At 42.7% G+C, this 72,089-nt stretch overlaps 1 pseudogene; it reads right to left on the bottom strand.

The window, feature by feature from the left end:
• Positions 1 to 50,341: 50,341 nt before the first annotated feature.
• Positions 50,342 to 50,570, bottom strand: LOC149873795 (U2 spliceosomal RNA; annotated as a pseudogene).
• Positions 50,571 to 72,089: the final 21,519 nt, after the last annotated feature.

The following is a 72,089-nucleotide window of genomic DNA, read 5'->3' as shown; positions in this document are numbered from 1 at the left end:
GCAGTCTCTGTAAGACATCCATTGCAAAGAAATGAATTAATTAGTTGATTATAACATGGGACATGTATTTTTTTCTCAGAAAGCCAGTAGCTAAGATCAAGGCAATTCTCAGCGTGAAGTTGCATGAGCTGATATAGATTGCCACTTTTGGAATTGTGACTCTATTGCCAGTGCTTGTTCCATTAGGAAACGAAGGGATGTTAGCTATTTAATTAGCATTTCTCGGTTACATTTTTGTTGAGCCTTGAGTTGTGAGCCAAGCTGAGTAGCAATGCTTGGTTGATGTGACTTATATGTTTGGATTTGAGCTGTGGCTTCCCAGTGATATTTTGTTTTTTCATGTTCTCGGAAGGATTTGACAGCATGTTTCCAATTCTGAAAACCACTAACAGTAAATGCACCCTCATTTTTTTTGGTCAGGTGTAGGCCTTTGACTGTACAGAAATGGCACTGTGTGCAGAACAGTTTGCCCTGTGGTTCACACAAGGTTAGCCAATTAAAGTCTTTGAACTAATTCAACTGAACTGATCGAGTTTGCTGTTATGATCCAGTTCCCTGTACCATTTTAGTGCCCTCCAGCACTGCAGGATCACTTGGTTGACAGGGCCTGGCAAAATTCGTGTAGCATTTGCTGGAGCAGTGGATGTCAGCAGCACAAACCAAGGAGGTAGATGCAACAGGTTCTGTTTTCTCAACCTCATTATGGAGGTCTGTCTTTTAGTTTGTCGATTCTGGTAGCGGTGCTGGTGGTGCTTGTGTTGCATCTTCATCTGTTTTGTTTTGTTTGCTTTTGAAAAAGTTTGTAATGGGTTTGTTTCATTTCATTTTTATTTTTTTTCCTGACGTCCTGACTGTGTTTTTGTGACGTAAGCTGGAACGTACGCACAGGCAATTTACGTAATGACACAACTTAGTCGGAAACGTCACGTCAGGCACAAACTAAGCAGAAGTACAGCTTATATTTAGCCAGCTATTCAGTTAAAAAATAGCTATATAGTTTTAACTGGAATGACAATTGCACATTTGTCGGTTATATAAATTAATATGCTAAAAGTTGGTCAGGCCATGGCCCAGGTGGCGCACCCTGTTTTGCAACCTATGCCTTGCCCCCGCCCCCAGCGCTGCTGGTGCCTCTCACTCCTGCCTACATCCCCCTAGCCCTGCCTTTGCCCCTAACTCCCAAGCCACAGTCCTCAACCCCTGCAGCTCTGCTGGTGCTCCTCACTCCCAACTCACTGATCCTCTACTCCTAGGGCTCAGATCCCCAGTGTGTGAGGAAGGGGATGCGTGTGTGGGGAACAGGAGATGTGAGCATCACCTATGCTACCCCCAGCCCCCACTGACTTGGACAGAGCTCTGGCAGCTGCTCTCTGCCACACTACCTGACTGCCATGTGCCCGCTGCATCCCGCTCCCCCTAGCCTCATGCAGCCTCTTGCCGGCTGAAACTCTGCTCTGGTTTCTCAGATTTTTCTCCTTTAAAGGAGAAAATATGTGTTTTTCTCTTCAAAGGAGAAAATCCACCTTTTGACATGTTTTTCCACAGCAAATGAAAAAACCAATCCCTGTTCATGAGGTTTCAGGCCTTGTTGCAAATAAGTATCATTGTACTCAGGGTAAACAGCACAAACATAAGACCTGTGCAGAAGAACTAGGCTATATCCAGCAATAGATAAGATCAAAGAAAAGCAGATGAGAAAATATCTTCTCTTGTGCTCTTCTCTCTATTAAGGGCACTATCAGAAGAAAATCCCAATGCAAAATGTCACAACAATTTATGACTGGCTTCTATAATAGATGAGGAAGTCAAGTTAAAACAAAAAATAACCCCAAATATATGTTCCTGTAAATGCCCTAACATAAACCATCTTTTTAATTGATGTATAAATATGACTATTGTGGTTGCTACTATTTCTGACTGTGTATGACTAGGACCAGATTCCCAGCTACCATAATTGGTGTAGTTCTCTATGAAGTCAATAAAAATATACTGATTTATGTCAAAAAAGATATAGCATCAGCCCAAACAGAAGGGATTCTTTTGTTTCTATTCCCTTATCCAGCCACTTATTCCATCCTGCTACTAGACCATATGAGCCCAAAACCTCAAAGATATTGAGGTATTTATTTCAGTGGGAATAAGACACCTAAGTTCCTTCACATAGAGTCCCATTTACAATGTGTTTCTTCTGTGGGCAGCAAAATGGGATCCTGGCTTAGTTGAGGCTTCTGTATTCTTCCGAAATATTTGCAACAACACCAAAAAAATAAAAAGCAAATGTAAATCTTATGTGGGAGAAGAGGGTGCTCAGAAACTAAGACAAATGATTGCAGAAAGTAGCAATTCAGCACAGGAACTGCCCTGTGACCTCAGGTGTCTCTCCTCCTTGAAGCGTCCATTCAATATTCTTGGTTGCCTCAGCCCCTCTAGCTCCCAATGTTTTACTGGCACCTGTTCAAATACAATGGGTCTAAAACTGCTCTCACATATCCTATTTCCCCAGTATTACATTCTAATACAATTGGAAGAGTTACTCAGGAAAGTGAAAGTCAGGGCAGAGTTTGGTACCATTTCTCTCTTTATAAATGTTCAAGACTATAGCATGGGTCAGGAACATGGTTAAAACAGTTTGGCTCTGTTTTTGAACACAACTAACACAATTTGTTCTTACAACAAAGACTTACCAGGACTCCAAACAACACTTTTGAAGCTGGGACTGATGTAAGCTTTTATGAATCTGAGAACTAAGACATGGATTTATCCCATAGCCTTGCTATGATCAAGGGAAAGAGTGAGGGCTAAAGCCCAGTGTGACTTAGCATTGATCCCATAAGAAAAATATATGGCCAAAACTCATGCAAACTGTGCCAAAATGCTATTATCTGAAGCCATGTTTAAACCTGGTTGTGATTCTAGTGTAGATATGGATCCAGTGTTGCTTCAGCATGATTCGCTGAAGTATACATGGCATAATGGAAGAGGCAGTAGCTGCATTTACACATGTGCTTTACTGCAGAATAAGCTAATTACTTGAGGAGTAAAGCATCACTGTCTACATGTGCAGCATTTTTAGGCCACAGTAAACTAATTAATACTGCCATAAGATAGTACTGCCGGGGACTGTACTATCTTTTGCTGAGGTAATTAACTGTGATTAAATGCACATGTAGATGTTGACCATGGGTGTAAATTGCTCCTGGTCAGCCCAGCCACTTAATGCCTAGCCACACAGCTCTGCACTTTCAGCACCGTCATGCCCCAGCCAGGCCCCCACTGCCTGATGCCATCACCCAGAACCTGGGGCTGAGTGGCCCTGGCATAAACTGCTCTGCCCCAGCTCAAATTGGTGCTGTCCCAGGCTCACATGTAGTTGAGAATAGTTTACCCAAGCTCAAACTGCTCCAATGTTTATTGCTTCAAATTAACTGCATGTGTAGATGCACCCAGTATGAAATCGTGTACCTACTGAGGACAAAGGGAGGCTGGTAGCTGACTCTTCTCAGACCAGAATTGTGCTCTCTGTCTTGTAGAGCAGATCATAGGGTTGCTAATTCACCAAATATAGCTGTTTTGACCCACAGAAAGAAAGAGGTTTCTGTTTTACCTCCTTAAGATCACTATGACAGCAGCAACCTCTATGTGCACCTCTTTTATCTTTCTCCTACATATTAATAAACCCATGATGCAAATTCTGTGCATAAGATAAAGACTATTCAATCCAGTTAGTGGGAGAGTTGTGCCAGCATTAGAGCACATGACTAAAATCTGGGGCTCTAGGGTTACTTTCCAGCTCAGAAAGTGAACTTCATCAAGTCCATGTCTAGCTTTGTGACCAAATTGATCTGTAATACAAAAACAGGAATAATTACCTACCCAGCACTGAAGACTGTAGGATTCTAAAGTAATATTTGTAGAAAACATTATAATCATTAGATATGAGATACAAATAAATGAGAAGCATTACTCCTAACCCAGACAATATAGAATATAAAATGCTCTAATTCACAGGCAATGCAATCCAGAAATCTCCTTTGTGTGGCAAAGAATGTAACTGAGATAGAAAACAGGATTATGGGAACCACAGTCATCCTAGCAGGCACTGTAGCAAGAAAAGGAAACAATCAAATCTTAAACTATGTGCCTTAGCCTTCTGCCTCCTGGTGTGCCTTTCTTATAAAATGGATGTGAAGTGTCTTAGGGCATGTATGCTGTTTTCTTAGATATCTTAGAGAAGCTTTTGATTCCCAGTGAAAAACTAAGGTGACAGGGGAGAGATTGTAGTCTGTAGGAGTCAGGCATTTTACTTCTATTTTTGTCTTGGTAAGTCTGTCTCATTGTTATCTAAAAGTGGCCAAAACAGGTTTGGGATTCTACTTTTTCCTTCATTCCCTCTTTTTTTGTTGCTGCTGTTTTAGGAGGAAAATGGATCTTGCTCCATGCATGGTCTGAAAGCCAGATGTTATCATCACTTGATTATTGCTCTGCTGGTACAGCATGTTTTGTTTATTAAAGAAAAGACATGGTTGAAATTAGATCTATGTGATACATGTCAGCAAGCCCAGTGTGTTTGCAAATAATAAACAGCTTGCAATGTTCAGTTTGGTCTTTTGAATTGCAGCTCAGTGTTGTTTCAGTTTAGGTTTTGTCTACAAATGGCATTGCACTATGTGTATCTTTAAATTGGAAAGCACCTTCAAAAATCTAGCTTTTTAAAAAAAAATCATATTTGATACATTGCTGGGAAAAGAACTATGTTTTTTTCCTTTGTTAAGTTAGGAAAAATGGACTCTTGTCCCATGGTTTGCTATAGTTTAAGTAAACATAAACTCTGGCCCAAATATCATAACCATCATTTCCTCAAAGCTAGCAGCACTAAACCAAAATATAGTTTTATTTGGCTAACCCCAAAGTAGGATGTGGTTGCCAGCCTCTAAAACCACATGATCAAGTTTCAAGTCGACGCCACCAGAGCTATGCCGTTGTCTTAAGCAGGAAAGTCATAAATGCATTACTCTCAACACCATTATTATATTTAACAAACAACTGTAACCATAACAACAGGTACATTGAAACTACATGCTTCTTCTCTACTTAACATTATAGTCCTGAGGTTCCACTGCACTGCTGGGCTAGGGGAGAGAAAACAGGTTGGAAGTGAATATTGCCAAAGGAAAATCCTAAGCGGCACAACTCATTTTCAACATACTTCACATTTTGCCATGAGAAAGAAGTTCTGAACAATGTTGAAAGCAGCTGGTGCTAGCTGAGATGGTCTCAGCTGTAGGATGTTCACCTGTGTCCCGTTGGAAAATATGTTTCCCAAAGAGGATGGTCCAGAAGTGAAAATGAGCAACATATGGCTACAATGTGTTGTGATTTTTTCCCCCTTCCTGCACATGCAAAAGATTGCATGTGAAGCACTCCTGAAACAGATTGCTCTTTGCCTTGAATCCTTCCAAACAGATGCGCATGTGAGTCCTGCAAGTGCCTCAAAGATTTACAGCCAGATCCTTAACTGGTGTAAATGGGTGTAGCTCCATTGAGTTCAGCAGATCTAAGCCAAGTTACACCGTTCGAGGCTCTCTGGCCCTTGAAGCTTTTGAGTTCTTATATTCCTCTATCCTTTATTTTCCTTTTAAATCGTGAACAGTACCATGCAATAAAGGGATGAACAGATGACAGAGCTGGGTGCCTCTGGTTAATGACCAGCACTATATTCACAACTTGGTTGGGTTTTGTTCTCATTCGCTTCTTCAATGCTGCCGATGAGAAGGAATTAATTTTATTGAGGACAACTCAATGGATTAAATGAAAAACTGCTCACTTGGCCGGAGACTCTTTGACAGACGGCATAGCAGCCGGTCAGATTGGATGCACTTACATCTCCTGGATTTGGGGAAAAGTGGCGAGAGGAAGAAGGGGAGGGAAGGTCATTGGAGATAAGCTGCAAAGCGACTATTTCAAGGCTTCTGAAAAACCACAGAGGCAAGCTGCAGTCTCTTATTTTGATTCATGGATCTTCACTCCCTTTTGTTCCTTGATGCACTAAATCTGTTCCCGAGCCCCCCTCACTTCAATAAACACCCAATAAGAAACTAATCGGTGTATGGTGAATTGGAGAAGAAGAAAAGGTGCTCAGAAAAAAATGTTATGGTCACAGAAGACTCTTTGGTATAGTAACCATCTGGTGCACTGCAATTACAATGAATGGGATAATTGAGTCCCAAAAAACTTCTTTTGCGCACAAATAATAGCCGTCACCCTGATTTGTATTCTTCACAACAGTGCTGCCCCATCATTTCACACCATATCTGCACATTTCATTGATTGGGCACCGTGCTACCAATAAGTTACTACACTTAATTAAGCCCACATAATTCTCTTCGAATGAGCAGAAAAGTTTGTGTGTAGGCCAAGAAGAAAAGAGGCTGCAAATGAGACTTTAGTGACTCCACTTTGTATAAAGGATTGAGATTGATGGTGATCTCATGCCACCAAGGTTTTCCTGCAACACAGAGAAACTGTGAAAGCATTAGGCAGATCAACAGCTGTGTATAATCTGAGGAAGGCCTGCTTTCAGACAGACGTGCTCCCGGAGGTGATTGAAAGCCCATTGTAGCATAATCTTGCTTTTCAGAAAGTGTTACAATTCATTGGATTTGATTTCTAGGGTGCCTGGCTTCCAGGGCATCATTAACAACCCTTTAAGAGACTGAGGAATAGAGTCCATTGCAAAAGAGCATTGTCCATTCTTTAAGCATGCTCCATTCGAGCTCTAGGAGAAGCGGTCGCCAAGAAAGGGTCAATGTGAGTCTCAAAGCAGCTATGACTGAAAATAACACTGCCAAGAAAAGTGAAATGCAAGAAGACGAGAAATACCAAATTTGAATAGGATTCAATTCCACCTAGTCTACTCCAAGTGGATTTGGGTGCTTAAGTGTGATTCTCTTCCACACACCTTGTCTCCAAAAACACGTAATGTAAAATGCGCATAGGCCTTCCTCATCCTCACTGCTTTTTTGACTCCAGGTTAAAGCTAAGATGGTTGAAGGTACGGAAGTGGAAGCATTAATGTTTTTTTTTTTCTGGAACTCAGTGGTCTCTAATAGGATCTAGCCCAATATGATTCTGTTCAATTGCTGATTTATTAAGCCCCAGATAGCATAAGACAGGATGCATTCCTTCAGATATACTGCCATATTCAAGAGTGTCATTATGCTATCATAGTACATAATGATGGTGTCCTGATCTGGCTTCTGCTGGTGCTTGCTTCTGTGTTCAGTGGAAGCAGATTGTGGTCTATTAAGGCTTCGCTTCTGAACTTCAGGTAAATGCAATAGTAAACAAAGAATAGAGGTACGCAGCTATGAAAGAATCAAGTCTCCTGCTATTTTCAGCAAAGCTTTATTAATAAAAGAGATTTTTGGAATTACATGTTTTCACACCCCACCAAAGCAATGTTGAAAACATTTTCCTGAACAAGTGGCAAAATATCACATAAATGCAGCAGGGGTCACTTCACACACACACAGCCTACCCCTCATTTGTTTATCTAAATGCTGACAAATTGCAGCATTTTAACAACATATCACTGGCACTGAACTTCATTTGCATGGCCTGCCCTCTATCATTGAGCTGATAATGAGGCTAAACATAAAGCCTTCATTCACTACTATAAAGGACTCCTGACAGTGATGAATACCAAGCAGGAGAATTAGGTGGTTTATAGGAGAATATGCTATTGTGCAAAAGCTCTGTGCCTTTTATCTTCCCTCTGCTCATTTCAATTCTTTCATGTAATCTGTTGCCATACCCTCTCCAGTGCCTTTGCATTGTCTTAGGTTTACTTTTAATGAGTCTCTCTTCCAAAAACACCAGCTAAGATTTTGTGTCAGTGATTGTTCTTGTCGATCCCCTCTGAAATGCTAGCAATCCTTTTCATTACATGAGCCTATGATAAACATTTCTAAAACATTGATGCCTAAGACATTCCAGTCCTACACTCAGGGTAATGCATATCTATTCTCCTGTGCATTGCCCAGCACAGCAGGCTTCTGTCACAGAGAGCTTTTTCTGAGAACAAAAATGGTCTTGTCTTCATGCTCCCTTGCTAGAGCATCAGCTAATATTCCTCTGAGGTGGGTATGTCTACAAGAGCTGAAATCTGGTGTCTTTTTAAAGCTGCTGACCAGAATAGGTTGGTTTAATGTTTCATTGTTCACTTATGTGCCCTGAACTGATTATAGGGATGAGGGGCATCACCCAGATCACATGTAACACCTGATTTGATTCTACCAAGGACTCTAGCACATTGGGCACCACTTTTTAGTAGAGACCCTGACTTGTGAGCCACCTCCCTTCCCCTCTATGGGAGCACAAAGCCATTCAGGATAGCATGGTTACAGCAGTGGCCTACCTAGAGATGGGATAAATAGTAGTGCATTTTTCGCTGTTTTTGCAAGTGATTGTAGTTCTGTCTTCATGTGTGGTGGGCTTAGTATAGGACTGCAGGAGAAGAGCATTTGGTGCTGCCCAGTAGCAGATGATACAACTCATTTCTCCAATCATAAGAGACCGCCTCAAGTGTGGTTTAATTTACCTTGAGTGGCAACTACTTCGAACTTCCCCAGCTGTGCCCCCTTTATTTAAGCCAAACCCTAAGAAATGCAACAGAAATGTGGTGGGCAGGGGAAGGGCTGCACAGGTACTTTATCTCACCAGAAATTCCCCTAGACTGCAGTGATTTCCTTCATTCCCATAATCCAGTATGTTAGCCTTAGAGCTGGGTGCCACCAACAGCACAGCAGTCTTTTGTCATCTCCTCACACCTTCTCTTCTCCTCTCCATCCCTGCCTCTCTTCCATCTTCTTTGCTTATGCATTCACTGTCTGGACCTTCTCTTCATCATTGGGTACATGCTTCCCTGCTGTCTTAAAAGCTACATCCAGGTTGGGCCAGCTTAATTATAGGGGTCTTAGCATCTCAAAAGACTGCAGAGAGACAGGCCATATCCCCTTTAGGCATGCTTCCTCCTAAACTAGAAGAGAGTGTAGCAGGTTTAATATGCATGCCAGTAGGGACTGGTAAGTGGGCTATATTAAGGCAGCTATGCCACTTCTTTCCTCCCCAGCTGGAAGTAGTGCAACTGCCTTGTAGTGATGCACACACAGGTGATGGGTAGTGGGGGCATGGGGGGAACGTGCCCCCCCGCCCTGAGATTGGCTCCCAACTCAGCACTGCTCAGGTTGGGGCAGTTTTTTTTGCTACACAAGCTGGTGGTATGTTGGGGGGTGGGGTGCTAAGCTGTGGAACAGAAGTATATCAGTGGATATAGAGCTTTTGGCCTGCCCCCGGGCCCACCCACAAATTGTGCCCCCCCAGACTCAGGAGGCACCCGTCACCCCTGGATGCACATGTGCCGTTCCGGCAACTTATAAGGCAGTAGGGGCCTGGCTCAAACTATCTTAATTTTAGCAGCTTTAATACTGCCTAGATATTTTTTTTCATGAGGATGTTTCCATGCCGCTCCCTTTCTCCGTTTGTTCCTCAGACATGCCATCCAGGTGTCTTCATCTTGTCTTGCTCCTCTGAACAGGTCACCAAGCTTCTCTGTTCCCCTTTTGTCCAGAGACATTTTTTTTCTTCTGGCTTCTCTGTTACCATTGTTAGTTCCTGGCTCCATTCCTGCTGTTAGCTGGCAGCTCCAGTTTTGTGGGTGGCTCCAGTCCCTGAGAAAGTCTCCAGTTTCCACCCATGGAAGCAGCTACCCTAGCTCCTCCCCCTTGTTTTCAACTGCTTTTGCAGAAAGTTGGTGTTTTGTAATGAAGACCCTGGTCATGTAACAAGCAGTGGCCAACTGGGGCATGAGCCCCAGGTGCTCACGTAGAGGGAGTGAATGAATGACAGCTGCTGTTGCTGCTGTAAACAGCCTACCTGCCTCCGACGGAGACCCTGCCCAGGGTGCAGGGTCTGGCTATTATGCCTCTGCCTGGAAGGGTAATCTGTGCACCACCAAGAAGCACTTTGCTAGCCAGTTTAAGAACTTCTGGGAAAGACTTCCCGTTCTGTCTCAATTCATTCTAGTTTAATTTATAATTGTATAATCTTTCCTGGGCCAGTTACTATACCCATCCCCTGAGAGTGTCTGTGACCATCATTTGAACATACTTCTGTTCCTTTTCCAAAAATCATGGCACTCCATTTTATTAAATGTTCATCACGTCACTAAGGAGACCAAAAAACCAACATGGGCTGAGTCTAATAAGTAAGCGCAGACTTAGCACATATTGCAGCATTACTCTAGAAAGGAAATAGTTCTTCAAAAAGTTTGTCTTCAGTCCAGAAAAAAAAAGGAGAGAAGGAATGGAGCAATGTAGATGAATGGGGTGGGAGGGAAAGCTGAAAAGAAATGATACAACTGTTCCTTGTCACATCTTGTTAGGGGAACCTGTGTTGCCTCCAGCTGCAGTGGAGGAGACGTGGATGATGTGAATACTTACAGAATGCTCTTGTGGAACTTCAGGATCTGCAGCAGCTCATCAAATCTGAGGTTTAGGTGAAACTCATACACTTCTCTTCCTAGAGGCTGGAGGAAGCGTCTTCTTTCATTTTGCTCCAAAGAGTTTGAATCCCCAGAGTTTTGGTTCATAGCCCAGACCTCAAAGTCAAATCCAGCATTGAGTTTCATCTTCCTTATCACTGGAAGTGCACACACCTGCAAATGTGTGGTGATTCTGTAAGTCAGACATGTCTGTAAAAAAAAAAAAAAAAGACTGAATTACAGTAAGACTTTTATGAATTAGGTTAGCTCCTGAGCTGGTGTCAGTCAGACTGAAGCGGAAGGAGCTTTTCACATTTATCTTCACTGTGGCTGCATCTTCAATAGTGATAGCTCTGAGTTGCAAAACCAAAACCCAGATCTGGACATTGTGCATCCACAAGCTGAGTGAGGGTGGTTAAACTTGGTTCAAGCTCATTTCTAGTATTACATTTTAAAATGTAACCTGCAAACCAGATGAAGTTTCACTGCAAACAGTTCTCACAGTTCTTCTACATGTGAAAATGCTTTTGCATTTTTCCGATCCAATCATAATTATTTTTTGACAGGCTCCTACGGGGAGTTCCAGTTCTTATTGTTTGTACTTGTTCTGCATTTCATTATGATGGGTGTTGGATCATCTCCTTGCTGTAATGGAAACCAATAAAGAAATAATAATTAAAGAGAATATGAAATTGCTCTTCAAGCTCAAATGTGTAGGACATTGGGGAAAGGCAACTGAGAAGTCTTTTCTCTCTCTTTTTTTCAGTAATTAAAGGAAAAGCTGACATTTTGTTTTACTCAGTACCTCCTGTTATTAAATGTTCCATTTTTCCATGCTGTGAAATAAAAGAGAACTAATTTTCTGTTAACACTTTCATTCCTGGGGTCCACAACATTAGAAATTTGGTCAAGGGAATAGCTTCTATACTTTTCTCTCACCCTCTCACCCACATCATCTCTTCCTGTCAAAAAATATTCTTTTAAATGCAAAAAATGATATAAATTAAATCGAAAAAATATTAATTAGGAAAAAAACCCATATTTCGGTTTCCCTACATATTGCACTTTCTCTCCCCCACATCACTTCATCATGTCCAAAGAGTACAGAGAAGACCATTTCCCCATAATTTGAACCCCTGAAGAAGGACACCTTTGTCCATAACATCTTTGCAAAGTTTCTGGTGTAAGTTCATCCAAGTGATTTTGACTGTGTTCCTGAGCGAGAGCAAAATGCTGTTTTGAATGTGATAAGCTGCAGTTTCAGAGGAACAGACTCCTTGAACAAAGCAGTTTGCTTTTTGTGGGCTGTGGTGGGATGACTGTCTCTGGAAAACAGATCCTCTCTTGCCTCCTTCTTGTGAGCTGCCCACAGAACACAAACAGTGTCCAGGCACATGATGTATCGATATGGTTTGTTTCTTTCATTTTAAAACCATGTTATATTTTTGCACGGTGTTTTAATATCCCTACTGATACATTAAGTGTTTAGCTTTGCTCACAAATCATCTTTATGGGAAATCAATGACTTTTGTAAATGCTCATGGCAGAGTCCTGAGTCTCTGAGGTTTGCTGGGAGAAGGAGGTTTCAGCTGAGTTGCTGTGGTGACGGCTTTTCCCTTCTATCAATTCATCATTGAGGAAACCTGCTAAACATGTACTGGAACAGGTTCATTTATGCAATAGCTGCAGTGCTTGCTTCAGAGTTAGACTCTGTAGGCTTGTATGCTGACCATCTCTACAGGAATAGCTAAAAGCACTGGACCAAAGTCGAGCCACTGGTGCCTTTTTTCCATTTATGCTACCCATATATGCACGGGACATCAGACTTTTGTGTCAGGAACAGGGCCATGTTTAGTGCTGCCCTGCCCTTGTAGAAAGCCCCAGAGGTAGGGAGCATTCTGGAGTAGAGATAGGCCAAGGGGGAGAAATGCTAATCACTGGGAAGTGGTAGGAGAGCTGGGGTGGCTGATTTTCCACTGTTGCACTTTTCTCTTTCTCTTCTTATCCTGTTGCTGTACAATACAGAACAGAACTTTATAAGGGAGGCTAATCTCTCCTTCTGCTCCTCCCCCTTCCTCCCAGTAATGTAGACGTGTTACAACAAAGATGATTTCAAAGGGATTTAATCAATGCGAGTGCCAAAAGTACTTTATATGAGAGACTTTTATGTAATGGGAAAGCCTTTTAATAAGGAGGATGTGTGCAGCAGTGAGCAGCTTCAAATTTCATTGCTGGATGTGCAGAAGAGCAAACCTTGGCACAGAGCAGCTATGATTTCACAGCCCTGCATGGCTTTGAGGGGTGTATACACTTCATCAGGTAGCTGGGCTTGCAAACCTTCCTCAATAAGGAGAAAACAAGGTTTTTATAACCTAGTGTCAGTCATCAGAAAGGCCCAGCCATGCCTTTTTTTGTCTGTGTTGGTGAGGGAAGGTCGGGAAGGAGTCTTGAACCACAAGCTGATTCAAGAAACATTTTATTTTTTGTAAACAACTCCATCTGGAACTAGTAAACTCTGAGAATTGGAGTCAACCCCTCACCACCTCCACCCACCCCAGCCTGCCTGAATTGAATCCAGCATCAACCATTGCTTTCCATTGCTCTACAGAGCTGGGATATGATCATACCACCTCTGGGCCAGGAGAGAATACAATCACTCACTCTGAGTCATTACATAAGCTGGAGTATGTGATTTATTAAACCACAAAAAATAGGTTGCACTAACGTTAAGAGTCTGACTTGAAACCACAGAGGGAGCAACATGCAGTGTGAAGGCTGGGACTCCCTCCCTAACTGACCCACTAGTGCCAGGGCTGTGTGGCTGTGTGTGTGACCTGTGAAATCACCCCCACTTTGGAGACTCCGTGAAAGGCAGCAGACAGAGATGAGGACAGCGTTTTCAGCATCAGCTCTGATTTCTTTTGCTTTTGTGGGTTTAAGCCAGACTTAGCAATGTGACTTATTTAACCGTCTTTCCTGGCTTGTTTGTAGCTAACATAGGATTCTGTTCTATTCTTGGTATACTTGGTGCATTACTTTGCCATTCAAAGAATAAATCTGTAAAAACATAAAGAACAGAAATACCTTTGGAAGCCTAAAACAATTCATTGAAATATACAGGCAACTCTCCCATTTGGCCTGTGTTTTACCCCAGCTTCAGTGTCCAGGGAGTTACCTGAGACACCACCCATCAGCTCCTTACTGCACTGGTCATTGCACTAGAATGTAAGGGCTTCAGAGTCCTACAAGCCCAGCAGCTTCTTCAGTCTAGTACCTGTACACCAAGAAAACTTCAAAAGGTAAATTATCACTGCTATGATACTCAATGAAGGCAGGTGCGTTTCAGGCACAATTGAACTGCAAAGGTATGTTTGAAGCCACTGCTTTCAAGGACACTGCTTGATGCATGAATTCCTTTATTGCTTTAGAAGCATTTGAATAATGACAGACTTTTTGGTCTGGCCCCTCTCTGTTTAACAATATAATGTCCCATTTAAGTTTTGCCTATTGAATTTGTGGGCCTTGAACGGCCTGGGATGTGATACTCAAGACATTGCTAGACACCATTTGCGCCAGTTCTAACTGATCTGCAAGTTAACTAATATTTGGCAATGGACTTTTGGGCTGCATTGGATAAAAATACAGTATTCCTAGGCATTCTCTCTTGACTGTGTGGCAAATGAAGGAATTTCTAGGCTTCATTGACACTAGAGAAATTTTGGAGGTTTTCTTAGCAAATCTATAATGCATATCCTGTCACACACAGAAATATGCACGTTGGTGCTCCAGGCTTGGAACAGCTATTTGAATCAAACCAGCTTTAAGCAATTCTCAATAGTATAAATAATTGCTGAAAGCTTCTTTGTCAGTGACAAAGAGAAAAGCCAAGCCAGTACTTAGTTGGCCTTGGCTGCATCTAGCTCTTTTTCATGAAACCTTGTCCCTTTGCCCCCAAGAGGTAAGAAAGAGGGTGATGATAAAGTTGATGCAGACCTGATATTCTGCTAACTTCCATTCCCATGCAACTTCACCAGCAAAACTAACAGTAAGCATGAACTAAAAAAGATACACAGTGGCCTCAAGGTACACGTGGTTTAATTGGTAAACACACAGAGTCTGTAGGAAATCACAGCAATGCTCAAGGCCTTGGCCTTGAAGCATCATTTATTCTATTGAGCTCTGCAAAACACAGTACTGTGGAAGGGCAAAAGATAATGGATACACAGCAAGTCCCTCTGCTGTGTTCCCCTTACTTATTCCTGAAGTTTCATCAGCCAATTAGACCACTCTCTTCCAATTTGACCCCCTCTCCACCAGCTCCATGTCTGCATGCCAGGAACTGATGCATTTCCCAGGACATCCGTTGTAGTATGAAGGGCAGGGGAGAAACTGGAATGTCCGGAAGAGTGCCAGACAATTCCTCTAGGCTAGGCACACGTGTTTCATTTATTTCATGATAAGCATGCAGAAAGCGCTCTACAGCCACTTAGGTAAGAACACTATATCCAACATCTGTACCAGTTCCCACCATGACTCAAGTTAGGTGGGAGGTCTCTGGCCTCCCAGCGGCCACTCAGAGGGTGGCTCCATTCCCCTTCTCTCCCCCTGCAACCACTGGGTTGCAGCTGAGAGCAGGCGGATGGGGCAGGGAATAGGGGTGGGACTGGGGAGAGGGGCCATTTCAGCAACCTTCTGGGATGCATGTTGGAGTGTCTCCAGCTTGTTTGTCTTGGCCAGTGCAGGCCACTTCCATGCCCCTCTACCACCCTCACAAGGACAAATGTGAGTTCTGTTTGCTCCTGCACTAATTTGGATGCTTTGGGTAAAGTGTGATACAGTATGTCTGCCTCAGACTTTTTGAACATCAGACAATAGCCTAGACCACTTCCACCAGAGTGACAGGGTGCTTAGCTAGGCATCCAGAGATTTTACTTGCATTCCCATCTCTGCCACTGTGTTGCTGTGTAACCTTGATGAATTTATTTCTCTTGATGAATTTATTTCTCTTCTCTTCAGAGTCTAACTTCTTTGGAGAAATATGAATTTGTCTCTTACCACAGGAATGCTTACCCCCTCAGAACTGGCTCCCCCAATCTTAACCAGTGTCTCTTGTTCTTAGAAATAGCAATAAAAGCATACAAAGCAGAAAGCAACAAATAACTTGGGTTCTCCTCACCCCTCCAAATAGCGCAGATGGAAATGAACTCAGGCATTGTTGGGTAGGTGGCAAAATGCAGTAGGCCTGACAATTCCCTTAGGGTGGTGTTTGTATGCATGGGGTACCCCAGGAATTAGGCAGTTAGTGTGAACACTTGTCTCCGTTCCAGGGAAGCTAGCTGCAAGCAGCCAATGGGGCAAGTGCCAGTGTACAGTCTACTGTTGGGAGGAAGCAACCTAGTGGAATTTGAAAAAGCTGCACTGCAGGATTTCCACAAGCCGAATGGGTTCTGGATCCCTGGAGGGATGACTATTTAACCCCAGCTGGCTAGTTCCCTCCTTCATCCCAGCCTGCTTTTGTCAGAAGGATTGGGTGTTACCTGAGACCATCAGATAAACAAGGTTGCATTGTATGTTGATTATTCCCATGAAAGAATACAACAGCCCCTTTGAAATCATTACATGATGGTTTCTGCAGAAATGGTCCGTGCTCTCAGTGCTACTTTTAGTGATGCCCGCATAACACCCATACAATTCCATCATTTTCTGTAGAGTTGTTCCTGATTTACTTCAGGGTAAGAACAGACTTGGACTGAAACTCTTGTCCTGTTTACCATGCTGGGCCCTCATCTGCAGCCTGCTGTATAAATTGTACAGTGGCCTCAATAAGGGAAAAAAATGTGAAATTACTCTTGGAAAAAAGTCAGTATACATGGAAAGCAGTCACATAACCAGACAAAAGCACTTAGTATTTTTTCAATGTGTTTTCCCCAAAACAATCCAAAGCACACATCTATGTTTAGGATTTATAGCAGGAGTTTTGAGGTGAGATTTAATAGAGGTAGAATGAAATTATTTGCTACCTCTTCACTTTATTTTTTTATTTGTGTACTTTAAAAGGTGTGGGAGATTGGGGAATCCAATTCCAAAACATTATTTTTATTCAACTTATATTAAGCCATCTCTCTCCTGGGCTGAGACCTTGCTTCATCCGGTAGAAAAATTTTATAGATGAGTAATAATAAAGTCCTGAAAATAGGGTTTTTTTAATGGAAATGCTGACATGACCTGAACTATAGAGTGGCGCGAAAGGTGCTGCTGTAATACAGGAATGACTTCATCAGGAAATCCTTATTCAAACTTCCAAACGTATAAATATATCCATTTATTCCACTGTGAATCAAATGATGCCACGTCCTGTAATTAAGGATGCTGGTGGCCAAGTTGCATCATATGCTTATTTCCATCCCAGCACATTTAGTGGCTCAGAAACTTAGGTTTCTTGGTCACATGCTTCAGCAAATGTCCTTGGAGCATTGTTTCACAGTTTATGCCGTGGTGACAGATCTTTTATTTATTGTCTACCTGAGGGCAGGGATTCCGCTAATTGCCTCAAGCCAACTGCTCAAAAGTGATTAAATGTGCCACAGGGTAGTTATTGTACAATGGAAGGAAAACAATCTAACAGCTGAATGAATTCCTAACATACTGATGGCAGGTGAAATGCTCTCTAGCTTAGGTTGTGTGTGTGTGTGTGTGTGTGTGTGTATGTATATATATACAGCCATTCAAAGCATGTCTGATTGGCACTGGTTCAATAATGTTAGCTCATTTCTTCCCCGAGGGAAACACTTTTTAAATTTAACCTCCTCTGAATATTACCATCCTAAACATCTCAGCTTTAGGCTGTACACATCGGCAGAAATTTCACCAGGCTCCCACTGGAGTCAACAAAGAAATTCCCTCAAACTTTCTACTGGAGTTAGACCCAGTCTCAAATGAGGTAATCTAAGGCTTGACCCAAAGCCCATTACAGACTTTCCATTAACTTCATGGGCTAATGCAATGATACATTATAATGCAAGCATTGTATTCATTTACCCTGGCAAGTAAAAACTTTGGCCTTGTTATTGATTATTTATCATTGGCCTACAATGCCAAGACATTTTTCTATGAAGAATAGAGACATAGGGTGAAATCCTGCTCCCTGTAAACCCAAAGCAGAATTACTTGTTCTCCTCTCTGCCTGTCTCTCCCAGGCCATCTTCCCCCGGCCCCACATACTTTGCTGACTCTAGCTATAGCAATAGCTATGAGGAGGTGACTGGGGCACCAACTCTGGACACTGACTTGGGGGAATACAGAAAGAGCAGTCCCTGCACTACTGGCCCAGCCATCACCACTGCTGCCAGCAGCCCAACTTCATCTGCCTGCCCCATGTACCGCTGCTGTCCTGGACATAGGACCACCCAGCTACACCTCCAAGCCAAAGTCCCACATCTCTAGCCTTCCAGCACTGTGTTGGGAGAAAGAGCTGGAAACCACATGGAGCAATCTTTCATTAGTGGGTTAAGCAATTGGATGTCCTAATGGATTTCACCATGTCTTGCTTCTGCAAGTGGGTTATGTTGAACACACTAAAACCCTGCGAAGTCCTGAGCACCTCCTTTATGAAAGCCTAGCCAATGAAGGTCAGAAGTTTCCAGCATCTTGAAACTGCAAAGTTTAAGCCCTCAAATCTTCACTGATGGAATCCCATACTGATTGCTCACCATTGATTCCCCACCCCCCACCCAGTACAGTAGCTTGTGCCAGGCTAAAATACACAAACCACTGAAGTGTAATCCATGTTCCCAGACTCAGATAATGAAAACCATTAGCTTAAAAGATAAATAGGAGAAAGAGAAATAGACCTCAGATATAAAGCAGGCTGCTGTACTGAGAGGCAAGCCAGTGTCAGATCATCACTTGCATCTTAATAGATACAATGTTATGTACACCAGCCTCTGAGCTAATAAAGACCAGATGCAAGAAAGAGAAAGCTAAGCTCGCTTCTAGTTGCAGGTATCCCCTATTTCTCCTGCATCTCCTGGGGATCTTGAATAGCAATGAAATTTGCCATCATATGGGGAAGCAGCATATCCAGTAGTCCGTACTTTGGGGACTCAGGGATGAATGATGAACTCTGAGCATCAGCCAAGCATTATAGATAACATTCCCATACATCATTCTTGGAAGTATCTTTCCTGGAGATAGCACTCCAGGGAGTTCTGGCCCAAGTCCTCAAAGGGCATGTCTAGACCATGTCCAAGCTGAACACAGGACTATTGCCAAGAGTCTAGCCCCATTCACTCACTCCCACTCTATTTGTGCCCAAGCCCAGAAATTTAGCAAAGTGAATGACCTGAGTACATGCTCCAGTGCTGCTGTTAGGCTTATTGTCTTGGGAACAGGAGTGAGTGGACAAGACTTGACTCTTGGCTGCCGTGATGTTATTGGCAGGGGAGCGTGATGTATGTGTCCTAAGATACTTATTTATGTAATTTCTTTTGGAACCAATGAAATGGGGTGGGGGGTGAACTTTTAACTGTGTGTAAAACTCCATATGATGGGTAGTAATACTTCATGTGGAGAAAAACCTGATCCATGGTTCTGTTTAAAAGTTACCCAAGGATTCAGTTTGTAAGCTCCATGTGCATTTATTCATGTGCTTTGGGAGTGGGGGGAGGGAGCTTTTATTAGAAAATTAATTTTCTAATTAAAGTGCCTAAAGTATCTCATGTATCAGTGTCCCTGCAATTAAAAATGGCAGAAGGGTCACTTTAACTAAAGCTAATTAGACAAGACTTCATTCAAACACCCCTGCTGCTGTTTTTAAGCATAAGGGCACTGATACACGAGACACTGGATTCTGCTGGAGTGGGGTAATTACAATGCATTTGAGCAGCTTTGCTGCCTGTGTATAGGCACCCCATGAGGCACTGCTTATGTATAAGCTGTCTTTGTAGCCTCTTGCATGCGTGTGGCCCTCCAGCATTAATAAATAGATGTAATTCTCAGTGTATTCTTGCTAAACTTTCACACACAAAATGATATTTAAATAATGGAGATTGTGCTCATTTGCTGAGAACTTAGCATAAAGATAACCAGATTTTCAGAAGTGTTTGGTTGACCCTGTAGAGCAAGAGGTGGCCAATCTGCAGCACTCATGCTACAAGTGGCAAGGGCAGCCTTTGTGTGTGGCACGCAGCAGAATGGGGAGCAAGCAAAGAGCACGCTACTGGGTAAGGCAGGGAGTATAAAGCAGAGCAACAGACTGGGCCACAAGTGCTGGGTATGGAACAGAAAGTAGAGCAGTAGGTCAGATAAGGGAAGGAGATGAGATTGGCACTCACAGAAGGTGCAGAGCTCAAGTTGTGGCATGCCTGCCAAAAAGATTGGCTCCCATTGCTGTAGACTAACCACATGCATTTTTCCTCCTTTCAAATATTATAGAGAGTGGGCCAAAAGTGGGTAGTTAATGTGAAACAAGGCATACTCTAGACAAACTTGCACCAGTCACATGTAACTCACTTTTTTTTTTTTTTGCTAATACACACAGATGTGTAAGCTGGTGTTCCCTACCCTCAGAGGAGCTAAAAGAAGGGGATAGTCCCAGCCATAGACCTTGTGTGACTGCATGGAGCTATGCACCAAACCAAGTGTGCTGGATCATAGATGTACATGGGCAAGGGTGCATTGGCCTCATTGCTCTGGTAGGATGCTGAGTTTTGAGAGGGTTTGTACTAGAGATGTGACTCAGAGTCATGTATCAGAAATAAAGAAGCACTCTACTTTGTCAGAACAGATAGTCAGCAGTAAGCTGATAATGAAGCTCTAGGCTCATCTGAATTAATATCTGCCTTTCTCTATGTGAAAGAACAGCAATGTTTAGGTGTCCAACTTAGTCTCCTGAAAACAAGCCTTACATGGGTAATATTGGCAGGGGCTGGAGTGATGGAGTCCATCCTGTCCAGGACATGGACATTGGTACAATCATTCCACAGCCTTTGCTAAAGTTAATGGGCTCTTAGTAATGGTTACAACTAGCCTAGACATGCATACACAAACCATATACACATGGGAATTTGATAGGTGTATCTGTATAGATCCAGGTCTGCTGGCTATATACCTTCCACATTCTGTCCCTAAATCCCTCTTCATTGCTGCCCTGACACAAGCCACTACAGAACAGTGCTCTTCAACTGACAAGGAAAGGCACTTATCCATATATGTCTCTCCTTGCTTTGCCTTTCATATACCAGATCTCAGATAGTTCCATTTAGGGTCTTACTTTACCTCAGATGGAGGGGCTAGGATAGGATTTGTCCCTGTATGTACCTTTGTAGACGTATGCTAGAAGAGAAGTTATACATGGCCATATTCTAACTGACCATGCTCAAAGTATAATTTAGTTCTGTTAAACTATATACATGTGTTACAAATTCCTGAGAAGGAGAAATAGTCACTCCCCAAAGACAATATTTGTTTAATTAGCTGGCCAACCAACATGCTATGGACACATGTGATATGCCTACCTGGCACTATATTGGGCTGTGCAGTTCAGTATTGAACTGGTTCGGGCAGTGGAAATAGAATACCCTGTTAGTACAATGCTCCACCAAAAATACCCTGCTTTCCAAGGCATATCATCCAGGACCAGTTCAGGCATTGCAGTGAGCAGTGTAGACAAAGCCAGAATGCCTGGGGTAGCTGCCAAGTGACAGGATGGATATTCACAGAAGGAAACCTTTCACGAACACAGAATCTTTTTTCTGGGATGGCCAATGAAAGGTTAGGAGAAAAAGAAACTCAAGGCAGAGCGAAAGGATCAGAGATATGCTTCTCAATGGGCGTGTCTACATGAGATGCTTCGAGTGCAGTAGACTAATTCTACTGCGCATTAGCATGGTGGGCAAAACCTATGCTAATGTGTAGTAGATATAGTCTACTGCACATCAATGTCACAAAAAGACTGTTCGTTTGCATTAATATACAGTTGCGCCGATTACAGCCCATTAAGTTAAGTCATTACAGGTACTAAACTGAATGCACCGTAATTATGGTGCATTAATGAACATGTAGACACACCCAGCGTTTACTTCCTACATACAAATTATCTTTAAAAATACTTGCTGAATGTAGATAGAAATTCTGATCTTTTTCCTGCCAAATGAGAGACTTCACACACTATTTTTCTTTAATATAACTGGCTTCTGTAATTATTGCAATAGTTTTGTAGGTGTATTCCTTTCCACTGCTTTTATGACTCCTGGTAGCTGTGTTGCTGGAAATCTAATGCACTGCTTAAATGAGTTTTGCTTAGGTACACCAGTACAGGCCATCTCAAAACTGATCACATACTGCAGTCTGTGGTGATGTGTGGAAGCTTGATAATACCTTTGAAATACTGATACAGGGTTTGATTTATCACATAATTTATTTTACTCCACTGTCCTCACTCAGTATTTCATGGTGTTGAAACTGAACTAATTCTATTACTGAATTGAGGTGATAGGCACATAATTAACTGCAGAACTGCAGAATAATGAAGTAAAGCTGCGTAGACGACATAGACTATGGTATGTCAAGCACTGACTTTACCCACCATTGGAATATCTGTTTTCTAAAATGGGTTATTAAAAATGACAGTTCAAAGGACCTAAGGGGGTCTAGCTCTGGATATAAAACAGGGTAAGCAGTACGGAAAATCATCAGTGGGGTATTCAGAAAGATCTAAAGTGCCTCTGTAGTATTGATCAATTAAAATTCATGATGATGATATGGATATAGGAGGGAGGGATACATACTTTCTGTATAGATGTGTTGCATTTAGAAATCTTCAAATGTAGAGATATGGTATAATCTTTTTGCATCCAGTGAGAAAATCTACAAAGCATTCTTAATCAAACACCATGGCCCAGAGTTTAGGATGACAATCATTTAAGCTAGTGGTCAGCAAAGTTAACAAGTGACTGGCTGCCACTCAGGTCCTGGCTCAGGTCTGAGGCAGGCCAGCACTGCAGATGTGGCTAATGCTGCTGCTGCCACTTCTCCCTGCTGCCCAGCTACAGTTCAGACAAAACCCCCGCCCTCAAAATGCTGCCAAAGCTCCCTAGCTCTGCAAGCTGGATAAAATGGCTCTGAGGATTGCGTTCAGCCTATGGGACATATGCTGCCAACTCCTGATTTAAGCTATACCAATTTATACTATATAAGGATCCATTCCACTGGCTATAGCTGGGCAAATAATGAGAATCCATTTTCATAATATCAGTTAGAATTTTTACATATTTAAACTTTGGCCTCGTCCATGTCTCTCGTGTCGGCTCTCTGAGAACATTCAGGACAAATGTCTGTTCAAAGCAAATTTCCCAGCCAGAATGGAGTTCAGGTGAACTGAGTTGTAAATTTGCACACATGTATAATAAGTCAGCTGGAAGTACTCATGTGTTCATCCAATCAGAGAACAAAAATGACAAGATGTGACGTGCTTCACCAATTGCAACTAAACAACTCAAATGTCAACTTTGCAATCAGTCCCTAGGTTAACAAATTTGGAAGTATACTCATTGAGAATTCCATGATCGGGGGGAAAAAAGAAGCAGCTACATCCATAAAACAAAGCATTTGATGTGATTCCCCTTGACCACAGAATTCCAAGATCATGTAGATGTCATGTATTTGTCAGAAATATGCAATTAAAGGATTTGAAAATCCTATTAAATACTCTGAGCCCTTTACTCCCCTTGGCATTATTGGTATTGAAACTGATAATCTTCTAGAATTGAGCTTATATTCTAGCTTTACTGTTCCCTTTATTTCTTCCATGAACATCTGTCTTTGAAGATTTCCATTGTAAGAAGATTTATTAGGCATATTAGTTTTGTATAAGAAAAATGAATCAAGTGATTTAGAAATATTTTTCTTCAATAGTATTAGATAACTTTCCATAGACTAAGTGAATTGTGAAAAAAATACATATAAACATACAGCGAAATAAAAACTGTAGGTCAGATTCTTATTGTATAATCAAAAATCACCGGAATGCTGATTTACACTTGTGAAGATCCAAGTCTGAGTATTCACTTTAATTGTATGTGTGACTCCTCTGAGTGAAGTTTTGTCCAAAGGAATGTTTCTCAGGAGTAGAAATCTCAAAGACTTCTGCAAATATATATTAAAGAAGAAATTTGTGCAGCCATCATGAAATTGCTTTGATTTCCATTCTCCTGCTTATTCAAGTTTCAGTATTTTTAACCAGTAGCTCACTGAGAGTAAACAGCTTAAGTTTTAGTGCCTCGGTCTTGTGCTGGCTTTCTGCATGGGATGGATTTCACCTTAACAGTAAAAGGGCTAAGGACATAGAGTATCTGATTCATTACCAAGAGGTGACTAAATTCTGGTCTCAAGTTCCATATACATGAAATAACTACACCAGCTTAGAGCACATTAGGCTGCTATTCAGTTGTCTTCTGTGCATCATTTCCTTGTGCTGTAACTCAAGTTTAAGCCAACTCCTGTCCATATGCAAGAAACTGTAGTTCAAATTAAGTGAAGCTTTAAATTCAAGGTAGCTGGTTCACAAGGTGCATGGACTGAAACAAGAGTGCTGCTGATGCTTGAACTAGTACTGCAGCAGCTCAAAATACAACAGCTTATCATATGCTAATCCAAATCACCCTGCGATGCTTCAGGGTTGGTGTACATTATGGTCACACTCCCTTAAATCTAATCTAGTTTAGGTAGTTATTTCTCAAGCATACCACTAGAGTGAAACAAGTGATAATGAAATAAGCTCACTCTGAAGCAACACAACCAGAATCGACATAAGCAAGGGCAGCTGTGATTATAGAGGGTACCTGTATGCTTCATATCAAGCAAGAGCAAACTGAAACAACTAAAGAGCAATCTCTTTATTATTTGTCCACTAAAACAACTTAACCAAATGGAAAACATCTGTTTTAAGGCCAAATGAACCTCCATGTGCTCTATAATTGATGCCTACAGTGGGAAATAAACTGAAAGGGATGCCGTGAAAATGACAAAGGAGAAACCCATCCAATTTATTATGCCATTGTTCAGATCAGATTTTATGTCTCAGGATGTCTTCAGGCCATTAGTGCTGACACTGCCTGGAGTCTCTAGCACTCACTTGTGCATGCAGTGACATCTAGTGACAAAGAAAATAAAAATGGCTCAGGAGAAAATCTCTTTCGATGCAGCATTTTGACCAAGGTAACTATCAAAGCAGCTACTTTCTGGTCACGTTTTTTAGGGCTCTTCTCTCTCTCCTTCACTTTGGAGAGTTCTCTAGAATAGAACCTGATCTTCAAAGACAAAGGCATTCCCGCCTTGGTGTGTTAGATGCAAGCAGTGGCTGCAAATAACAAAATTCTCTGGCAAGATGGCCACTACTGGTGCCATTCATTCTTTCTTTACCTGATGTAGTTAAGGAGAGGCACAGGAGTTCCCTTTCATTCTGGGTGCCAATTGCAGCACAGTTCTGATCTCTCTCGGGGTCCTTTACTTGGACCAAATGAATAAATGAATGTAGATAATTTCTTAAACAACTGGTAAACTGAAAATCCATGCAAATCAGGATTAAAGAATGAATTAGAACTGGCCTTTCAATAAGTGGAGACTTTACAGGTTCAAATGTAGCTCCTTTAGTTCCTTTTTGACTGCTGAGATATTTCTATAATGGATCCACTTAAACCAGGGGTTGTCAACCAACCAGAGGTATGCATACCCCCCACAGGTACTTGGGAAAGGCCTAGGGGGTATGTGCAGGTGGGCAGGGATGGAAAGCTTCCACCCACCACCCCATGCTACTACCTCCAACGAGCAGAAGCAGGAGCAGGAGCAGGGTGGTAGGAGAGGGGCAAGGGCAGTGGTGCCCCTCTGTGGGCCGCGCAGGGACCACCTGGTCGGCTGGATGCAGGGAGGAGCTCGCACACGGCGGCTCTGTTGCCATCCACCACCCTGTGTTGCTGCTGCTCCATGTCCAGCTGTGTGCCTTCCCCGCCCCGGACCCCTGCTCTGCATCTGGCGGCTGTAGGTACACTGATTTTAAAAGGTTTGAAAACCCCTGACTTAAATGAATAGCACTTCAGAAAGTCTTAGTGAGTGATGTATCTGTTTTTAGCCCATGAAAATCTAGCCTTTGTTAAGATATCCCACACTGAACTAGGTTTGGATGCATTGATTTGAAATCACTGATATGGGGGAGAGAAACTTATGGAAGGAAAACCAGGGGTGTCTACCCATGAATTAAAGCATTCTGGAGCCCCCTCTACATCAGCACTTGAGCCTGGCACCCTGCTTGCTCCACCCTAGTTACACTACTGACATATTTCTTTTCTCTAAGTACTGATCCAAAGTCCACTGAAACTACTGGAAATTAGCAAAAGTCTTTCCATGGCCTGCACTAGGCTATACGTCAATCTCTCAGTGCTCAAATTCTGCATAATGATTATGAGAAGGCCCCTGTAAACCTGACACTCCATTACTGAAAGTGCTATGTATAGGCCTTAGACCTCAACAGGAAATGGCTTTCCCATCCCATCTTCAGACAAAAACAGACCTTTACAAAGGGCTCCAAGAATAAGCAGGCTCAGCTCACCTTAGCTCTGTAGTTATAGTCCTCACTGGGGATGTGAGAAACTAGCATTTGTGTCCTTGGTCTGAATGAGGAAGAACAGAGACTTGAACCAGAGTACAGTATTCCATGAACATGCCTTAACTGCTGGGCTACTGGTGGCCTTGATGAGGAGGACTTGGCGCACACCCTTTTTTTGTGATCAGAAAGTCCATCCTGGAGCTGAAAACATCTCCTGACAAAAGGTTCACTGAAATGAGGATATTCCTGGGTTCTACATATTTTCAAACTGAAAAGGGAGGAGGAAAAAGAGAAGAAGAAAAGGAAAACGTTTTGTTGGAAAATTCCCAGCCAGTTCTACAGCTAGCAAGTTACCCCTAAATAGCAGCAGGTCAGAGGCCACAGAACATAATGGTCAGTGTAGTGAAAATCATGCTTCAGCCTGTACCTCCTTAGAAAGCCAGGGTGCACTTACACCCTTCCACTTTATGCTATGTGTTCTTGAGGATATGGAAGCAAAAGGATTTTCAGGGTCATCTGTATTGGGTCATGTTCATTCCATTGAGTCAGGAGACCTGGCAGTGCTACGAATCATGGCATAGTGAGGAGGCATGCTGGAAGCCCTTGAGCAGCTCCAGAGATGTCAAATACCAGCAGGTTTGAAGTGAACTCTACAAACAAGGCCTTAGAAAAAGTAATACTGAGTGCTCCCTGCATTTATTTGTTTGCTCATGTCCCTTTGCATTGCCTAACCCAGCTGCTTTAAACACTTGGAGAGATGTGAGTACAGAAACAAAGGATGAGAAACCAAACTGTGGTGAGTAGTTTGATTGACAAACTACACATTGCCTATTAATAAACACCCTCTTAAAGCCACCCAGCCTTCCTCAAACAGTGGACACCTAAGAATTTCCCCCCACCAAGAGGTGCTTTTCTGTGTGCCTTAAAAATCATTAAATTCCGTTTCTAACAGACCCATGAACATCTAGAAAGAAGGATTTCCCATGATAAATCATCATCAAGCTTTCTTTTAAACTACACCTGATCACCTCTGCTTGAGTGATATTTCAGGAAACCAAACCATTTACAGGTTGACCAGTCAGATTCAATACCATTAGTTCCTCTTCCTGATAACTAATTGGAAGCTATGTGCTGACTGCAGAGCACTTGAACCAGCAATGGTGAAATTCCTTTGGCATGTACTCTAATTTTCCCAGAATGAATGTAATTATTCTGAAACCCTGGGTTATTGTTCTGGAAAAGTTCCCTGGATTTTCTAATTCAATTTTTTTTAAAAGTTATTTACCTAATCTGTTCTAATGGATGAATTACATACCAGTGCATATGGTTTTTTAGTGAAGCTATGTGAGTGCTCAGAATCCTTGTATTAGGATTTTGTTCCTTTGTGAAAATTGTGGAAAGTTGTTGATTGTTACATGACTGATCTAGATCTGGCAAAACTGAGTGGGTTTGCCTGAATTTTGCAAGCCAGTTTTTGTGATAGTGGTTTACTTAGAATACAATATGCATAAATATTTCCAGGTGTAGTTTTGCCTTTGCTATGATTTGTTCCTTACTTGACATCACCTAGACATCTGCTAGGTACCATCAGTGACCTGGTAGTTTTATAGTCAGGTCCAAAGGCCACTGAAGTCAACAGAGCTCTTTTCATTGTCTTTAGTGGACTTTGCAGGGTTAAGTATAGTAAACTGTGAACCTAACTCTGTCTGTCTGCAATTCTGCATCCTCAAAAATGGAAACCAGGTTAAGGCTAGATTAAAAATGTGGCTTTTTCAGTTCACTTGAACCTGCAAATCAGAGGAAAATTCAAATATGTAATAAACAGAAACAGCTGCATCAAACCTTTCCAGAAATTAGGTCATTTAATTGCCCACAGTTCTAATATCTAGGCAGTGAAGAGTCATCTACACAACTTTCTGTGTTGAGCCTGGAAGTGCTACTGTGAAGCATGCCCCACCCACTCACTTCAACTCTGCATAGGCCAGATCCCAAGACTGAGGCAATGCAGTTTCACTGGAGCAACACACCAATAAACATGCCTAAGAAGAAAAACATAATGGAGGACTAATCCAAGGTGGCTGGTTACTTTGATTCTTTTCTAGGATTTGGCATGCACAGAGTTGGAGCAACTAGACAGGGTATTCTTTTTAGCAGTACGCCTGAGCTTGGCACTAAGATCTTTTTTAATTGTCTTGAGCTGAAAAGTCTCGATCAGTCTAAGTTTACATTGCCTACTGGTTGTTGTGCATAGATTCTATAGACCCGATCTAGGCAAACAAGAATGTGGTTACCTTTTAACATATATGTAGCCCATTGACTTAAATGTGATCATTCCTGTGTTCTCTACTCATTCATAAAGTTAAACATGTGCTCAAATGTTTTTGTGGATTTGGATCATAATGCCAAAAACAGCCAAATTAGAATACTTAATGCCCGCTGGCATGCACTTTGTCAGCATATAAAGAAATCATTACTCACTGTGAGAATTTTAAAAGCTCAGGCTAGATATTCATATACATTTTATTTAACATTTCCTCCCAAGGCCATAACTGAAAGGGATGTGTTTTATTCTGTGTATCTGTGAAGTACTGCCTAAATTCTTGACTCTATATAAATGATGTCTATTAACAGCAATAATAATAACACTTAATGAAATTGTTTCTTAATTATTCAGGAGATTAGGAGGATCTAAGAAAGACCATGTTCCCTGCAGGCTAACTGAAGAGAAAATCTTTTTTTTCTCTTTCTCTTTTTTCACATACTTCCAAGCTTCCTGTCAATGGAGTTCTATGTTAGGATTAATAAAAACATCATAAAACATTACCAGAATGTAGAACCAAATGGACAAATATTCATCAAATGATCTGGTCCAAATTCCCCCTCCTATTCTGTAAATCCAAACTATATGTTAGGCTATCTCACCACCTCTCCAAGCACCCACATAATGGTTCTTTTGAAAATGGCTGCATAATTTTGCAAGCTATTATTGCATACCTGTATTCTATTCCATTGGACATCAGGTGTCCAGCAGATCTATCTTCTGTGTAGGTCCATCCAGTTCAAAGCTGCCAAATTGAGAAGTATGCTGCATTTGAATGAACCATTAGGTTTAAGCAATGCCCATGGCTGTGCACTTGACCTAGAAAGGCTGTCTAAGAGAACAGGAGGAGTCCAGGACATCAAAGGAGTCAAGGATCAAATGTAAACAGTAGGGCTGTGCAAAGCTTTGGTTGCTGATTCGATTCAGCAGAGATTCAGCCCAATTCAGTGGCCGGATCTCTGAATCCAAATCAAATCAGGAGACCCTTTAATCTCTCCAAATCGAATCAGTGGTTCACAAACAGGTCTAGAGAAGTGATTCTCCCCCTCTATGCAGCACTGGTCAAATCACAGCTGTAGTACTGTGTCCAGTTTGGATGCTGCAGTTCAAGCAGGATGCAGACAACCTGGAGAGGGTCCAAAGAAGGGCCACTTGCCTGATTAGAGGCCTGCAGGGAAGGCCCTAAAAGGAAAGGCTAAGGGACCTTAACCTCTTCAGCCTCTGCAAAAGAAGGCTGAGAGGGGACCTTGTGGTGGCATACAGATTTATAAGGGGAGAGCAACATGAAGTAGGCGATGATCAGGGGGTCAGACTAGATGGCCCACTGAGGTCCCTTCCAACTCTATGAAACTATGAATCTATGAATCGGAACCCTCCAAATCAAATTGAAGAGACTCGGAAAGATTTGGACAGCTTTAAATGTCTTTTCTACATACCTCAAGGTACCAGGCACCTCATAAATGCTGTGATCCTAGGGCACATGGAGTGTCCCACAAGAGCATGATGGGGGTCCCCAGCGTGCTCAGTAGCAGACCCAGAAGTGGACCAGAAGCATTTCTTCTGGGTGCCTTCTGGCCTCCAGGTGCCTCCTGGGTCTGGGAGGGCACCTGGGGTCCCCCCATGGCTGGTCGCTGAGCCAGGGGACATGGGGGTGGGAGCCCTGTGTGCTCCCCTGTAGACCAGAAGCACTTCCAGTCCACTTCCGGGCTTGCTCCTTAGATATCAGGAGGCGCTATTTCACAGGGCGGCTAGGAGCTGGAACCAACTTCCAAGGGAAGTGGTGCTGGCTCCTACCCTGGGGGTCTTCAAAAGGAGACTACATAGACATCTTGCTGGGGTTGTTTGACCCCAGTGCTCTTTCCTGCCATGGCAGGGGGTCGGACTTGATGATCTACTCAGGTCCCTTCTGACCCTACCAACTATGAAACTATGCACCTCCCCCCCGCCCGTGGTTCTGTGGGACACTGCATCCATCCCAGAATCACAGCATTCACAAGTCATGCCTGGTACCTCAAGATATGTAGAAATAACAGTTAAAGCTGTGTCTGAATCACTAATTCTTTGAATCAGCACTGAATCTTCAGATCTGGATTCAACCGAATTGAACTGGGGACAGTGATCTGAATCAACTAATTGAATCGCTGTCCCTGATTCAGGCCAAATCCAAATCCGAATCAAATAGGGCCCATTTCACACACCCCTAATAAATAGTTATAAACAACTTGTGTGGTTACAGGAAACTTCCAGACGCAGACAGTCCCCATGAAAGTCCCCTTACTTGATTAAGGAAATTGTTTGTATTCAGTTCACTCAAGTGTGCAAATCAGAGCAAAAATGTATTGGAAATACACTTGCTGCCCAAAAAGAGTGGGTTGGAAAGAGACAGTTCAGTGGAGTCTAATCCTCAGCTTCCCTATATTCACCCACCATCAGAGGAATGTGTGTTATTTCAGATGACCTTATCATCTTATGAAAAGAGTCAGTGGAGATCATAGCCACTAGTGGTCAATTGTTCTGGATTTCACAACAATCTTAAATTACACATGGGCACTAAAAGTAGCTGAACACAACCCAGTTTCACTGATCATCAGTCACAGATGCATAGGAAAACAAATTTTTTGCACATGCAAAAACTTCATGTTTTGAAAACTAAAGCCATGTTTTTTTAAAACAAAAAGATGTCCATTTCAGATTTTCAAATATATATTTTTTTAATTTCCCCATAAAAATTATCATTTTTGTGGAACCTAATAGAAATGCTTCCTTAATTGGGTCCATTGACACTAGAGATTAGCACCAGATAAACTCCCTGAATTTAAATCTAGTTTATGTCAAGTTAGTGTTATTTATATATTAGGCCAAACAGTTACTTAAGCATGTGCTTATCTTAAAGTATGCATCCAGTCACAGTCAGTTAGAGGCTAACCATATAGTTAAATGCTTTGCTGAATAAAGGCTTGCATGAACTATTACTTTAATTATTCTCAATTTAAAAAAGCATTGTTTATTCTATTGTTGTTGTGTGTGAAAATGTCTATTATAAATTCTGTCCTTATGGAGAAATGCTTAAGTGAGTTATTCATTACATGCATTTCCCTGCAGCATCTTGATTAGTTTCTGTTAGTATCAAGCTAAATGGGTTGACAAATCAAACGAGAGGAAAGTTATAGGAGTCTTTTTGGCCACAGCTAAAACTTTCCTTGGTGAGAAACAGTAACAACTGTAATAATTGTGGTTTCTTTCTTAGCTGGGAATTTAAATCTCTGAACATCTCCCATAGTTTGGAACAGGAAAGAAGGGAACAAGAAGTATATTCTCTGCATCACTAAATAACATTATGAGCAGAAGAAAAATATTGTAATAAAAATGAAGGTTGCATTTATTTTGTTTTCCTTTCTATGTTTAGGAATATCATAAACCAGTAATTCAGTAAGCATGTGAAAAAATCCCAGCGGAGAAAACACATTATCCACTTTCTTCAATGTGGAGAATAAAGTTGCAATTATTTGAATTTAGTTTTATAATTTATACTCACTTTTTATTTTGGCAGATTACTTATATCGGACTATACACACTTCAGTTCTGGTCTAAAGCCCATTAAAATAAGTAGAAAGATTCCATTGACTTCAGTGGGCTCTGGATCATGCCTGTGTTATTCAGACTTCTGTAAACAAGATATTTAGGAATGAATATTTTAAAAATCTCCTTTCCCCACTCCTAAAATGCCTCTTTCCTAAATGATACATTTAGCTATCTATTTTTGAAACCTCAAAATAATTGAGACAACATTTAATCTATATTATAAACTACTTCAGGTGTTTAATTCCCTTCTGCAGTCCTACACAGTGTTGCTGCAGACTCAAACTGTTGCCCTCCTCCTTGCATATAACGTGGTTGTACTTCACTGATAATTGATGCAATGCTTACACATCTTTTGCATATTAATTTTTTGACATTAAAAAATGCTTGGGTACCATTGGGGCAACATTAATGAAAGATACAATCGAGATATTAATCATTATTTTTTACATGTTTATTCTTGAAAGGGTGAAATTTTAACATGAAAATTTCATTTTGTTCTTTGGCAGAGACCAATATTCTGGTTAATCGGCTCTTGCAAACATAAATGTAAAAGGCAGATTGGGGCCTGTAACTGGGGTATATTGCTTCTTAATTTCCGAGTCTGTCACCCCTGTAGCAATGTTTTGCTGTTTTATCTCCAAAGAAGATGGGTAAGCACCTTATTAGTCTAACAGCTACTGTACATCAGCCAAACCCATTAATTAGGTCTGCAGTTTACCTTGAAGGCTTAAGAGTTAACTATGCAATGTCTCTACTCTAAAACTGGCAGTGTGATGTGAGTTGATGAATGTTGCCATTTGCCAACACTTAATGCAGTTTTGCAGATATCATCGGCTGCATATGTAGTGTCATTCTATGAGCCAAATCCTGAAACCGGTTGGAGTTTTGCTGTGGATTCCAACATGATCAAGATTTGGCTTTCCAACTTAGAAGAAAAAACCGCATAACACGATCCTTTCTTGGAAAAGCAACTGATATAGTTTCACAGAAGGAAAATATATATTGACTACTCTTCTCCCCATTGGCTAAAATCATGCACTATTGTGTGACCTCACCTGACAGCAGACAGGACATGAACTAGAGAGCATACTCCTAAGCAGCAATTCCTACACAATTACTGTGTACTCATTTCTGTCACACTGTGTACTCTCATGTTTATTCAGTCATCTATATTATCAAGTTCCTTCAAGAAACTAACAAAGGGAAGATGAAATACAGACTATTTAGAGAGCTGAGGATACAATTATGGATTTGTGCAGATGATGCAGGGCTAAAATGAAAGGATTACCAAACTTTGTTTCAGAATCTGTCTGCAAAGAAGGAAATGCTACAATTTTAAAACGTTGTGAGAACAGAACTAAATTGTTTTAGTTTATTTTTGGTTCCAGATGCTCTGACACTGATTTCATTGCATTTTGCAGTTCATGAAAGGCCACAACACAAACTGAAATGAACCAAAAAGAGGACAACAGACTGGCGAAGCAAAAATTGTTAGCTAGCTTCACTCAGACTGCTTTACAACATGACATCGTGTTATTTGCAAAGATGCCATATCACAAGATCAGGGAGTTTTGTCAAATAAAGAAACAGCCCTATTTGGCAACAGCTATGATCTGTAACTTACGTGCTTTAGATTCTGTGAGACAAGCCTTTATATTTCACAAACTGTTGACAGCTGAGAGTAACGCTTATTTGATGTTACAGGCTGTCACTTCTTCTCAACCTCTATGCTAGCAAGCGTGATAACTTTCAAATTCCAATCTTCAGCAGAAAATATGTTAATTTTCAGAATTTACTGCTTCTTATCAAATTCACCTAAAGCTCTGTACAATGATATCCTGATTGACTGTAACGTGGCTGTTCCAAAAGTATGAATGGGCAGGCTTGAATTCTTGCTAGACATCAGGATTTGTTGCACTTGTCATGTGTCATTTATGTCATGTCATATGCCATTCCCAAGATTAAAGCAGTTCGATGTGACCTGTGGCCTTGATACCATACAGATGTGGAGACCACATGGCCTAGTGGCTGAGCACTGCAGCATAGCACAGAAACTGCTGGGTTCTGATCCCAGTCAAAACACTGACTTCCTGTGTGGCCTTGGACAACTCCTTTGAAAGCCAGTTCATCCTGACTTCACTGACATGAATGATCCTACTGATATCAACAGAAAAACAAGGATGTTTCAAAAGTAAGCCTGAACCAAATTTCTTTCTAAGACAGATAAGTTTTGCCTTCTGTAAAATCAAAATCATTGTCCTCATTGTGTCTCTAGTCCACCCTTTCTATATAGTCTGCTTCCAATATTCTGCCCAGGCCACTACTTCTGGTGTTGGCATTGCCAAATCTTGTGGGGTATGTTGTGGTGCTACAGGGCATCTCAGGAGATGATCCAAGGTTTGCTTCTCCTAACAAACACATTGCAGGGTTGCTAACTCCTCACTGGGGGAAATGTCTTGCTGGCTCCAGTACATAGTATCTTTCCTTCTTTTTTGCCAGAGTGTAGTTCTGGCTGATTCTGGAGATGTGGTCACTGGCATTGTAGAGAACAAAAAGCTATTTCTTTATGACAGATAGTGCACTGGCTGATGTCCATGTAGCAGGTGGTGGTCTTGTACCTGCCAGTCAATGTCACCTGCTATTTTCCTCCTGATGTAAGTGGGGGACTATGCCAGATAGTGCATATAGGTAGGGAACAAGGGTAGGTTTTAGGCAGCCCTGTTATAATTTTGCATGTATCATTTAGGGTGGTATCAATATTTTTACTGTGACCTGAGCATCCCCAGGTGGTACAGGCATATTCAGCCACAGAGAAACAAAGTGCTGAAGCAATAGTGTGCTGGGTGGATGGATGGGCTGCCCACTTAGAATTTGCCAACTGATGCAGAATGTTGTTTCCTATGTTGACTTTGGTTTCGATATTTAATATGTGCTTTATGTAATGAAGTGTACAGTTTAGTGTTACCCCTAAATAAATCAGGTGTTTCTGATGTTTGAGACTCTGGTCACCCCAGGTGACATTCAGGTGTCCACAATAATACTTGACATCAGTGGTACAGTAGTCAGCATCTCTCAAAGTAATGTCTTTATCTAGGTGCATAATTTTAGGTGCTCAACTTTGCATATTCTGGTTTGAATAATATACATGCCTAAGAACAATTTCGCGATCCGTGCATAGTAAAATAGCTACTTGTTTTTTCTGATACTTGAAGGGTGCCTCAGACTTGTACTGCAATACAAATAGGTATCTAATTTTAGGCTGTTGGGACAAACAGCTCTCCTGCTTGACCTTCCAAAGGATTCGTCGTTCTTCCAAAGGAAGAGTCCAACAACATAAACATCTTGAGCATTTCTGAAAGCACTTATTTGTTCTCTTATTTTCTATTTATAAATTGTATCATATGACAGCAAAAAGCAGTTTGTGGCAAGCTTTCTCTTATTGTTGAACCAAACTGTCTTGTTTTCCTGCAACATGTTCAGGCTTGAATCACTCTAGGTACAGACAGAAGTGACAATTTTCACCAGATCTAGCCCCTGAAAGGGCTCCACAGCTGATCAAACAGAAGTACATGGCTGCAGACCACTTTAAAAGGGCCTGATCCCACAAAAATCTGAACCCTCATTGCATGAGGGTTCAGATAAAGATGCTCCAAAACTAAGTGGCTTCAGTAACTTGTATCTGCAGCACCTCTCAGCCCTGGTGCTGTTTTCAAAATGGAAGGGGGTAAAGGAAGTGGAGGGAGTTCAATCTTGGGGTTTTTCAGCCAGTGCTGGAGGGTAGGGCAAATGGATTGGAGGCCCCCTGAGGTGGGGGAGCTCCAATCCACCCACTGCACCCTCCAGTGTTGGTTGGGAAACCCCCAGAATGAGCTCCTTCCACTTCCTTTCCCCTTTCCCATTCTGAAAACAGCACCAGGGCTGGAAGAGGGGAGAGGCATTGCTATGGGAGAGTGGCTGCCAGGCTCACAGGCACTCTAAACAGCAGCTGGATTCCTCAACTCTCAGGACTCAACAATGAACTTCTGTTCAGTCTGGGGGATTGTTGTAACTCATGGCACTTCCTGCGAAGTGCCATGAATTACAACTGGAAGCTGCTCTTCTGTCTGCACCTACTGTTATGATATTGGGCTGCATTGCTGAAATGTTGCATTACAACCTGACACAGCATGCAAAACAAAGCTTCTTGGGGACTTTTCATGTCACAAAAATATTCTTTCACAATAGGGCTTGCCTTGTGAAAGCTGGAACTGTCCTGCAGCTGTTGAGAAAAATTATATTCCTAGATGGGGTGCTGTTGGTGGGTACATTGACAGGTGCCTGCCAAAGACAGCTCACATACTGCAGAAGTTCAGGTTACTCACTAGGTGGTATTTTTTTTCTTAGTCTCTGTTGCAAATTTGCTTCAGACTGAATTTTGACGAAAGATCAGTAGCAAAAGTAGGGGTGGGCAAGAAGGGCAGCTGCTCCAGGCACCAAGTTAGGAGGGGCACTGGAATCACCCCCTACCTCATGAAGTCTGCACCTCAGCAGCAAAAGTAGCCCCACAGCTTATTCATGCTGCGAACTCCAAAACAGTCCCTGACTGCAGCTCCTTTAAGATCAATTGTTGGGATGGGCAGAGCATGTGGCAGCAGCAGCTCAGCTGGGTACCGCTTTAGAGTTCCTGGCATGGGTAAGACTGCTATGCATCTCCTTCCACTTTCCCCCTCACCTCCGTCCTGTGTATGCTCCCAAGAACCTGTGCATGCTCCCCATGATATCCCACTGGGTGGCATCCCACCAGGATGTCAAATCTGCATCTTATGCCTCCAGGACTATGCATTTGGAAATAGAACACAAGGCCAGGGAAAACTGGACATTTAACTTCTGTCCCAACTTAAAGCTGAAAGCTGAAATAGTGGAAAAATTAGGTGGGTGAAAAATTAGGAAATGTTTTGAATGGGAAATGTTGAAGTGAAAACTACTGACATTGTCCACTGAAACAAAGCTATTTGATATTTTACAATGAAAATGCTCTTCCAAACTGATTGTTTTAAATGTTATTCTCTAAATGAAAAGCTAAAGAATTTCACTGAAAATAATTTTGCTTAATTTTACTGTGGCATTTCACCACAGATTATTATTTCAATGGAACTACATTTTTGGATGGTAATATTTTTATGCTAAATTATTGATGAGCTCTGATTCTGAGAGTCAGTCATCTGATTTTGGTGGTGATGATGATAATTACTGTAGTGTCTAGGATCTCCAGTGGAAGATTGAAAGCTCTGTTTTGGCCACAATGAGCTTAAGGGCATCCAAGAAGATATCTCAGAGACAGGACAAGATTATCATTTGACCTAAAGGAGACACATATGGAGAGAGATATGGGAATTATTGACATAGAGACTGTGTTTGAATTAGTGTTTGCAGATTAGATTATCAAGAGATAAGGTATGGAAGAAGAAGAGAAGGAGACCAATGGACCCTGTAGTACACCTACTGAAAACTGGAGTGGCAGATGAGGAGGATCATTAGTAGAAAATGACAAAGGAACAGTTAAAGAGGTAAGAGGAGAACCAGAAGATGAAGGAATCCTGGAAACTAGGACAAGAGGAGGACAAGATTTCAAAAACAAGAGTGTGGTTGATTGTCAAAGTTGGCTACAGGTCAAGGAGGATGAGATTTGATTAGAAAGTTACAGTCACTGCTCATCCATACATTTCTCATGGTACTTTTTGTATGTGTAGCTCTTGTGTCCTGGACAAATTCCACTATTACTAACTACATACTGAGCTCGCCTATCTGAGAAGCTAACTAAGCAGTAGCCTAATTCTACTGCACAGAAGCATACAGGGCAAAACCCGTGCTAATATGCTACCATGCAGTACTATTAGACTACTGCACAGTTGGTGTCACTAAAAAGCCATGTGCTGGTGCTACTGCACAGTAGTACCAGTTGCTATGCATTTATTTAGTACTTGGTTATACAAGTACTAAGCTTAACGTACAGTAAGTAACTACAGTGCATTAATGAACATGTAGACACACCCAACTTTTACTAAAATTTCACTGTAATTTTGATGGGATAAGGTATCTTTTTATGTAACTCCAAAATATTTTGTTTAGTTGCTGTTGTTGCCATAAAAAGAACTGATGTGTTCCACAGTAGATGCAACCACACTTTTGCCCATGTGAAGGGGAGAATAAGCAATTCTTGTACTATATTTACACAGTTTTCAATTCTGCAGAGCTGAGGCTTGCAAAATATGTTGCATAAACTTGTAATTAATATTTCTGAGGTATAACTAATATTTCTCACATTTCTGCACTTAATTTGTGGTTGAGGCACTTGGCTTTTAGCTTTCTACTTATAAAATACCCTGAGGTGTAGTGTGCAAGAGGCAGCTGCAACACACTTTCTGTCATGGTTTATGGGTTAATGGTTTACTTCTCCTCTCTCCCCTTCCCCCACAGTAACACATAGACAACTTTTTATTATCCTCCAGGCCACTGTAATTATCTTGGCTAGATTAAATGAACATCAAATCTGCAACAAATATAATGACAACAGTTCACATGCAGCACCCACTGCAGTCCAGTTCTACTGGTTTGTTCCAGCACAGGGCCTGGAAGAGGTTGTTTGTGTTGGAATGACCTTGAAAGGAGAGTTGCATTGATGGAAACTGGTTATAACTTCTCATCCATTAGAAGACTGGTGTAATGCCAGAGTCAGAGTCATGCTCAGGACAGCTAGTGAATGCACTACTTTTGCATGTAACCTCAGCAGTTTCTGCAATTAATGCCTCAGCCTCAAGCTAAAGGTAGCTCCTTTCCCTTAGTGAAAAACAGCATTAATATAGCCTGTATTCCCGTGGGTTGCATACCAAATGAAAATGAAAATGACTAGTAATTAGTGATTCTGCCAATTTCAGCATGGGATTTGAAGATTTGGCCATGTGGTTGGAAGTGGTCTATGGCAGTGGTTCCCCATGTTTTTTTATACTGTGGACTGGCATGGGAGTGGGACGGAGCACACTAATAACATGCCCAGAACAGGAATAACACAGGCCCTGTGGATCACGCATGAAAATAATTTGTGGACAGCCCCTGTCAAAAGATAGAAAGAAAGAAATGAGGCTGCTAAAGGAAGTGGGATGGAAGAGAATAAAGTACGACCATGAGATAGCTTGCAACCCCAACCAATGATGAGAGAGAGAAACCCAGAAAAAAGGGAAAGGCCAGGGAGAAAGGGACAAAGCAAAAGAAGGAATCCATTAACATTAACAATGCAGGGTGCTGCACTTGGGCAGAAGTAACCAGCAGCATACTTATAAGATGGGAAACTCCTTTCTTGAGAGCATGGAGGCAGAAAGGAATCTTGGAGTCATTATTGACTCCAAGATGAACATGGGCCGACAACGCGAGGTCACGGTTGGCAGGGCTAATTGGACCTTGTCGTGCATCCACGGGTACATCTCAAGTAGGGCCAAGGAGGTGATCCTCCCCCTCTATGCGACACTGTTCAGGCCACAGCTGGAGTAGTGTGTTCAGTTCTGTGTGCCCCACTTCAGGAGGGATGTGGACAACATGGAGATGGTCCAGAGGAGGGCCACCCACATGAACTGGGGACAACAGGGCAGACCCTACAATGAGAGACTGTGGGACCTAAACCTGTTCAGCCTTCACAAGAGAAGGCTGAGGAGGGACCTGGTGACCATCTATAAACTCAGTAGAGGGGACCAGAAGAGTCCCCTAGCGCCCCCTGACATAACAAGGAATAATGGCCACAAGTTGTTGGAGAGTAGGTTTAGATTAGACAGCCGCAAGAACTACTTCACAGTTAGGGCGGCTAGGATCTGGAACCAACTTCCAAGGGAAGTGGTGCTGGCTTCTACCCTGTGGGTCTTTAAGAAGAGGTTTGATGCCTACCTGGCTGGAGTCATTTGAGCCCAGTTTTTCTCCTGCCCAGGGCAGGGGGTCGGACTTGAAGATCTACAAGGTCCCTTCCAAACCCACTTCTATGATTCTATGAATTCACTTGATTCATTCCAGTGTCAAGAATTCAAACCATTAAAGTTGAGAGCTGAGAATTTCAAAGCATATTAAGAGACTGATGTACCCATTAAAGTTAATGGGAGATGGATCCTTAATCTTGTTAGGCCTCTTAGATAATTCCAGTTTGGTAACAGACTACCTAATTTTTGCCTTCTTTTATGCTAATTGCTGTTAGAAATTCACTAAAGTTCATATGAGGGGAAAAAAGTTGGAACCTATTTGAACGGCAGAAAACATGCTCACTTCATCTCATCCTTTCTTGAGCAGACACATGTGCTCCAAATGCTGGGTCATGACTTTGTAGCAGGATGTCATTTTTTATTTCCCTCTCTGTGCATTACCCCATGTGTAGACAGTCTAATTGCTATGGATTCCTATGAAGTGACTCCATGAGTGAGGAACAATCTGATAACTGTGGTAGACCTACAAGCTGGGAGGTGCTGAGCAATTCAGATTTCTTTACCTCAGCTGCAGGGACATAAGTAATTTGCAAAACCATAACTTGATTAGTTTTCATGTTCTAATTACAAAAGACAAGTCTGAGCAATGGATCTCAGATGGGAAGAGAAAGCAAAGATAAAAACTAAAGTCAGCAAAAAAGGCCACTCATGTCTGTCGTGCAATACGGCCAAGAGCCCTGTATAATACAGGAGGCAGTGAATCATTGTCTGTGAGACGGGCTTAGATAGTATTCCATTTTTCAGAAATAACTGACCAAATTCACACCCACACATCTTTCCTGGTGTTCTGACTCAGGTAAAGACAGACATTGTGGGCCTGGAATAATATACCACTATATGCCAGGATCAGAGCTTTCAGCTAGCATTGTCCTTCATCAGCATAGGGAATCAGAAGATCTAGATACATTTTCTAGGCCTGTGCCAAGTGGCTAGTATTTGCTTTGGATTCAGATTTGGCTGATTCAGGGGACAGTAATTCGATTTGGTGATTCGAATCACTGTCCTGATTCAATTTGCCTAAATCTGATTTGGAGATTTCAGCTGCTGCCGAATCTCTGAATCTCTGAATTATCCAGGCCCATCTCCCTCCTGCTTTCCCAGCCCAGCAGTGGCTGCCCTGCCTGGCCCCAGCTCCCGGCACTTGGGAAGAAACCCCCCCCCCCGACTCATGAGGTGCTGCCAGGTGGGGGGATAATCCCTTCTTCCCCCCACTGCCCCACACTGTGTGGGAGGCTCTGCATGAGTCCCCCCGCCCCTCTCCACTCCCCAGCCCCCCCCACAGGTGTCCAGCCCAGGTCAGCTCTGGCCCTTTAAAAAACCCCCAAAAAACCAGACATAGGATTCCTATTTCAAATAGCTGGGTTTATATTGTGAATTATGTGTAGGTGTTTGCACACCTAACAGCACTAATATTTCACAGGTGTTGATTGTAGCCCTGTTGGTCTAAGGACATAGGCAGACAAGGTTCTTTGGGTAAATCTGATATCTTTCATTAAACCAACTTAAATTGTTGGAAAAATTCTTCAGTTTTACCCAAAACACGTTGTCTGCCTAATATTTCATGGCATCTTTAAAAGGATCTCACAGCACCCGGGATCTCACAGCACCCTGCAATGGCACCCTCTTTGAAAATCATTTTACTAGACCATAGAAACCAAATGGGAACCAAGCTTTATTAGGTCTCATGGTCACTGCTGAACTGCTGGTCGATCAGCTACCATGGAGCAGCTGACACACTGCATATATACCTTAGCTTACCTCACAGTAATTTGCTTATGTTCCCATACCTTGTATCTCTAGTTCCCATCCACCAATTTTCTGCTTTCTCCCTTCAGGATGAAGATTTTCTCCAATTATGCTTTTGCACAATTGCTACCACAATGGGGTCTGATATTGGCTAAGTAAAATGTAAATAACAAAGGGGAGAAGGAAAGGCCAGATTGACCCCGCAGAGTGAAACCAATTTAGAAGAAGAAAGCTACATAATTTCTCTTTCTCCTACATGTTTTCTTGCAATGACACAGCATTTTTGGAATCTAGGTCAGTTTTCCTCCCAAGCGAGAGCCAAACATTGCAAAACACACAGAAAAGAAAAATGATACTGTATCTGTTGAGTCAAAACAGTTATTCATGCTAAAATCTTCGACTTCCCCTCCCCATCTTTAAAAAAACACTTCAGAGCACAGTAGCCAAATGCCAGCCATGGATGTCCTGCTAGGTATGTATATTAGTATAGCCAGCCAATTTAGAAATATACAGAGCATGCCTGTATTTTAGAGTTGGATATTCTCTGCCCCAGTTTCCCCAGTGTGACCTGTGCAAGTCATTAATCCCTCAGCACCTCAGTTTTCTTAGCTTTCTATGGGAGCAGTGAAGAATTGGTGTGGCTTTGGTGGCAATTGCTATTTATTTAGGGTTACCATATGTCCCAGCTTTCCCAGACATGTCCTCTTTTTTGGCCCCCTGTCCTTGTGTCCAAGCAGGTTTTTAAAATGAGAGTAAATGTCCAGGGTTTTGCTCTTCCTCTGCTTTCCCGGTTGGCTGCTTGGGGCTGGGAGCAGTGGGCAAGGTGATTGGTTGTTGGGGGTCACATGCTCCCTGCCCGGGCCAGCAAGCCACTCCCTGGTAAAGAGAGAGACAGTGTGTGTGTGTGTGTGTGTGTGTGTGTGCGCGTGCGCACATGCGCAGTGCAGGAGCTGCTTGGGCAGGAGGGCTAGGGGGACAGGGTGCCACGAGTTGGGACTGAGGGGCACTGGCAGGGCTGGGGGGACAGGGGCTTATGAGTGAGGGTAAGAGGCAGGGCATGGGCATATCACTGCACCCCACCCCCCATCATATGCTACCTCCCCCTTTTCTTTCCCCCGCCCCCTCGCAAATGTCTTCTTTTTTGATACTGGAAATATGGTAACCCTATGTATTTTTATACCCCTGCTCTACCATCTCCCAAGTCAGTGTCTGGGGCTGCTTAACTACTGCTGATAACACTTCCCTTGCTTGGTCTCCTTAGATTGTAAGCACTTCAAGATATTTGTATTTTTTCAGTACCTAGAACAGCAGGGCCGCAATTCTGGCTGTGAACTTAGGCCATGACACCAAAAATAAAAATAAATAAGTACTATACATCTTTGGAAGGAATCTTTCTTACCTCTATGATTCTACTGGAGATGTCTCCTCTTTGGCCTAGATTGGGTAGAAGCATTACCAGTTGTATAATGTATATACCCAGGAACAGTGCCTTTCAGTGGTTGGACCCATTGAAAACATGTGTTTGCTCTGACCCCCTGCTGCATTTACGCAGCCCAAACTCTTACTGATGTCAACAGGAATTGTTCTACAGGACTGGACCTCTGCACCCAAGTGTAGCTGTAATTGCCTGATGCTAATGATCTGCTTTCAGGCCCACATAAGGTGAGTTTATAGTAGGGGTTACCTGTAAATTATGCCTGACATTCCAATCTATCCCACAAGAGCACAATGTTCACAATCAAGAAAATACCTGGCTTCTGAAGTTACAGAATCAGGGTAATTTAGACAGAAAACTGAGCTTGCAAAAGCTCAAGCTAATTTGCAGCCCTGGCTGTCATTCATCAAGGCTATGTTCGCACACAAAGCACTGACAACAAAGGAATCCTTGCATTGACGTTTAGCCAACTCACTCTTCTCACAGTGGAAAAGATGCCCCTTTGTGCTAGAGATAAATTAAGAAGGAGAAGGATTTAGAGAACACAACAGTTAACTATACCAAGAATATCCCAACTGTGATTAAATCCTTCATTCATTCATATCCTCATGCAGGCCATATTAGTAGCTAAATGGTATAGTCTGTTAAAAGCTTTTAAAAAAAAATTAAATGGTGCTAAGATCTGATTGCCAATCCACAACACCCAAGGAGCCTGGATTCTTCTCACTCTTGTGTGAAAGATGGAAAGGCATCATTGCTTAACCTAAGGCAAGGCCAACTTCTGTGGTCAGGGGCTGCAGCTAGGGAAGGATTTTTCTACTCTCCCTGCAAAATTACTCTTGACTAAAAATAAATTGGGCCTCATGCAAACTGAATCATGCTCATGTCACTAGGCACAGAACCAGTCTTGGAATTGTTGGACTTCCAGAGAGAGGATTTCACCTTCTCAGCTCAAGTGTAATCGAAGGGTATTTCAACCTGAAAGCTTGCGAAGAAGAATTTGTCCAACTATTTGAGTTGCTCTAATAAAAGATGTCAGAAATACCCGAAGAACCTTGTCTGTCCAAGTGTAATTGATTCATTTTAAATATATTAAATGTTTACAGTAATGGTAATGTTGATGACCAATTGATTTTCTACATTAAAGAAAAGAGAACTGATGGCCTTTGGCCCATCTGACAGCCATCTCTAATGCAGAGAAAGATGAGCAAAGGGGTGTGCTTGAACCCAAGTCTGTCATTAACCAGTGGAACAGATTGCTAGAAATATAATTAATATGCCATCGTTTGAGGTCTTCACATCAAGATGGGGGTGTATTTCTAAAAAGATTTGTTCTAGTTCTACTACAAATATGTTGGCTTAAAGCAGGAACAAATTAATGGAATTCTCCAGAATGTGATATTCAGGAAATCAGAGACAAACACAATGCTTTCAAATCTAAGACTGCAGGTCTAATTAGCCATTAATATTTTTTAAAAGTACTGTTAAGTGGCAATTTTCTAGCTAATCTGTAGGATCTGCACATCACTAGGTATCCCTCTATTTTTGAGGAGCTGTGGCCAACTGGTAAATATTAGGTTTTTCTCTCCCTTTGGTCAATTAATTTAACTGTAGAATCAAGAGAAACCAACAACAATTATACAGCCAGGACTCCAAAATATCCATCGCATGCCTCCTATCCCAAACACATGGACATTAAGGATTCCTGTCAGGGAAATACAATAATAAAACCACTTAAATAAATTAAACAAAATTTGATGCTGTTTCTGTAAGAGCTCTGTGTGTTCTCTTGTCTATTCTCATTTCTTTGTTTATTTTCTCCCATCCCCGCTTTAACTCGCTCTATCCATGCTCATCCTATTTACATTTCTTTTCATGTTTTGCTATTCTTTCTTATTTAAAACAATTCCTCTCTTTCTTCATCCCTTTCTCTCTGTTTAATATTTCCAATATTTCATTGTCTTCTATGTAAGATCGTCTTTTCCTCCTTCCTTTTATTCTATATTTTCTTCTCCCCTCCTTCAGTTCTTTTAGCTCTGTCATGTCCTTCCCTGGAATTCCTTTGCTTGGAAGGCCCTTTCTCTGTTTAAGAATTGCACCCTTGAAATCAATGGAACTTTTGTGCCATTGACTCCAAGCAAAGGATCAGTCCCTTAATTCTGCTCTCATCATAATTCATGCTAGGCATGGTTAGCAAGGGAAAGGATTTTCAATGGTAAAAGTCTATCTGAATTTCAAAAACTTTTTCCAGTTTTGCAACAACAACAACAAAAAAGCATCGACAAACACATTCCTTGTGCCTGATTTTCATAGTTGGATGCAAATTGCTTGCGCAAAACTTGGCCATTCAGTTGGGTGCCTAGGTACACAAATTATGTCATTGTATATGAAGTTTGAAGGTGTCTACTTACATGGCTGAGTAGGGCTCTGTATACACTTTAGGTAGACCTTTTGAAAACCTTGGAGAGCAAGAAGAAGAGCTGGCTGAAGTAGGCCTCACTACATTAACATTATTTCATAGCATCCGTGATACGCTTAGGCAAATTTTATAATTTCAGGTGCTGCCATGGTAAGCATACAGATGATCAATTGGTTTTGCAGTTAGTCATTTGCTTGTACATTTATTGTGAATGATGCAGACACATAGCAACTTCGAAATTTAATTTGGATAGCTAGGCAAGTAAAAAAGAAGCCAATCATTTTCTGAATCAGCAAACAAAGCACTGTCACTGTGAGCACTAGGGCTAATCTTACATCTGAATTACAGACAATGCTTCACATGAAATACAGAGAGAGTGTTTGCTATGGGCCCAGTGCAACAGTAGTTGAGACCATGCATAAAGTAAAGCATATGAATAATCCTATTCAAATCAACGGGGCTATTCTCATGCCCAAATAGATACTGGGTTAAGTATCTTACTGGACTGTGGCATATTACAGTGTCGTAACTGAGAGACTTTCCTTCTTCAGCAAAAGATTCTCCTAGGCTATAGTTGTCACTGGATATGAAGTCATAAATCTTTTGTTCAGCTCATATGAAGAGGTTTTAGAAGGACCCTGCATTTACCTTCCTGGTTGTTATATTATACTGGTTAGTCAGAAAAAAAAAAGCTCAACATGAAGGGTTTTGGAGCTTGTCACCCAAACTTCCCAAATGATCCCCCGGTGTGCTCCTCTCTACTCCTGTGTAACAGCAAAGGGGAAAGATTACTCAGGTTACACTAGCTTTGAAGTGAAGAATAGGTCAGCTAGAGAAGATGCTTCCTGATCAAAAGACTTCACTGATAAGATAAGAAACATTTAAGTCTCTAGGGATAGTAATGGCACCTGTAGCCAGATGGGGTCAGCACTAAGTATCTCAATTAATGTAGGCATTTATCTTCAGTTGATAAGCAAGTGAAAATGGAAAGCAATTGCAAGTAGTAATTTTCATGCAAAATTAGAATTGTAGGGCTGGAAGAGACTTTAAAAGTCAGGTAGGCCAGGGCCTGTATCATGGGTTATATCATCACTGAGGCTTTAAAATCAACCTTCCTTCTCGGAGTGTGATTTGAGATTGCATAGCTGCATGAACAATTAACCTCAACTGAGATTATTCCATCCACTAACAAGAAAATCTCAGTAACTTTGAAGATGATATTTGGTTGGGATAAGTACTAAAAGAACTGGACATGCAATCCAAACTTTTCTCTACCATATTTCCTAAATCAAAATACTTGCATTAGAAAAATCTAAGAATAAACTTTTTTGTTTGCAAAATATGGAATTTCCTTTTTTGATTATGTTCAAAATATGGAGAAATGCTTTTTTCATAGTATTTCAGCTACTCTGATTTTGAATATTTCATCAATATGACATTCGTTTCATGAAAATTACCAAGCAGATTTGTGGATACTTTTAAAAAGAGAAATGCAACCCCTGATAAAAAGGGACATGGGGAATTTGGAACATAAAAGAGGCTCATTTCAAAGCAAGTTTGAATTTTACATGAAGTTTAGAAATATGGGGTACTTTTTATTTTATTATGGAATAATGAAATACTTGTTAAAAAGGAAAGGTGATACTTTCTTCATCTATATTTTTCAATGAGAAATTTTCAACCACCATTACCTTTAGGGCATATATGGAGGATAAAAATCCTGTTTCATAAAGTATCTCAAGATCTAGAAATCTAGCTTCATTCTAAACTTGAAAGAAACAAACACCTTTTTGTCAGATTTAGAATCAATTAGCTGAATTTTACTTACTTGCATAGTGACAGCTAATGTGGAAATAAGACCCATATAGGACTGGAAGTTCTACAAATTTAATAAAAAAAACTTACCATATAAGTACAATGGGAAGGGGTAGAAAAAATAGTGAAATGTGTTATTTAGTATGAAAGCAACAACTGCACATCTTTTCCTCCCCACCGCCAAGTTTTCTAAAGTATGAAAGCAGATGTACAAGACTGTTATCAAGTGAAAGGACACACGCTGTAGAAATCTTTATTAGTGAGCTAGCCAATTGCCCGTCAAGAATGGTGGGATGGGGGCAGGCGGGGACAGAGCGCTGCTTCCCACCACACTGCACTGCCGCTGTCTCCCAGGAGTGTGTGTGGGGGGATAACCTTGCCCTGCCGTGCCCTCCATCCCCCTCGGCCATACCCTGTGCTGCTGCCTGCAGAGAGCATTGCTGGCCTCGCCCCCCCGGCGCTCTGACCCCTCCATCACTGCTGTCAGGGTGGCATTCTGCCACACCACTGCTGGTGCCTCCTGTCCAGAACACTCTTAGAGCACTCTGATTGGTTGTTTCAGACAACCAATCAGAGTGCAAATAAAGTGTTATGGACAGACAGACAGATAGACTAAGGCTTTTATAATATTAGAATTGTTGTGCACTTTATTGTTTCAGTCATGCTTTAATACACAGAAACTTGTCTCCTTTAAGGGGAAAAAGAAGAAAAAAGAAGAGTCATTGTGGTTTAATATGGCCGTGGTTTAAAAAACAGTGACTCCATTATATTGTGGGTTAACTGTCTGGCCTGGTTAACTACCTGTGAGAGCTGTTCTGGAAACTGGTCAAGGAAAATTATCTTGGCAAGATCTCCTTATCACCCAGGAGAAAACATAGCTTATTTCCACAGTGTTAGAATGATTAATTTAATGTTGATTTGATTTCAGCATTAATATTATGTAATTAAGGAAAGCATTAGGGCACCTTGAATCTACATCCTTGAATAGGCCTTTTTAGAATCATTTTAGATCTAAATAACTATAGGCAAATATGACCCCATCCTTGAAACCTTCTACTGGTTTCCAGTCACTGTTCTTGCCTTCATGGTGTTTCATGGTTTCATTACTGTCTCCCCATGAACTCTACACATTCCCTCCACTTTGTGAGTTTTGGTCACATCTCAGTCATTTCCTGTTTAAGAACTGAGCCCAGAACACATCATCTATGATGCCTAAAATCAATGAGCCACCCACTAGCTTCCCCACAGCGGTCGCTATTATTTCCATGCCTTCCATTTTCCCAAGTCTTTTTGCTTCAGCCCACGTCTCCTGAGAATAATATAGTACAACCTCATTATAATGAAGCCTGTTTATAACAACCCCTTGCTTTTAACAATCCAACACTAGGCACTGATTATGATGCAGCAAATTAATTCACCCTATTATGGTGAACATCCTCTTTTAATAAACCTTTCTCCCAGTCCCATATGGGTTCATTATAATGAAGTTGTATTGTAACTGCTTTGTCAGAATCACAGAATGTTGTGAGATACTTTATGAAATTAAATGTTGCTGCATTGCACCCGGGGACTCGCTTGTCTATGCGTCACAAGGTGCTTAGATGCTTTCATGGTAGATTTATCTCATTCCCCACCCTGATCCACTTGGATATGTACTAATTGTTTGGTTGTTGAAGCCCTGATTTTTTGGCTCTCTCCCAGTATCAACTGACAAAAGACACACATTAGCATTATCCCAGATTGTGTCTGTCACCCAAGGTCACAGAAGATAAGCTGCCAGCTGTCTGCTTTTCCAAGGCACGCTACATTGGACATTAATTAAACTGTATTCAATACTGTTCAGATTGATTCAGGATGCCAAGATGCCCAGACTGAGCAGTGCAAAATGTATTAGGACAAATGGCTCCACCAGTACAAAATGCATTACGGCAACTCCAAAGTATTTTTCAGATTCCCAGATACCAGGTTTAATAAATTAGGGAATAACCAGCTCAAACCTCATTGATTCAGAGATCAATCCAAGGTAAAAGAAGGGATCTGAATGTCTCAGGGGATTGGTATTTATCCTGAGGATATTTTTAGGTGAAAGGAAACCATGGCTTGGTTGGCAAACATGAGCACCCAGGGATCATGTGAAATTATTTGGTCATCCAAAATTTGGGAGAAGAATTTACCATTTTGGCCAAATGAAGAAATCCTCAAATTTTAAGTCTTATAAACATAAATCCCCTTTTGTTTTTCCCTATTTTTTAAAAAAAATAATAAACAGCCGCCTGGAAGGGAAAAAGTACTATTTTGCCAGGAAATGCTGTGGAAATGTTGACATTTCTTTGAGAACTAGGAGTTTCTTCCCCTAGCAGCCTAGGAAAACACAGTTTTGTCCAGGTACTGGAACTGCACCATCTTCTCTGAAAAAATGCTTCTTAGTATTAACAACCATGACCACAAAAAAGCTGGACTTAGCCCTGAATAAAACTCACTGTTGCTTCTGACAGAAGATCATTTTTTCCCCTTCTGAATTCTATGGTATTAATTAATAATTTCAAACCCCTTCACATATCAGCTTTCTACTTCTATCCATATTAGTCCATGTCACTGATTTTTGTAGTGTAATAGTCTTTGCAGAAAGGCCAGATGGTGAATGACATTGTAACAGATTTATCTTAATTCTGCAGGCCAAGGAACAAGTACATTGGCTGGGGAATAAGTACATTGGCTGGTGTGTGCTGGAATCTTACACTGGTATAGGTTGTAGCTGTGTTGGTCTAAGGAGAAGTGCAAGTCAGATGTAACCATCTCTGTGATTGTTCATAATATTGCAGTTGAGCTTAAAACCTTCAAGGAAGGCCATGTGATAGTGTGCATTGTATAGTTTTTTTTTTCTTCTGATTTTTTTGCACCAGTCCTGGAAGCACTGGAATACCAGGTCAATGCATGGAGTGGATGGAGCAAGCTCCAGTTCCACCACCCAACACCAAAAAGAATCTGCTCAATATAGACCTCCAATGGAGGACATATCAGAAACAATCACCTGCCCTGGGAAAACCACCTGAATATAAAAAGCACAGATGTATCTACATTCACCACAGCTTGCTAATTCAATAGCCAAGGCAGAAAAAAGCTATGCAAGAGTGTCATTGTCCCCATTTTACACAGGGGAAGCAGAGGCAGAGAGGTTTCAGGTCTTTGTCCAGAAAATTAGTGGCAGGGACCAGCAGAATTCTGCCCTGCCACGCTGCTGTCTGGTCCCTTCACTCCAAACCTCTTCATAAATCTTCTGTGAGGCCCCATCATTTCAGCAATCAAGACAGAAAAAAGGTAAAATATGCTTCCATTGTAATTGTTCTCTATGCATGTGCGCCCTTGAAGAAACATTTGAGGTGTCCCTGAACTCAGAGCCCTGCTGAAACCAAACACTGCTATGATAACAATATACTTTGCACAGCCTGATGGATTTGCTCCCCTCCTCTCGCCCTAGCCTTTCCAGATGTGTGCTCCCTTGCTGCTACAAATGAAGGTTATTGATCCCACGCTGACATTAGCAATTGATTGAAGTGTAGTTTCTCAAGCTGGAGGGAGACGGAAATAGCATAGAGCAATAAAGCAATAGTTCATCAAGTTAAAGCTGTGCAACATACCACCAAGAGCCAGGTGTGAGCTGAATGGGCTGAATAATAAGCCTTAGTTAGCACTTTGGGAGTACTCTCTGTAATAAAGTTAAAGGCAGGCAGTCTGGCAATCAGTGTTTTGTATTCATCTACTAGTGCCTGATCAGAAATCTCAGTCAGTAATGTCTCCATAGTGAGGAAGGAAATCTGTTTGTAAACCTAAGCTTTATTTTCATCTCTCTCAGTTTTCCTAGGAATCATTTTTTTCCTCTGTCAATTGCCTTCCGGAGGAAAACTAGATTTTCCTCCCTCTAATATCAGCAGTTAAACACTTTTCAGATGACAAGAGCTTCATAAAACATGGAAAAATTATCTCATGAATCTTTGGTTCCCACTCAGCGGCAGAGCTCTTTTAAACCTTCCAAATTCAAGGCAGGGTAGATTTGCACCTTATAGACTAACCAATGCACATAGAGTTAGATATGCACGAGTAACTAGGGCAGGGGTGGGCAAAATGCATCCCAGGGGCCAGATGTGGACCACCAGGCCATTCTATCTGGCCCATGGAGCCCCCAAAATATTTAGAAAATTAATATTTATCTGCCTTGGGCTGCCTGTCATGTGGCCCTCAATAACGTGCTAAAACTCAGTAAGCGGCCCTCCACCCAAAATAATTGCCTACCCCTGTCCTGGATATGGTGGGGCTGAGGAAAACACACTTGGAAGTTACAAAGTTATTCTTGCTTCCCTTTGCTACTGACTAGGTGCCTATGGCTAAGCTGACATGGGAAGAAGTGGGCCCTAGCTACATTACCGATATTCACATTAATGTAACTGCATCAGTGTCATTACACAGAATATATTTATATCAGGGGGTGGCGTTGATGTAGATATATCAGCATAGTTACTTCGAGTGCAAATTTCCTTCATACAGATAGGGCCCTAGATAATGAGTTTTCAGCAAAGTTCATTCCACTTCTTATGCCAGGAAGATGTGGGATCCTGCTGAGCATGGCAGCAAGAGCTGTGTGGTCCAGCCAGGTAGCCCAGAAACCCAATGAAGCTAAGCAGCTCTACAGGACAATGGAGGTCAGTACTGAGGGTGCTATGTTTGTAAAGAAGCCACAATCTTCTCCAAGTTAACATTTCGGTCCTTAAAATATTATGAATGTAAAACTTTAAAAGTGGAAGTGTTAAACTGGCTGAGGTCTGAGCCATTTCACTGTTCCAGATATAAAACTTCAAGTGGTACAGAGAAGCCCTCACTGCCCAACAGAATTCCTAAACTCCAGAAGATCCTTCAGACCCAGCCTTCTCTCCAGCAGACATCCACAGCTCATTACATTAAATAATAGTATGTGAAACTACACGTTATGAATTCTGAAAATAATTTTAACCCTCACCCATGTAACATACCCATGCACTCTTTGATCACCACTCAGTGATTTTAGTGCCCTAGAATTCACTCCCCTCTTGGCTGAAAATAATTCTGAATCCAATGGCTTTCTGGAAATGCTGCAAAAGATAACGATTTTAGCGAGGGCTAAGGCTCTCCAAAGGTGAAATGGATTTTTTGTAGGCATTAGGTTGCTTGAGTTCTGCTGAAATGGTAATGTGAATGTTGCTGATATATCTGACATTGTTAATTGTATAATAGGATGTCTACAGGGCTGGATACATATCTTTCTTAGTTATTTTATTATTTCTTGTATTTTTATTGAGATTGCATTAGGTAGGTATTTATTATATATGCCAATAGTTTTCATAGTCAAGGATGTATCCAAGTCATCCACTACCCTATACTGCTTGCACAACATATGGCAAGATGCTTAATCTCTCTGCACTTTAGGTTTGCTCATCTGTGAAAATGAGATGGTGCTGTTTACCTATGAGCATATCAAACAAATTGATGGCTGGACCCTGACACCTGGCCTCTTACTTCTTTACTACCAACAGGATCCACCTTTTAGGAAGAATTGTTAAGGGATTGGACTAAGGATAATGCCAATAAACTAGCATGTATGAGTATTCCCAAGCAAGGACTGACTTTTTATTAATTCTCCACATAACACAGCCCTGGAGGGAGTAGAAAAACAGTTTCTCATTGATGGGAATTTTTCTTTGGGTCTGAGTCAGATCAAAACCAAACATTTTCAAATGTTCCTGTACACTGGAAGCTCCCTGCACTGCTGCTCAGTAAAACTGACATCATATGACACAATGTCCATTTCCCTGAGGGAGCTCCTAGGATACCTGACTCTTGATAGAGAGAGCCAGGTTGACTGCTTTGGAGACTACATGCTTCCATGGAAATCCAGGAACCACAGAACTGGAACCACATTGACTATCAGGCAGTCAGCCAGGCATTCAGGCTGGGTTTCCTCCAACCCTCACCTTGAATTTAGTAAAAATTCATCCAAGCCAAGAGGTTTCAAATAAAAGCACTCAATTCTCAGCAACTCATTTTCCAACAAAACTCTGCTTGTTCAGAAAATTTATACCCAACTCTATCAAGTGTAAAGGTCCTGAAATGTAATGAAGCCCCAAGGTGTTACTGTCATGTGTAATTCATCCACTATTATTTTTGGTGTTTCTGTGTTGAGGAGATGGTGTGCAAAGTGGCCATTACCAGAATAATTCATCTGTCTGCATATGGGTAAAGAGAGAATACATAATGGGTGCATATTTCTTTAGCTACAGCGCTAAACACACAAGTATCATTCTGCATTTGTTGCATTGAGCTGCTGACACTGGAATTTGTGACTGATGGCACCTGGTCACCCAAGCAATGCTTCATTCATTCAGGCAACTGCAGAGGCATCACATGGCATGAAGTTTTTGAACCAATGCAGGCAGACTGTTGATATACAGTTGTGTGATTGGCTAGCTGGCATGAGTTGCAAGTACCGATGTCAGGTGCTCACCAAAACATATTTATCTTTCTGAAATGTGGGCTCTGTTTTGCCTTTTGTTGGCACTGTTTCTTTATATCAGAGTAAAGAAACCCAGTCTATATCCAGTTAACATAGAATAATAACAATAATAATAATAATAACATAGAATAATAACAATAAGAAGAAGAAGAAGAAGAAGAATTGGGAGTGTATATGTGTTATGCAACTGGGACAAACATCCTTCTAATTGTATTCTGAACATTGCTTTGTAAACACTTGGAGAAAAATACACCTGCTGAGTCTGAACCAGATCAAATGAGAAATTAACTAGCTTTTCCTATACAATCTTTTTTTTTAGATAGGATAATTCCCAAGTAATCTGGTTATTTATACATAGTAAATTTAATGTGATGCTTCAAAAAATAACTGCTACTTTTCCCTCACCTCACACATATTATAGAGCCTACACTCCCCTTTTAAATAAATCTATACCTATTGCCTACATCAGAGGTATCAAACTCAACAGGACCCACGGGCCAGATGAGTTGTGCTAGGCCAGTCTTCAGCCCAGATTGAGCCCAAAGTCTGGTCCCACACACTGGATTCAGTGCTGCACGGTGCCACGGGCAGCATGTGACGCAGACCAGCCACCCAGAGCACAGTGGCAGCATGGCACCACTGGTAGTATAAGTCCCAGGCTGACCCCAAGGACAGCTGGATACAGGTAGTTGATTCCAGTCTATGGAGCATGCACCCCAAACCAGACCAGACCAGAATATAGTGGCAATGTGCACCTGGGACTGGGCCTGAGTGCAGCTGGCAGTGTGCACACTGGACCAGCACTGAGTGCTATTGGCAGAATAAGCTCCAGGCTGGTTCTGTTTGCTTCCTGCAATGTGCACCAGACTGACCCCACACTTCCAGTTCAGCACATGGAGCCAGGCCGTTGCATGCCACTGGTACATAGATCACATCCAAGACCCACAGGCAGTACAAAGACCTGGATGATCCGTGGGATAGATCCAGTCAATGGGCTGTACTTTGACACCCCTGGCTTCCATGTATATGCATTCCTAGCCATCACCCAAGACATAGTTGCATATTATACAACTTTACACACATTTATGGTTCTAAGTATGTTGAGATAATTGCCTAAACCCATAACCTCCTCCCTTCAGCAACATATAGGTTTATCCTCCCATACTTACGCATCCATTCAAACCCTGTAACATATCCCACATGGACTCACAAACACACTACCACTCTGTCTAACCCCGCCAAGATGAAACAGTCACAGACCCCAACACAAATTGAAACTTATGCTAAGTATTCATTGAGCTGCAAACATATATGTTAAAACATTAGGATAGTAATTCAAGCTGGGAATTAATTAAGATAACATGAAAGCAAGGCACATTTATTTCATTTTCACTTATTGCAGTGCTTGTTTCACATACAAACCACCTCTCATCCTCGGTTCCATCTTTTAATTTTTTTCTTGAACAGATATTCAGTTTGGCCAATGCAAGGGAAAATTCACTCTGTACTGATCCCAGGGCCATAATACACTACAAGACTTTGTTCCATGGAGCGCTACCATCATAGTAAAATGTTAGTACCTACTGACCTTTAAGCTTGTACATCTTTAGACAATTGTCCTTGACTTACCATGCCATTTACTAAAACATCTTGAAGCAAGTCCCTGATTTTCATGAAACTATTTCCTGATTTCCACAGCAGAGAAAATGATATGTAGCAGAGGTAGCCACTGGCAGTAGAACTCCAAACTCCACTACTATTAAACACCCCTACGCTTCACTTTCTCTTAGCTGTTATAGGTGTCCAGGTCAGACTTTGCTCTCAGATACATGCACCAGGGCAGAACTGGACCACTGTACTATAGAAAGGAAAACTGGTTAGAGATTCTGAGTCTGGTTTGCATTTACACAAAGGTTGTTTTATACTACTCTGTAGTAAATGATAATTCAGGTCCTTTAGGTTTGATACTGCTGCTTTCATTTGCATCCATAGTAAAACTCACATTGGTTTCAATCAAGCCTTTGATTAAGCTGCCATAGGTCTAATTATGCCACCCTTTCCCAAGCTGAATAATATTATCTGTTTCAAGCGATTCGCTTTATTCCAGTGAAGGCACTTTTAGAGTAAAGCACTGGTGATGCATAGGGGGGTGCATGTGGGTGCATGTGCACCCCCTGAGATTGGCTGTGCCTCCCTGAGAGAAGCACTGGTGACACTTCTGGTGGCAATCAGCCGGTGGGGGGACCCCCCCCCCCCGGGTTGGCGATTGACCTCTGGTGTCCCCCCAGTATTAGAAGGCACCAGTTGCCCTTGGAGTAAAGGACTACTCAACACAAGGGGAGCAGAATCAAACCCATTAAGACACACTGGCCGCATCTACATGAGATGCTGACTGCACAGTAGTCATAGTAGTGTCACATGGCAGAAAGCATGATGCGACACTACTGTGGAGTAGTCTTGGGCTACTGAACGGTCACGTCATGAAAAAACCATTTGGCAAAACTACTGCATGGTAAATCTGGTTACTCTGCAGTCATTTAGTACTTGTATAAACAAGTGCAGTCAATGCCTTACGCATATGCAGGCACTTGGCTAAAAACACTGGCTTGTAGCCAATCACATTTCCTTCATGACAGATACAGGAAGGTCTTGAGACAATATGGATCAATAACTTGCAAAGACCAATATGTCACGTCAGCATACAGGTAGGAATGGAAGTAGTTTAGTAGGAATGGAAGCATGTTTTGCAGGGTAATGAAAACTAGGAAAATGTTTGGATGAAGATTTTCAGAAGGGTTAAAGATTTTGTCATGCAATTCCCAGAAGTCCAGTGGGTCCTCTTCCATCAGACCCTATGGCAGAAGAAAGAAACACTCAATGGGCTCGTCCCCAAGAGTGCATTTTTTGGCACCACAAAGCCATCTGTAGCACTTCAAACCACAGGCACTGCACATCCAGGTGTTCACTGCATTGTTAATTTGCAGCACAGTGGCTTTTTTTGACACTGGGAGATCCTGTTGTCAAAAACTGCACCAAAAAAACTGTGGGGTGGTGCACTTGGCATCAGGGTATGTCACCTGAAACGAGAGCCTGGCTGGCCAGAGCCATGGTCTAGCTCTTGGCCAGGCTCTGTGCACCTGGATCACCACTGCTGTAGCCCAGAGAGAACCCAGTACCCTAGGTAAGGCTGCTGGGGCCAGCCCAGGTGCTGGCTCAGCTGGGGCAAGTTGGCACATGCCACACAGTGTGCATGCAGAGGCATGCCCAGGGACAACTAACAGCAACACAAATTTGTGCTGCTGCTGTTTGTTCCCGGAAAAATGCATGTTCCCATTCATGAGGACACATCTATAATGCCTTCAGTTGGGAGGAGGATGTAAAAATATGGTTTCAGCCATTTTTTATTTCCTGTGGTCAAGGCTTATTCCAAACAGGGAGCCAGTTCCTCCCTGCCTGAAAATTTGTCCCAGATACTGGGAAATGTCAGAACTTTGTGGAATTGCAGACATACCCACTTTCACTCATCCACACCCACTACACAGGGTGTGGGTGATGATTCTTCCAAGAGATGGCTGTCATGCCAGGGGCATACTGAAGGAAAAAGGGACTTGGAAGTTTGCAATCCTAAAACATATACTAAATGCTCAATCTGGCCCTACAAAATGTCCCCTTTGCCATGTACCAAAATGACTTTAAAGCTTTGTTAAAGTGGCAGCTGCAAAATTCCCTCTGCAATAGAACTATCTGGTCGATGGGACAACCAGGTTTATAAGCCATCACTGTAGGAATGAAAACTGGACTGCAGAATACTGTAGCTGATCCTCCCCTTGAGGAACAGGCCACAGGAAGTTGTTTCTCCTGATGTAAATAAGAGCACCACTGAAATGGCTGTAACTTAAGGAGCAATTTGAAATGACCCTCAGAGGCCCTAGGGCTATGGGGTGCACAGACACATTGTAGTACCACCTCTGCCCCCCAGAACATGCAAGTAAACTGAATGTGGGCATTGTAAATGGGTCTACATCACTGACATAAACTATAAAAATTAAGTCATAATGTTTAAAATATTTTTATAGTTGATAAGTGCCTTGTTCTCACCAGAAGATATTAGAATGCAGACATTTACCATTTTCAGTTTGTTCAAAAGTTTCCATACGGTTTTTGATTTTTCATCAAAACAAAAACACTTTGTTTCAATGTGCTTTGGAAATTAAAAAGTATGCTTTCTCCCTTGCCCATTTACTCTCTTTCCCCCTCTTCCTTCCAATCAAAGAATCAAAACGCTGAGAACTGAACATTTTTCACATCAAAACAAATGGAAATATAATTTTCTCCTTGCTTCTTTAAGTGACATTTATCCTATCGATATAACATTCAATTGCCCTCAGAAAGAAGCAACTTTTTTGGATTAAATTAATAGATTCATAGATTGCAAGGCCTGAAGGGATCTTGGAAGATCATTGGGTCCAGCCCTCTGCATTAAGCAGGAAAGATAACTAGAGGTCAGGTGACCCCAGCAAGGTGACCGTCTAGTCTCCTTTTGAAGATTTCCAGGGTAGGTGATTGCACCACCTCTGCGGGGAGCTTATTCCACAGTCTGGACACTGACTGTGAAGAAGTTTATCCTAATGTTGAGCTTGAATCCATCTTCCAGGAGTTTGTGGCCGTTACTCCTGGTTTTTCCCTCAGATGCCCTGGTGAACAGTCTCTCACCGAGCCCTTGATGTACTCCCCTAGTGTAGCGGTAAGCTGCTACCAGATCCCCTCTCAGCCTTGTTTTCTTCAGGGTGAAGAGTCCCAGATCCCTCAGCCTTTTCCCATATGGATGCCTTTTAAGATTGTGATCATTCAGGTGGCTCTTCTTTGTACTCTCTCAAGCTTGTCCATGTCCTTGTTAAAGTGTGGTGCCCAGAACTGGATGCAGTACTCCAGCTGTGGTCTCACCAGTGGTGAGTAGAGTGGAAGAATCATCTCCTTGATTTTGCTGGAGATGCACCAATTGATGCATGCCAGAGTATTATTTGCCCTACTGGCTACAGCATTGCACTGCTGGCTCATATTCATACTGTAGTCTATTATTAGTCCCAGGTCCTTTTCATTCGTGATAATAGTCAGCTTGCTTCTGCCAAGTCTGTAGGTGTGTTGGGGGTTGCTCATCCCGAGGCAGAGCACTTTACATTTCTCATCATTGAACTTCATCAGATTCTGATCTGCCCAACTTGCTAGCCTGTCTAGGTCCACCTGTAGCTGTAGCCTATCTTCAAGCATGGCCATGCTTTCCCATAACTTGGTATCATCTGTGAACTTGGCCAGTGAGCTCTTCACCCCCTCATCCAAATTGTTAATAAAGATGTTGAAAAGTACTGGACCAAATACTGACCCCTGTGGGACACCACTGCCCACTTCTCACCAGGATGACACAGATCCATTCACTACGACTCTCTAGGTCCTGTCCAGCAGCCAGTTTCTCACCCATCTGACTCTCTCGGAGTTAATTTCCTCGTGAGGACACTGTGAGATACAAGATGACAGGCCTTTTGAAAGTCTAGGTATACAATGTCAACCTGCTCTCTCATGTCCAGGTGGCAACTTACCTGGTCATAGAAGGAGATGAGGTTGGTAAGGCAAAGCCTGCCTGCAATGAAGCCATGCTGGCTGTCATTCAGAATCTTACTTTCTGCAAGCTTATCACAGATAGACTACTTGATTATTTTTTTAGGATTTTCCCTAGGATGGAAGTTAGGCTGATTGGCCTATAGTTACCTAGTTCCTCCCTCCTGCCCTTCTAATGGATGAGCACAATACTGGCCCTCTTCCAGTCCTCAGGGACTTCTCCAGAGTGCCATGAGTCATGGAAGAGTTTTGCCAGGGGTTCCGTGATGACTTTGGCCAGCTCCTTCAGCACTCTTGCATGAAGATCATCCAGTCCTGCTGACTTGTATGTGTCTTAATTTTTTTATTGATCATATACCAATTCTACAGTAATAGTAAGAAGGCAGTTATTCCTACCGTGCTCATTCTGTACTCTACCTGGTGTTGTTTTCCCCTTGGTCCGGTGAAAGACTGAGGCGAAGTAGTCATTCAGGAGTTCAGCTTTCTCCTGGGTGCCAGGCTCTGCATGCCTGGATCATTGCTGCTGGAGCCCCAGGAGGCCCCCAAGACCCCAGATAAGGCTGCTGGGGCCAACCCAGGTGCTGACCCCAGCATCCCCTACCCCACAAAGGGCAACTTGCTGTATGCCAGAGTGTGCACGCTGCGGCATTCTCCAGGGACAACTCCAGGCACATATTTGTGCTGCTGCTTGTTGTCCCCAGGGAATGCATGTTTCTGCTCATGGGGATGTGCCCTATGGTACCTGATATATCAAATGTAAAAGCGGGGCCTTTGCTGCATGGATACAGGTTTGGGGTTCTGTGTCTAGGATCACATCACTTGTCATCTTTGTATAGTGGTTACGGGAACTTTAGAATGATGCTGATAAAAGTATTCCTCACTACTGTTCAGTTCAACCCTAGGTTTAAACAGAAACGAGTGTCCTATAAAACCAAAATGACTAGGATGCTGAAAAATGAATGGTCTATTCAGTTGATTGCTGTGTAGCATTAGAAAAAAAACCTGTCAATAAATTCTCTTACTAACATGATCAGCTATGAAAAGCTCTTGTCCTCAGAGGTATTGAATAGTGTTGGATAGATTTTTTTTCACTAATAATGAAGTTTGGAATTAGTCAAAGTACATCGTGAAACTGTGGCAATTTCAGCCGATATTTTCAGTGGAATGACACACAAAAAAATTATTCTGAAAACATTCAAAATGTTTCAACAATTTTTAAAATGAAAGACTGTTTTTCATTTTGTTTTTATATCTTTGTTACTCCTTTATTAAAAAACGGATTTAAAATATTTTAAAGGGCTCACACACAAAACAAACAAAACATTTTTCTTAGTTGGGATATTGGTTTTGGATTTGGGCTTCCCTGAAGATTTTGAATTTTTTTTTTACTCAGGGTCACTCAGAAACAATGTTCTTGGATTGTCTGGGATTGCAAATCCATTTGTTTTGCACACTTCTACTGCAAAGTGCCCACAAACCTCTCCTGAAATCAATGGAACTCAGAAGTGTAACTAGGAATTTTGGAGCCCTGGTTGGGATGTGTTGGGAAGGGAAGAAGATCAGTGCTGGGAGTTGGGGGGAGTACTTACCTCCTTGCACAGGATCTGTTGCTGCTGCCATAACAGAAGCCCCCCAGATGTGGGCTTCTCCTGCAGCTGTGCAGGCTGTGGTGAAGCAAGGTCCTTGAAGCAGCCAGTCTGGACCTCCTCTGAATCTGGACCCCCTCTGCACCTGGGATCTTACAAATCCACCTCAACTTATGGTACTAATGGAACTTAAAGAGCATTCAGTGTTTTCAAGACCGGGCAAGAAAATGGTCCAGTTCAGGCTTCCTTTCTATTTTAAATGAGTTTATGGTTCATGAATTGGACTGTTGGCTTTGAATGAGCCAAAAACCACAAAATGAAATTCAGCCACAGCCTCCCCCCTTCTGCCATTGGCCTGTTTTGAGGTTGAAACTACTTGAAGACCTTGAGCCTTGACTGAATTCCATCAAAAAGCCCTCCCAAGACAGATGGGGCAGAATCTTCTGATGTTGAGGTCACACCTAGATCAGGAGAGTTTTATGAAGATAGCTCTACTTTGGCACTATATGGGCTCCTAGTGTGCTACAGCTTATAGTGGCATAGCTAGAAATAGCCTACATTAAAAACAGTTCACCAATACAGCTACACAGGCAGAGATCCCAACTAGAGTTGCAGCTTAAAGCACAGTTGTGTTGGTGTAGTACTTTAAATCACCCATCTGAACAATTTAAGCCATACCAGCACATAGAGGACTTGCCAGTCACATCTGAGGGGTGATTTTTTTGCATAGTCTTAATTGATATACTCATGATGTGGGCAAAACTTTACAGAATAGACCTGTCTTCCAGCACTCAGGTGAAAGAAGATGTATTTGGAACAGGGTTGATTTGTCTATATAAATGTATCTACACCAGGGACTCCAATCAGCAGAGCTATATCAGTCAGGGGTCCCATCTCTTTGCAACCTCAACTGTCAGAGCTCTACAGCTCACTTATATCCAAGCCCAGGCTGAAGTTGGGAGCACTTCAAGAACCGGTGGGCCCATCTATGTGTGATGCTGTGCTCCCTTGGTATGTGCTGCTATGGCAATGTAGAGGCTGAAAATAACCATGCACTGTTGGCACGGCACAGTATGGGCTGCTACTGCACCGTCATTTAGTACTTCCAAAAGGAAGTACTAAATGACGGTGCAGTAACAATAGCACCATAGGGGCATGTGTAGACACACCCAGTGATAAGGTTGGGGCTTCTCCAAATTACCCATTATTCCTTTAGAAAATGATGGCAGTTTAATTCAAGTTCAAGTGATATATTTTCCCCTTTCTTCAGGATTTTTCTAGGCAAGGGGAAGATGAACACCACTGATCGGATTCTCTTTCCATTTACACTCCACTCCATTGACTTCAATGAAGATGCTCTAGTTTTCTAGCAACTTATATGGGCCTGGCTTCTGTAGTACATGGGTATCTCACAAGCAACTATAGATTTACTAGGATTCTGCAAAGCAGGGATGAATTATGATCCCTTTTCAAAAACAGGTAATTGAGTCAATTTAAAGTTTCTCAGGAAGCAAAGATGATAACTGAATTTAAGCATTTCTCTAATGCTCAGGTCTGGGCCTAAATCACAACCTCATTTTTTCTGATTTCGTAGATTCATAGAAATAGAGTTGGAAAGGACCTTGTCTAGTCCAGCCCCCTGCCCTGGGCAGGAGAGAAGACCGGGCTCAGATGACCCCAGCCAGGTAGATGTCAAGCCTCCTCTTAAAGACCTCCAAGGTAGGAGCCAGCACTACTTCTCTTGGAAGTTGGTTCTAGATCCTATCCACCCTGACTGAAGCAGTGCCTTCTAATGTCCAGCCTGAACCTACTCTCTAACAACTTGTGGCCGTTATTCCTTGTTACTCCTGGGGGCGCTCGGGGGGAACAAGGTCTCTCCCAAACCCTGCTGGTCCCCCCTAGTGAGTTTATAGACGGCCAGCAGGTCACCCCTCAGCCTTCTCTTGTGAAGTCTGAATAGGTTAAGAATTCTACTCCTGTAAGCAAGAATGGACACTTATGCATTCTAAGATAGTCTAGTCCTGACACAAACTGTTTTTCTCTGTGTTCAAAGTACAGTTATCATTGTTGCATTACTTGAAACTTTTGGTCTCATCTGCTATAGGGAAAGTCATGTGTATTCAGAAGCAGTTTGTTTACCCTCCTATTGAATGTGCCAGGGATATCCTCATTTTACACTCATTTCAACAGCACAAAACATAGAGCAACAGGAATGAAAGAGTTAAAATCATAGGGCTTTCAAAGGGCGTTGTTTCTTAGTTTAATACAAGTAAGTGTTTAAAATATCTCTGAAACACTGCCTGTTAGGAGAAAAACTAACAAAAGATTAGTATTTGAAAAAAAAAAAACCCTCAACCAAAACATTAAAATCCAAGGCTGATCATATAAAAGAAATGATGTGTTAGGCCTTGCAGTCAAATGATTCATTTCCTGTTTCATTAAAACCTTTCTTCCCCAAGTATAACTGGCTACTGCTATGTTCTGCCCTGGAGGGATGTGCAGTGTAATAAATGGCAAGGGACTTAAATGCAAGTGAAGAAATGAGTTAAAGGAATGCTATTTGTGTATTTCTGCATTCAAAGGGGAGATGGGTTTCTTTTGTATTCACAGCTTTAAGGCATGTTTTTTCTTTCTCTGTCTCTAGCACACACACACATACAGGAATGGGAGGATCTAATGTTTTAAAAAGGGGGTGCAGATGGTGTGGTATATCATCACATACAACACAACACATATTTTCTGTAGTTAAATAGAAACTAGAAGCTTTACTGATATGCTAGGGGGATAGCACTGTATTATTCAGTTTAAGATCAAAGCAAACACAAATATAACTATTGGAATATGCACTAATTTGCTAGATTATATATCAGGTTTACAAAACCACAACAAACTAGGCAAAACTAGTCAAAATACATTGTGTCATTAGCCCTGTAGTCATTATGATTACATGTACATCTCTTATTCAGATTTATAAACTGAAACCAAGCCTTTATGATCATCTTGACAGTGCCTCCAACACTTCACACACAATTTCTACACCTGAGTTAATATTATCACAACTGAGATAAAGTGTTTAGTTAAAACAGACAGACAAACAAACAAAAAACAAGGGCTGTAAAATAAAAGAGAGAATGGCTAACAAGAATGGCTAACAGAAAGCAAAATTGCTCAAGAAAAGGTCATTTGAATAGTGAAACACCAAGACTATTAAACAGGATAGAAGGTTGTAACATCTGTGGAGTAGAGAGTTAGCAGGAAACAGGGAGATGACAATGAGCCATGAGGTCATTTGGCTCAGCATTGCCTGAACAGAAATGCTGCTGCACCTCCCATGCAGTTAGCTTTAAAGTTTAGGTGGAACAAGAATCAAAGAGTTAAAACAGTTAGTGCATCATTGCACCCACCCTCGATCTGCCTCTGAGCGCACACACACACCAAGCAGTGCACCATAAAACCAAAAGCCTGTATAAAACATAGATAATTGTAAGATTGGTATCAACATACCAATAAGGACATTTTATTGTGATGCAGTTTCTTTCTGATACAGCATAGTGTGCAACTGGGCAGATGTATAATCCAAAATAAATTGTCCTGTAGGATAAATTGTTAAGCATTGATTTTTTTTTTTTAGTATCAGCTGTTATACCCCAATTCCATTCTCAGCATTTCTCAGAACACTCAGAAACAGAAATGATGACTTGTCCAAAGTCACTCAATAGGGGCAGAGACAGGAATACCAGGTCTGGCCAAGACACCATTGTCTAAGGCAGGGTTGTCCAATTTTCAGGCAGCCAGGACCCAGATGCTTCATGGGCTGCAGACTTGAGGGAACCTTGCCTTGAAGGCAGTCCCACCCTGGACTCTCCTGCACTGCATGGAAGCTCAGCAGGACCCCTCTCCCAAAGCCACGCATGTACCCTGGATCCTCCTCCTCCTTCCTTGCTCCCCTCCCCACCCACACATTCATCCTGGATCCCCACTCTACCCACCTGCACATGCTGTGTTTCCTCCTGTCCCCAACCTGCAAATCAGGCAGCCTGGCTCCCCTTCCCAGCCCACCTATAATATCTAGCTTCTGTCTTTCTTGTGTACAGTGCAAGTAGACCACACCTCTCCTCCTCTGTATGTGCAGCATGGGCATAGTACCCACTGCTGCACATGTAGTTTATGGTGCTTTGGCTTCCTCCCACTGTGCCATCTCACCCTTAGAAGTAGGAGCATGAAGTGGAAACTAGAGGAGGATGGGAGCCCAAAAAACCCAGCTGTTGCATCAGGAACAATGATCGGGGTAGAGTAGTGGCATCTGGGCAGGAGCCTGTGAGCCACATACAAATCCTGCAACATGTGTGTGGGCTACTACTTGGACAACTGTGCACTGAAGCATGCTGTGCTCCCAGGACACCATAGGGAACAGTCATTTATAGATGTATCTACACTACCATCTGCAGTGTGGGTGCAGACACACATAGTATTCAAATAATTTCTAAAGGTCACTCATTTGGAACCACTTCACAGTTGTATGAAGTGCTGTGGCTTCAATTCTATTCTAGCATGACTTGTAGTAAGCAAATGGGGGAGTGAGTCTAGTGATGATGCTTGCATCTGTAACAGGTGACCCTTCCCCATTGCTTGCAGGAATGAAGAGTAGAGAGAGGCAGAGCAGATGCACCCTGCAAGGAGCCAAGTTGACAGGGCTGCAAGGCTTAGCCTGCAGGTTGCGGGCAGCAGAACACTGGGCTCCTGAATAGGGATGAGCAGCACCTGGGCCCTACTAACACCAGGCCAGGTCAGGTGGAGGGGAAGGACCAAAGGCTATATAAGCCAAGGCTCAGAATCTCATAGCAGAAGAAGCTCTGCAGGCGTGCTATGGATATGCAGGCATGCTATATATCTTATGGGGAAATACATTATGTTTTTTGTTTTATGTTGTTGTTTGGAGTTTGTTTTACACTAGAGGACTGGATTATGGCTGCAGGGGAGGAGGAGACCATGTAATAGGGTGCCTGGGGTGCCCTTTGAAGTGGGCTGTCCCCGACGGGCCTTTGTGAGTCATTACTGGGAGTCTTGATCTCCAGGTCGTTGGCTACTCCCTTTTCCGGACTAAGGTGTTACCGTGGTCGTTCGTCCTCCCACATCGCCAACCCCACTCTTTCCTGCCACGACTTGCTGTTACACTAGTGGGGCGGGGCTAGTTCACGGGTCACTCGGTGGCCCGGGTCTGGCTTGTCGGGAGCACACAGGGCTCCACCATCCCTACACCCCGGCCTCACGCCACCTGTGGTCTCCACTTCCCTGTGTCCGCTCAGTGATGGTTCTGCAGGCTTCTATAACGGCTCTCGTCTTTGAGTTTCCCTCAAAACCCTTGGGTTACTCCTGCCCTGATGTAGATTCCTTCACACCAGCCTGAACCGGTGCCTTAGCCTCTATTACAATAGATATCCCACCACAGACCCGTCACCCTATACACCACATGCACATACACCACCAGCTCCCTATTATCATGCACGGATGTAGCACCTCTTGGCTGTTTTTAGAGTTGCACCCTTATCCCTTACTCAGCGTCCTCTATTCTCAGCAGCGATCCCACCCTGATCTCTTGCCAGCCAGGTGATCCTTTGGCCTCTCACCCCTCTTCAGCGATGCCTGTACCCACCGCCTCGGCACTTACTTCGGGGTCCTCTGAATCCTCCTGGGTCATCTCAATCTTCCTTCGCTCACCCGATCCATTGCTTCGGGGTTGATCCACCGATGTTCCGGTCGTCACTCTCCCCCTCCGAGCCACAGTTCTCTCTGGCACGCTGGATCTTCTTCGTCTGTCTAGCGGGGCTAGCGTCGTGGATGACTCTGACAGCTGTTTGCTCCCCTTGATATCCGCTGCCTCCGGAGCGGTGGCCACCATTTTTAAATCTGCCGGCTGACATCTGACATCACCGTCAGCTGCCGGCCGCAGCTGTACATAGAAACAGCTAACGAGCTGCGCGGGCTTTCCCTCCGTTGAAGCATCTCTCCTGTCCTGCTCTCCTGGTAAGTTTCCCTTGCTTTCTCAGTCCCCAGGACATGGGCAGGCAGAGTAAGCTGAGCTAAGGTAGAGAGGACTAACGCCCAGGTATAAGCACAGTGAGGGCTCGAGGGGTAGGTGTCCCAAAGGATGGCTGGCTTAGGATTGGCAGGAGGAGGAGACCTAAAGGGGCTGGTGTTCCAAAAGTGGAAGGAGGTCTAGAGGACCTATGCCTGAGGCTGAGGATCCAGGCATAAGAAGGGCTGAGGCCAAGGGCTGGATGCCCAAACAGGGTGACCAGAGCTATCAGGGGTCACAGGGGGAGTTCCCTAGAGACACTCCATATTGTGAGAGGCTAAGACTCAGAGCCCTTACAAGGTCTGGGACCCAGTGGACAGCTGGGGCTAAAGCCCGGGAAGGGTGAGGGGGCAAAGCCTGGAGGGTCCGTTAGGCCAAATGAGTGAGAAAGAGAGACTGGGCCTGGGGAGCCAAGACAAGAGAAAAAGAGAGAGCTACCCTGCTATAGTTAGGGTGTGAGGATGAGTAAACTGACATGCACAGGGCAAGACAAGGCACCAAAAATGAAACTCCTGGTAGCCTCCCCAAATTTATTAACTTTTGATATTAAGGCATGGCAGGTAAGAAAGGAGACCTGAGAAGGGGAACTGGAGTAGAAGAATGGGCTTAGGGTGGCCCCTCGGGGTTGCACCGCAACCAGCCAGTGAGGTGGAGCCTGTTACAGCACCCATGCTTTGGGAGTCCCAGGGGGTGGGTGGCCAGGGGAATTTCATAGATTTCATAGACTTTCATAGACATTAGGGCTGGAAGGGACCTCGGGAGATCATTGAGTCCAGCCCCCTGCCCAAAGGGCAGGAAGTCAGCTGGGGTCATAGGATCCCAGCAAGGTAAGCATCCAATTTACTCTTGAAGGTGTTCAATGTAGGCGCTTGAACCACCTCCGCTGGCAGACTGTTCCAGACCTTGGGGGCTCAGACAGTAAAGAAATTCTTCCTTATGTCCAGCCTGAAATGGTCTTGCAGGAGTTTGTGACCATTCGACCTCGTCATCCCATGGGGCGTTCTGGTGAACAGATGTTCCCCCAGATCCTGGTGTTCACCCCGATAAACTTGTAGGTGGCCATCAGATCACCCCTGAGCCTGCGCTTTTCCAGGCTAAAGAGTCCCATGGCTCTCAGCCTGTCATCGTAAGATCTGTTTTCCTGACCTCTGATCATGCGCGTGGCTCTCCTCTGGACTCTCTCAAGCTTCTCCACATCCTTTTTGAATTCTGGAGCCCAAAACTGGACGCAGTACTCCAGCTGCGGCCTCACTAAGGCCGAGTACAAGGGGAGAATGACGTCCCTGGATTTGCTCAAGAAGCATCTATGGATGCACGCCAGCATTTTGGTCGCTTTACTAGCCGCAGCATCGCATTGCAGGCTCATGTTCATCTTGTGGTCAATGATGACCCCCAAGTCTTTTTCTTCTGTAGTGCTAACCAACGTAGCACTGCCGAGCCTATAAGGGTGCTGCAGGTTTTTCCTCCCAAGGTGGAGAACCTTGCATTTTTCGGTGTTAAACACCATGAGGTTCTCATCTGCCCATTTGCTGAGCTTGTCCAGGTCAGCCTGGATCACCCACCTATCTTGTGGCGTGGATGCTTTGCCCCAAAGTTTGGTGTCATTGGCGAACTTGGCCAGTCCACTCCTGACTCCAATGTCCACATCGATAATGAATATGTTGAACAGTATGGGTCCCAGGACAGAGCCTTGAGGGACCCCACTGGTCACAGGGCACCACGATGAGTGACTGCCATCAATCACAACCCTCTGGGTCCGACCACAAAGCCAATTTCCCAGCCAGCGGATCGTGGTGGAGCCAAAGCCACAACTGGGCAGTTTGGCCAAGAGGTGATCATGGGATACCAGATCAAAAGCTTTTTTTGAAGTCAAGATATATGACATCAATCTCTTCTCCCTTGTCCAGGTGATAGGTCACCTGGTCATAGAAGGAAATGAGATTGGTCAAACAAGACCTACCCGCAACAAACCCATGCTGGCTGTCTCTTAGAATGTTAGCCTGGGCCAGTCCCTCAAGGATTAATAAACTTTTCTAAGATCTTCCCCAGGATAGAAGTCAGGCTAATGGGCCTGTAGTTAGCCGGATCCACTCTCCTCCCTTTCTTGAAGATCGGCACCACATTGGCCTTCTTTCAGTCTTCGGGCACTACACCAGAGCACCAGGAGTTTTCAAAGATCCGTGCCAGGGGCTGGGCTATGACGCTCGCCAGCTCCTTGAGTACCCTGGGGTGCAGGTTGTCAGGGCCGGCTGACTTGAAGGTATCCAGCTTCTCAAGGTGTTCCTTCACGAGGTCAGCATTGATGGAGGGTAGGGGATCCCCCTCACCCAGATTTCCCTGTCCCATAGCAGGCATGGGCATCCCCTGGGACTGATGAAAGAGTGATGCAAAGTACCTATTTAATAGGTTGGCTTTTTCCTGGGCGTCAGTTGTCAGTTGCCCCATCTGGTTTAGCAGGGGTCCAACATTGCCCTTGCTTTTCTTCCGGCTCCCCACGTATCTGAAAAAGGACTTTTTGTTGTCCTTGATGCCTGAAGCTAGTTGGAGCTCAGTTGCAGCCTTGGCTTTCCTGGTTTGCTCCCTGCAGGACCGGACCAGCGCGGAGTAATCCTCCTTGGAGGTGAATCCCGTCCTCCATCCTTTGTAGGCTTTCCTTTTTAGCCACAGTAGGTCCGCTAGGTCTCTGGAGAGCCAGGGGGGCTGCTGTGCCTTCTTGCTGCCTTTCCTCCGTGTTGGAATAGATTTAGCTTGTGCACTGAGGATCGCTTCCTTGAGAAGCAACCACTCTTCTTGAACTCCCAACTCCCTGTGGTCATGGTCCCTGAGGGCCTGACTGACTAGCCTCTTGAGCTTGTCAAAGTCGGCTTTTCTAAAGTCAAGGACTTCTGTGTTGCTGACTGACTTGCCAGCTTTACGGCGGATGGTGAAGGTGATCAGCTCGTGGTCGCTGTCACCCAACTTCCCATCAATCACTAGGTCGCCGATTAGGTCGTCCCCCGTAGCCAGTACCAGGTCAAGCAGTGCTTTGCCTCTCGTTGGCCCATAGACTTCTTGAGTCAGGTAGAGGTCATCCACGCACGAGAGAAAGCTTTGCGCCCGCTCAGATTTAGCTGAGTGATCTTCCCACGAGATGTCCGGGTAATTGAAGTCACCCATGACAACCAAGGTCCTGGAGCAAGCGGCCTCAGTCAGTTCCCGGGCGAACTCCTGGTCAAGCTCGGGACTTTGAGTGGGAGGTCTGTAGTAGACTCCCACCGTTGTGTCCCCTGTGCCGAATTCCCCACGAATTTTTACCCAGAGGGTCTCTAGCTGTCCATGCCGGTCGCCAACATCAGCTTGCAGGGACATGTAGCTTTCCTTCACATAGAGAGCTACACCCCCGCCTCTTTTGTCAACACGATCCCTCCTGTACAGGGTATAGCCCTCTATACCCGTGGTCCAGTCATGGGTGGAGTCACTTTCTGCTTTCCTTTGTGTCCTCAACATGAGTTCAGTAAACTTTAATAGCTTGTAAATTATTGGAAGCTGCCTGACTTCTGGAGGGGGTTGGAGAAGAGGGGAAGTACTCGGACCCAGGCTTTTTGGTTCCCAGGACTGGGGTGTCATGATGATGAGCTGTGGTCAAGAAGGAAGTGAGGATACAACTAGCTTTTAAAAAAATCAGGTTTCATTGACTAAGCAGTGTAAGAGAGCTCACTGATAACAAGTGCCAACAAAAAGGAGAAAAGGGGTGTCAGTAGATTTCTGGTAACACACCAGAGCAACCAGTTGCAGCAATGTATGGGGGGTGAGGAAGAATGAAGTGTGGGATGCTAGTGAACAGATCAGACCTTTGTCACAGCATGGTTGGTGTCCAAGGAAACATTGAAGCAGTTCAGAGTGCACTGATTCAAAATAGTACTTGATTTTTTGGTTATGTTTTTGAACCATTCTGGACAGCTTTAAAACAGTTTATATGTCTGTCTGCTGTAGGGTTAAACCTTATTTAAACCCTTCTAAGTATTGTATATGTCCATGCCAGTAGAGAGACTTCAGCTAATTTTAAATGAGTTTTGGTGGGAGTCTAGCTATGGTAGCCCAGAATACAGCATGGGTTAATATACCTTGCTGAGAATGGATGTCCAATGGGGTGTTCTGGGGTGGAAGTTAATTATGTGGTTAACTATGTGATTTTCCATAACACTGACTATAACCTTAACTCAAACTCCATTGAAGATAAGGGACGTGTACCATTGATTTTAACAGGAGCAGCCAGTTCTGAATATAGTTGGAAATCTCTCCATCAATCGTTTAATCTCTATAATTGTCCATCTCTATAAGAGAAAATTTCATAGGGCTAATAGGTACCCAGTTCACATTGGAAACTCATGAGAACTGGATGTCTAACTCCCACTGGTTTCATTGAACATTTCCCATTGTGCATACTCCTATCGCCTTACTACTGCCCTCGGCCTCCTGCTCCCTTCCTACTAATGTTTTTTTTTCACTCACTTATTGCGTTTTGTCTAAATATTGCTGTGAGTTATGGACAGCAGGGAATGTATCTGAATAAAAATGTGTACAGTACCTGGCAGCATGGAGTCCCTTTCCTGAGATGCGATTATAGACATTCCCAGAAAATGAAAACCTAACAACAACAACCACTGAAACTCGAAAGCAACTTTTTCTACAATATATTCCCAGAATATTCCATCCTAGACCCCTAGCTTCCCCAATTTTTTCTCAACATAGGATCAAGTTTTTAATCCCCAGACAAACCCAGGAAGAACAAGGGCATTTGGAAACTCAGTATGAATAATGGCTTTAAAGGATTCAGGGGGT

Source organism: Crocodylus siamensis, chromosome 1 (genome assembly GCF_052110815.1).
Source record: "Crocodylus siamensis isolate JL-2025a chromosome 1, ASM5211081v1, whole genome shotgun sequence".
Taxonomy (NCBI): domain Eukaryota; kingdom Metazoa; phylum Chordata; order Crocodylia; family Crocodylidae; genus Crocodylus; species Crocodylus siamensis.
This window is presented reverse-complemented; position numbering and strand designations above follow the sequence as displayed.